This window comes from Amblyomma americanum, chromosome 5 (assembly GCF_052857255.1).
Source record: "Amblyomma americanum isolate KBUSLIRL-KWMA chromosome 5, ASM5285725v1, whole genome shotgun sequence".
In the NCBI taxonomy this organism is placed as follows: Eukaryota; Metazoa; Arthropoda; class Arachnida; order Ixodida; family Ixodidae; genus Amblyomma; species Amblyomma americanum.
In genome coordinates, this window is record NC_135501.1 from 183,815,779 (window position 1) to 183,887,289 (window position 71,511).

The 71,511-nt window shown below is 47.3% G+C and overlaps 2 protein-coding genes and 1 pseudogene across 3 annotated transcripts; 1 reads left to right on the top strand and 2 right to left on the bottom strand.

Moving 5' to 3' along the window:
- Positions 1–9,493: 9,493 nt before the first annotated feature.
- LOC144133145 (uncharacterized) lies at positions 9,494–33,298 on the bottom strand. Its single transcript, XM_077666007.1, has 5 exons — positions 32,155–33,298; positions 19,168–19,297; positions 15,299–15,444; positions 13,404–13,536; positions 9,494–12,613 (listed from the first exon to the last, which is right to left on the bottom strand). Exons 1-5 carry the CDS (start codon positions 32,210–32,212, stop codon positions 12,361–12,363), a joined length of 720 nt encoding a protein of 239 aa, XP_077522133.1. The 5' UTR covers positions 32,213–33,298; the 3' UTR covers positions 9,494–12,360.
- Positions 33,299–33,443: 145 nt separating this feature from the next.
- Positions 33,444–40,633, bottom strand: LOC144133146 (uncharacterized). Its single transcript, XM_077666008.1, has 5 exons — positions 40,476–40,633; positions 39,001–39,133; positions 37,941–38,086; positions 35,699–35,831; positions 33,444–33,835 (listed from the first exon to the last, which is right to left on the bottom strand). The coding sequence occupies exons 1-5, from the start codon at positions 40,522–40,524 to the stop codon at positions 33,589–33,591; spliced, it is 708 nt and encodes a 235-aa protein (XP_077522134.1). The 5' UTR covers positions 40,525–40,633; the 3' UTR covers positions 33,444–33,588.
- Positions 40,634–60,461: 19,828 nt separating this feature from the next.
- LOC144135401 (BTB/POZ domain-containing protein 3-like) lies at positions 60,462–65,055 on the top strand (annotated as a pseudogene). The gene is made up of 3 exons (XR_013315493.1): positions 60,462–60,542; positions 62,150–62,370; positions 64,378–65,055. The product of XR_013315493.1 is annotated as a BTB/POZ domain-containing protein 3-like (transcript).
- Positions 65,056–71,511: the final 6,456 nt, after the last annotated feature.

Genomic DNA, 71,511 nt, shown 5'->3' on the forward strand with positions numbered 1-71,511 from the left:
CACGTGACATCGCCTACCATTTACGGGTGGTCGTTGAAATCGTCTTCAAAGCTCAAAGCGATAGAACTGCTTAATATGCACCTAGCGCCAGCCCTCAGTTCTTTCCACTAGAAGAAATGAAAGCTGTGTTGGTGTTGTAACTTCTTGTTGCTTCGGCATTGAAGAAACTCTGAGCATGACTGCATACAATTATTCTCCTCAGTAAAAAAATCCCAGGAAAAACCCAGGTAGAAGCGCTGAAAAAATAGCAAAGCAAGGGATATGTGATCGCGTGCCAGACCTGGTTCTCGAGAATACGTGATTCTTACAGGTGACACTTGACAATTGTACACTTTTTTTTTATTCGAGATGTTTGTCATTAGGCACAATGAGAAAGACAGAGGGTATATGGGAGAAAGAAGACGTGTAGACAAGCCTCGCTCGCTTAAAAAGTGGCAAAAGTTCTCGATAAAGCGAATATCAAGTGTCCACTTGCGATAGCCGTCTTCAACGTCGCATCGCAGGCCTACCTTCTTTAGGAAGCATCATCTCACGGAGGCTGTAGCGGGCATGTCCACAACAAGTGTTTTGCGTCACGCAGTTCAGGCGCAGCACAATGGGGACACTTGTCAGTCACTTGTAAACGTTTGTCACGCCACCGATGACGCACAGAGGGAGTTGGGGCCGCTTCTTGTGGGTTTAGGATTGGCCGCGAGTAGGCGACCAGAGTCTGACTCGAGCAAGGGGTTGTGAAGGGCGGTTTTAGTGCGCTGTGTGCTCAGCCAGCAGTGTCGCTCAATATAACAGCGAGAGCGTACGGACGCTTCACTGCAGCGGCTCTTCCTGTTGAGTGACGCGGCAGTAGAGATGGGGTGAAGAATTCAAAATGTGCAAAGCTGGAACCGTTTTAAGCTCACATATCAGTCATTAATTGGTTTGATCATAGAAGGTTGTGGTCAAGTAGTACACCAGGGTGGCCAAATCCTGCTCTGGTGAGAGAGTGCGTTGTCGGTTCTGGTCACCGAGATCAGGCCGCACTCCAGGCCTGGTTATGCAATTCCATCGACACGCCGATTTTTTTTTACTTTAAACCCGGTGGAGAATTGCGCGGCACAAGGATTTGAACTCCGGTCCTCTTGCACGCGAGGCGGATGTTCTACCTCTACGCCATCGCTACAAGGATCAGCTGGCAAAGGATAGGGTTAATAGGGTTAATTGGAGATGGGAGAGGTCTTTGCCCTGCAGTGGGTGTAGTAAGGCTGATGATGATGATGATGATGATGATGATGATGATGATGATGATGATTAGTCATTCGCTAGAGCTCGTACGTTTTCGTCCTTCGAAAACCCTCCACAAAGTTCGAAGCGATGCACAGGCGCGTGCATTTTAGGAGCGCCGCCGGGAGCTAGTCCGTGCTAGCGGAGCGACGGCGCCCCACCTATTGATCCATCTCGCGGCCAATCGCTGAAAATTCCTTAATCGCAACTCTTTACCCCCTCATTGTGTCACTACCAGCTACGTTTACCTCGTCGAATTCCACAAGGTTACTGTGAAGGCACATGAGCCGTGTGTTCTTCGTATTAGCCTGCCAGTGCATTTCCCAGCCTGATTTCCGATAGGTTATCACTAACTAGGGTATGTTTCGTAATCCCTGCTCATCTTTTTAATGCGATAACACTAAATGCCCCATGGGGCCGAAATGCGTCGTCGGTCATAAAAATCGCGCATTAGCTGGAAAAAGGTTACGTCATCGCACCCAAGCATTACTATTGGCTGGATTAAGTGGCGTCACCAGAAAGGAGCATTTCCATTGGCTGGAGGGCAGTTACGTCACAAAACTAGAGGATTCCCATTGGCTAAAGGAAAGGTGCAGTGACGTCACTTCTGGTAAAGGCATCAACAGCTGTTAATTCTATCGCATTGCCGACACATAATTGAGTTAGGTGTCACCGTGAATTTTTCTATTAACGGTGACCTGCCACTTTCCTTTTCATATCTCGCTGCGCTGTTCTCAATTTAAGGTCGCGTCTTTATTGATAGCCTCCAAATTTCTGCTCCATAGGTCAACAGTGGCAAGATACAATTGTACTCTAAGATATACATTTTCCTACTGAAGGATGCCGGTAAGCTGCTATATTCATTATCGGAGAATACTTGGAAAAAGCACACTTTCGCCTGTTTCAGTCTCATGATTTGGTTATGCGCTCACTACTTCTCACGTGTAAAGATTTTCTGTCACCGCTTCCAATGCTTTGCGTCTTATCGTGAACTGTTGTTCCCGTTCCAGGCTGTTGCACCTTTTTTTTTCATATTCCTTTTAAGACCCACATTCTTCTTTCCCTGTTTAGATCCTTAATCATGTGCTGCATATCCTTTCCAAAACTGCTGAAAAGGGCAATCTGATCACCAATCAGCGGTTGCTAAGGGGTTCTCCGTTCCCCGTCAAACGCTCTAAATACATCATGTAAACATGCGGTAATGAATGAAGGAGTCATGTCTTCTTGCCTCACATCCAGTCTGTTTTGATATTTGAGATTTTTTCTTGCGGATGACTATGGCGGTTGTGCAGCCATACATATAATACCCAGCACCTTCACGTATGTCTCTTCCACGTACAGGTTACGCAATGCCTGCATATGTAGCAATATTTCCAGCGAACCAAATGCTTTCTCGTAATCCGGATGCTATACGTAGTGGTTGGTTATATTCTGCGCATTTTTCTGTCTCCTGCTTATCTTACAGGGGCGATAAAAAGGAATGCGAACAGCGCGGCGTCTACGCGCTGCATCGTATTTTGGAGTCGTCCATGATACGATATAAACCGTATCATGGACGACTCTAGCGTATTTTTCATACCTAACAATTCTGGACAAAAGCATTTTAGAGCGGGAAACCGTTTATGAATGCGATTTTTTATAGTCTAAAATTTCACTATAACAATTATTATCCGCAGATCCCCCGACGGCCGTCTTACTTTTTTATATATTAATGGTTTTTTTTTTGCTATTGTCACAAGAGTTCCCCATCTGTTTTTTTTATGGGAGTCTTAAATGCCCGATGCGATAGATGGAAACATTTTTAAATGATATTGTTACCCGAAAGATATTGCTGCCCATCAGAAACATGGGGCATTACCTTCAATATTTCCATAACAGTGTCTTACAATTATCGAATTTTCAAAATTTTTGTCCTAGAATGTTGGACATGATTACTAGCAAGCATGCCAGCGCGATGGAAATAAATCCAAGCAATGGAACGCGTAGACGCTGAGCTATTCGCGCTTTTTTGTATCGCGACTGCACATGCGGTACGAATAACAAAATAGACTCGGTTTCTTAAAGCAAGCTGCAGCTACCACTTCATCACCTGCTGTTTTCTTCAGTGCTTGCGCTTTCCGGGCATTGAAGTTAGTGCGGCAAGCTGCTTTGCATTTCATGGCGCATATATACGCGTTAAGCCAGACACAGTAGCATAAGCATGTGCTTGCCCAACTTCCTGCGGTTCCCTCGCATAAACACATACGTTAAGGGCGACAGTTTTCCTCACACGTACCGACTTAATCAGGCGCTGAGGCAAGACAGGCGCGTTTAGAAACTCACTCCTGACAGCGCTGACAATTTTCGACTTCGCGCGTGGCAAGCAACGGCCGTATATTATAGTCGGAGAACGCCTCGTAAAGTGAGCTTTACGAGGCTGATATAGAGTCTCGCCAGGCAGTGTAAACGTCCTAGACCACACTTGCAGCCCCCGGTGCCTATAGCGCTTCACTGTGAGTGAGAGAGCAAGGACACAGCCACGGGGAATTCCCTTGACACAGATTTCTGCGGTATAGCGCCCAGCAAATCCTTTCGGTGTGGAGAAGAAAAAAAGAGCACAGTGCGACAGTCGAAGCAATTTTCAGAGTCCAGCAAAACAACCCCGTTCTCACAGGCATGCTTCCATGGCTTCTGCTCGCTGCATTTTCTTATTTGGGGGGGGGGGGGGGGGGGCATCTATATTTAGTCAGCCCCGTAAAGCAATAACAGAGACTAACACATACACGACATGGGGTCTCGAACATGGGGTCTCTGACTGAAGGCTCTACCCGGGAGAGGGGAAGCACCGTGCACATCGTCAGGAGCAACTAGCAGTTTGTTCCTCCGCCCCCCACAACGCCTTTCTATTATTTAATACAGTTTTTTCTCCTTCTACTTCTGTTTGTTTGTTCATTTTGTTATTTTTTCACTGCGTGCTTTATGTAATGATCACACTAAGAAAAAAGAAACTTCATCGTTGTAAGTATTCAGGCTGTATAATAAATGCCGTGCATATTTCTCGGACATTAGCTAAACCTGATGGGCTAGCTGGCTGGCCTCATAAGTATTCTTTTAAGCTGTGACAACGACGCAGAACTACAGTTGAGGGCAACAACTACCACCCTTCAACTCCGCTTCTCCCCATTCGCCGCCTTTTAAGCGCCGTGCTTCGCACCTTGCAATCCGCCCCACATGGGTACATTCGAAGCGAGTTGAAAATGAACTGGAGGGTACACTCAAGCTCCGCCTTAAGGGTATGACGCGATAGCTTAGTGGGTTAGTTCCCGTATACGCGGTAATGATCATTCGCTGTACACTTCTCATACCACACCTGGCGCAGTGGTGCAGCGATTAAGCGATGCGCCACTGCCCCGGCAGGAGGCTGTTTCAAACACAGCCACTGGTGGGGCTGGTGAGACCAAGGTTGCTCCTCCCGAGCAACCTGTCGCCACTAAAGGCTCACTTAAGTGCGACCTGCCAAGGTGAGCAGTTTGCTCACAGTCCGGTGGGCAGGTCACCACCTGCCACGGTGGGGAAGTTATGATGACGTCACAAGGTCACGTAACCTATTTAGCAGGCGCCACATTCCACCTGCTTGCTCCGGCCGCTCCGACTGCGAGGCTTCAAATGGTAGCCAACGCCAACGCAGGACAAGATTTTTTACTACATGGGGGCACTAACTCTCTTGTTTTAGAATTGTACCACAGGTCTCACTTTTCTGGGCTGCAGCCGCAGCTGTAACATGTTGATTACCCGAATGATCACCCGAGTATCGCAAAGAAGAAGCGGTATGAGGGAGGGGGACACGATAAAGCTGGTCAGAAGCCTCGTGATCAGCCGAGTCACCTACTCCCTCCCGTACTACAACACCAACAAGGGCGAAAGGGACCAAGCCGACGCCATCGTGAGGAAAGCCTACAAGACAACTCTCCACCTGCCAGCCACCACATCAACGGAGAAGCTGCTGGCCCTCGGACTTCGCAACTCGTTCGAGGAACTCAAAGAAGCGCAGCTAGAGTCACAACGAGACAGGCTCCAGCAGACGACCACTGGCAGAGCGCTCCTCATAAGAGTGGGCCATCAAGCAACGCTTAGAGCAGAGCAGAGAACAGCGAGTCTGCCTGATAATTTCCGCAGCACCATCAAAATAGGCTCGCTCCCCAAAAATATGGATCCATATTTACACGCAGCTAGGCGAAATTCCCGAGCGAAATATGTAGAAAAATACTTGGCAGTCAAGGCGAACACCGTCTACACGGACGCCGCGATGTACCCCCGGAGACGGGGAACAACGGAGCAAAAAGTCGTCGCGACAGTAATAGGCTCAGACTATCAGGAGATCACTTGCGCGTCGGCACGGGACTGCACGGTAACCGAGGGAGAGGAAATGGCTGTTGCTCTAGCGGCCGCGGAGGGTTATCGCTCGAATAAGTCCTTAACAATCCTCACAGATTCGAAAGAGGCATGCCGTAACTACATTAACGGCAGAATAGGTCATAAAGCGCTCCAAATCCTCCTCCGAGCAGGCCTAGCCAACGATCACATTAGACACACCGTTTCCTGGATACCGGGACACACCGAGATAGAAGGCAACCAAAGGGTCGATAGAGTCGCTCGCGAGTGCACTGACCGAGCACTCTTGAACGAAGACCCGGAGGACTTCTTGAGGGTAATCCTGACGTACTCCGACATTCTAAATTATTACATAGGGACGAGACTAAAGTATCTTCCTCCTCACAACAAATTAAATCAACAAGAAGCAGTTTACTGGAGGAAGCTGCAAACCGGAACCTTCCCCAATTTACACATCCTTAGCAAAATGTTCCCGAACCAACACAGGGACATCTGCTCATGGTGCGGTGCAACACCCACCCTATACCAAGTTACTTGGGAATGTGACAGAAATAAAGCATTCCGTGGCTCAGAAAATCCGAGTGCGGAGCAGTGGGAGAGTGTGCTCTCCAGCGGCAGCCCAATCCTCCAAAGAGGATAACCAATCCTCCAAAGAGGATTGGTCATCCATGCCCAGCGAGCGGCCAAACTCAGCGGTGCCCTGGAATAGGGGCGCCGACGTCTGCAGGACGGAGGGAGACATCTGCTTGAAGATGAAGACCTCTGTCTGACCGAAACACCTTGTTAGAGCATAAAAGTGTATCCTATCCTATCCTATCCCACATTGCCGCAACTGCAAAGGTGCGCTTTGAAAATAGAGCAGTGCGCACGAGCTGTTAAGGAAGTAATAACAAGAAGGGAATTGGAGATTTGAAGTCACGACCGGAAACGCAGAGCTATGCGAGTGCAGCCATAGAAAAGGTCCGTGGTATTTTGACAAATATGCGCTCAATGATTGTCAATCTCGCTCTCTGTGCGTGCGTTTTTAAACACGAAATTTACTTTTGGTTGACCTCTAGACAGTTTAAGTTGCGGCATATGTCTCTGGGAACGGCAGTGAAGAGAGTAGCATAGTTTACTTTCATAACATTTCTGTGCGTAAGAATGAAAATAGGAAGATCAAGCACGCCTTCGCGGACTAAACTTCACCCGTCGCTTAGGAACAAAACAGCCCTATCAAGACGAACCACGAGAAAGCAGCTCAGTCACTCGTTACGCAATTTCTTAGGTTCATTACCTTTTGTCATCTTCATCACGCACGAACAGGCTTTGGTAGAAATATGCAGTCCACCTTGTTTCCTTCTTTTACACGCATTCCGGCTTGTCATGCCCAAAATTCTTGAACAAAAAAAATTTTGGAATATTGAAAAATTTTTAAAGTACTGAATAATAAAAATATTGGAGTTAATGGTTCATTCTTCCGATATGTAGCAACATCTTTCTTTTGATAGTGTTTCCATCGCTGGCATCGAGCAGTAAAGACTTCCATAGAAAACCAATGGGTAACTCTTTTGACGATAGCAGAAACGTTAATTTAGCGGAAAAAAATGGAAGCCTGCCAGCGGAAGATCTGCGGATATATTGACTGTTATAGTGAAACCTTGCAATATATGAAGAAATTGCGCTCAGAAACTCTTTGCTGTTAAAAAATGCTTTTGTCCAGAACTGTTTGGTGCGCCTCCGACTACACGGTTTTGAACGGAAGCCCTTAGGTTGCATATTTTTTCACAAAAGCTGGACGTCTGACGCCGCAGCGTGTTGTTCTATGTGTATCTGTTTCCCTGATTTCTACCCCCTTTCCCCACCTCATCTCCTTAGTCTGTACTTCATCCGTTTTATTTTTTTTAAGAGCGTTAGCTCTTATCAAGTTTCGAGATTTCGTGGGGTCTGCTACCACCCTCAGATCACAGCGCCATTTGTGGCAGCAACTAGAAAAGAGCACGTCTCGCACGGAGACTTGTAGCGCCATCTACAATACCATTGTAGAAATAACCACCTGCCGCGTGCCAACTATGACGTCTCGGTGCAATATGGTGGATAGGGGTGTAACTATGTGAGAATGACGTCAGGGGACGAAATGACGGCATAGTTTCGGTTCCTCGAATCCAAGATGGCGGCCATTAAAATTGGTTGTGCCCTCCCATCCCTCTCCCTCTCACCCCCAAAAATATTCTACAACGGGAGGAAAACTGTTCAGTTACGGGACCCGCTATATCTGTAGGCATTCGTTCCGCTATATATAGTTCGCCAACAAGGGGCACCCATCCGGGGACAGTTGTGCACCGAATTTGGCAGGCAAAGAAAACCCTGTGGGTTGCGGTATAGAAATAAAACCACAATTAAATAATAAGTAAACATTGTATACATTCAATTACCAATTGAAGCGTTACCATATCGCACCGCAAGCCGTATTCTAGGCCCACTTTGACCCCCCAAACGAAGCAAGTTCCGTTTGGCGCGTATCTTGAAGGGGTGTAACTGGACAACGGAAGCGTTCTTCTTCGCTTTCTTCGTCTAGTAAACCAAACAGCTAGCGCTCGTTACTGCAATGTCTTCCAGACGGTGGCGGACTTCTTTATTTTCGCATCCTTTCTTATCATTCCCTCAGTGCACATTGGCCAACCGGAACAGTCTTCTAAGTAACCTCCCTGCCTTTCTTCTCCACTCATCTCTTATCTACTCCACCATCCTAACCCAGCTTCTAGTCACAAATCTCAGCCCATTATCGCGGACAGGCTCGCTCTGCTGTCCCCATTTAATTCTTCGCATTAGCACAAAGCACTTGCTAAACAGTTGTCCTGTATTCTGAACGCCAAACATGTTGTTCTAATGACGATGTGTTTGTTTTTTTCTCATGTCCACGCAGTTGACAACAATGGTGCGGCTGTGTTGTCCCCCGTACGAGAAGAAACTGCCGCGTCTTCTATTGTTACCAAGAACATGCATACTAGGGATATTAACTGCTCATGCAGAGCATATTTTCGCCATATGACTGCACAAGAGCATTCGGTTTTCACTTTGTCGAAGCTCCCGCGTTTGTTAAGCGCGTTGTTGGGTTTAACTGCTGGACGAAAACATCTTCGAGCACTTTTCAACTGGTCGCGCATTCTTCGTCCAATAGATGTTCACATCTCAAACGGCAACAAGGGAGGGGGGGGGGGGGGGGTAGAGATACTTGTTACTGGATACGTATATGCACACCACCAAAGAGGCTGAAACACAGGAAAAGAGAGAGCGAACAGAGAATGCTTAGTTCTGCTTTGTTTTCTTTATTAACGACCAAATGTGTGCTAAATTTAGTCGCGCAATTTCCAGTTGTGACATCGCACAGCACACGGGCGTCTTAGCGTTTTTATGGAGGAAAAACGCTAAGGCGCCCGTGTGCTGTGCGATGTCAGTGCACGTTAAAGATCCCCAGGTGGTCGAAATTATTCCGGAGCCCTCCACTACGGCACCTTTTCTTCCTTTCTTCTTTCACTCCCTCCTTTATCCCTTCCCTTACGGCGCGGTTCAGGTGTCCAACGATATATGAGACAGATACTGCGCCATTTCCTTTCCCCAAAAACCAATTATTATTATTATGCGCAAGTGACAAGTCTGTCTTCGCAAATTTGTTGTGTCACTCACCTTTCCTTTTGGCTACCAGTGCTCACGACACCTATAGTATTTGTTTCCCATGCTCTTTGAAGCGTTTTTAGGCGGTTTTTCAAGATAAGCGACACGAAAGGATACATGCAGTTAGACCGTCACTGTGACTGATGACAGAGAAAGTGTTTTGAAACCACGAAAAATGCATAAAGTTTCGCAAATTAAAAGACACATTCGTGACACGCAATACGAAACATTCTTTATTGTCTCATAATAAATGGGCGTGAACATTGGCGTAGAGCTGAAACACAGCATTCTCAAAGCCTTTAATACTGAACTTGCGAGATGACTGAAAAGGCTGCACTTCGAGTATTGATAAACATCGAGGCTTCTACTGGTGCGGGTGTTTTGAGCCGTAGACTAGTCCTGCCCCCAAAGAAAACCAAAAGTTTTGCATGCTCCTTTTTTTTAAGTAAAAAGAAACATCTTTTTAATTACTGTCACTGGAGGCGCACCCCTGTTCCCACAGGCTGGATTGATGAAAACAAGTCGTTGATGACAATGTCAAATTTTGAAAAGATATCAACTGTTTTTGCGTCTGCATAAAAATAATGTCGGTAGAAAAACTGCGTATTGGGTTAGTGGCTGAGCGTGTGCCATTTGTGTTAAACTTTAATCAAGATGTGTTGCCAATATGTTCACATGATCGATGTATAATGACATGAAGGTGGTATGTAAACATCATTTGCAAAGTAAGGCATGACTAAACGTGTAAAGAAATTTCCCAAACTACAGTTATTAGTGTGTTTAAAGCGGCACTGAACCACCCTGTTGCAGCGTTAGGAAGCACCTTGAAGTCTGCAAGGTGCCCTATGAGTGGTCTTGCCCGAAATAATTCTTCCTACACGCATAACAGGATCGGGTAAATAAAATCTAGAATATTTAGCCTTTTTTTTGCTTCCAACAACAAAAATTATGTCCATCGTTTACCCTCGACCTGCGCTTTCCAGGGCATCCTCCCCCCACCCCCCACCCCCTCACCTGAAAGGGCACTGTCCGGAGCCGTTATATGTATTACAACCAGGTTCCCCCTACCACTGCTGTCTTTAGTTGTGGCACTAGCGGCGGCTGCGATTAGTGCTGCTGACAGCACTCTCCCCACTGCAGGCTGCAATATTACGTCATAAAATAGCAGTAAGGGAGGATGACCTTACATTTTCGTTACGCTTGTGGGCGCTATACTTAGAAAATTACACAGTGAAAAAAACGTTATTTTGCACAATGAACTTAATGGTTTCGTAGATGAGGTAATTTCCCACGCAGCATTTTTGCGGTCGGTGATATTTGATGTGCCGGCCCCGTCTCAACCAACCGACTAAAGCTGAGTTAGAAAAGTAGTGCGGGGTTTAAAGAGAAAAAAAAATGGCGTGACATTTCTTTTACTCTGGTCGCACACCTGAAGCACGCAGTGAGGGGAGGAATAGAAAAAAAATGTTAAAATAGAAGATCTAGGGATTCATTCTATGTTTGTTCAATCCGGCGCAAACCAGAAAGTGTGCCTTCGTCTTGGCGCCTCACAGGTCACATCGGCGATATGTTCTCGAAGTAAGCTTGAAATAAGCGACACCTACATACTCGTGCTACTAAGACGTCACGTGGTTGAGGAGGGCTCACAGCACTTTTGATCGCGTGGGGCCTCTCGGATATAGTAGCACGTGTCATCGATCTATTCTGGGAAGTAAATGGCGAATCTCACTGTATTGCGCCAGCAAGCACGGCTACCTCCTTTGGTTAAATTTTGTGACACAACATTTAACACAGGGAGGCTACAACGGCGCGAGGAACACTGTTGCGTGCACTGGCTATGTTACTTGCTTTCGTTTAAGTGCCTGCCCTGCTCTTGTGGTAACACCGGCATTCGTGCAACGGCAGCGATTTCAGTGCGTGGGGCTCATTGCGTTTATAAGCATTTTAATTTAAACTTCACGTGGTACACTTAGGTGCTTGGGTTAGGTTGGGTTAGGTGACAGTGACGTCATTTGATGCAATATTTAGGCGAGCGGTATACAGGGTATGAGACTGAATAGACAGACAGTTACACAAACCGTTGATGTGGTAGAGTTATCGCTTTTGAAAGCTAGTGTTCAGACAAACAAGCAGCAAATGTAGCGTGGTTGGCATGAACATGACATTAAGACAATTTATGCTAGTATCCCGGATGGTCATGAAAATGCGTTAGAACGAAACGTCAGTAGCCAAGGAAAGCATGCATTCGAATTGCATTTGGCGCGAAAACAATCTTGGTTATGTCTAATCATATATTGCACCAATAGACAGTTAATGAAAACTTTTGTGAAAGTCTGAAGGAAAACTGGTAAAATAAACGTTTTTACTTCGAGCTTTTCTTTTTTGTAATATAGTGCCATAGTTTTGGCTAATAACTTCAGTTTTCTAAATCATTGAAAGTTGTGAAGAAGAGATTCTGCGTGTCGTTTCCGCGGTGTAGTAATCTGTTCTGTGTTCATATCGTGTGCAACGAAATTCGGTTTATCGCGTGTGGTGCTTTCAGCGAAGTGTCCATTTTGCAATCATCTCCTTCGATGATGATTACCTGCACTTTATTCTATATCTTTAGGAACATTAAGCATACCCCTCTCTTTAAAGATGACGAGCAGGAAATTAATGCATCTTTTTCTTTCATGTTTTTCAAGCACTAATAAACCAGTACAGTAAGAAGTGAGGCGCGCGATGACCATGTTTTTGTTGTCCTTTTTTATCCCTTACCTCTTCCATTCGCGCTGAAAAATTTGAATGTATTCTAGCCTGCTGAGCTTTTTTTCTGCCGTGCTTCCAGTTCTTTGCTTTTCTAAGATACCTAAATTATCCATGATTCGCTACCTGAAACATATGGCGAGCAACTTGTTTCATATTTAACAAGTTTGATCTTAAAGGCGAAAGTTTAAGAAGCAATGATAATCTCTTTTTTTTACGTTCGCGGCCGCTGCAGTTGTGATAAGTGTACGAAAGTGTAGTGCTGCCACTTCCGAGGCTGTGCTGCAGGAGAGGCGAATTGCGCTGGAGATGAGAGTAGAGGGCGCTCCGGTCTCATGGCACGGATGCGGCGAAGGACTTGAGCAGCAGGATGAAGCTCTTGGGGGCGTTCTCGTTCGGGTCCAGGGCAGGGAGCTTCTGGAGCGCGCCGCACTCGTCCGAGCCGCTCTCGTACCGGCCACAGAAGACCTTGACCAGGTTGTGCAGGATGTGCTCGGCCGTCTCCCGGACGTACTGGAGGGCCTTGGGGTCGCCGCAATTCTCCCTCAGGCTGGTCTGCTTGCAGCTGAACATCTTGCTGTACTCGCTGCGCAAGAAAGGTCGAAACAAAGATGAGCTATTAACGCCGTTTGCTAGTGCCACTAAAATATCTTGATCTAATAATAATAATAATAACAATAATAATAATTGGTTTTTGGGGAAAGGAAATGGTACAGTATCTGTCTCATATATCGTTGGACACCTGAACCGCGCCGTAAAGGAAGAGATAAAGGAGGGAGTGAAAGAAGAATGGAAGAGAGAGGTGCCGTAGGGGAGGGCTCCGGAATAATTTCGACTACCTGGGGATCTTTAACGTCCACTGACATCGCACAGCACACGGGCGCCTTAGTGTTTCGCCTCCATCGAAACGCAGGCGCCGCGGTCGGGTTCAAACCCGGAAACTTTATCAAGTCGTAGTGGGAGTTTTGCCCATGACGCCGCTCCTCGATCGGTTTATATTCGGTTGAATGCCTGTACTATCCACCGTTCGCTACCCTAGAGACCAATATGGGTGTCAGCCTTGATTAAAAGCTTCTAGGTAACTGAGTTCGCTGTTCAACCTTATAATCGTAAACATACGACACCCCTCAAGCTACAAATCACCGTAATGAAGGTTGAGATAATTCCAGCACGTCACGTGCCTTTCGAGCAAGGTTCTATATTGGGCTCAGGTTTATCTCCACTTTGACCAATAAACTCTTAACGGCTTCTTTGAATTAACCTGCTGCGTCTTGGCATTGTGTCCCCGTTCTTAACTGACCCTGACCCAGGCAAATTACAGTGATATGGTTCTAACAAAGGCGAATTTCTTTTGTTTGTTTTTTTTCTTTACGAACCAGCAAGCGTAGCGTATCTTCTCCTTAGGCGGGGCATTGAGAGCGATCCGGTAGAGGTCCTCGCGGAAGTTCTGCACGCACTTGTGGATCCGGTCACCGGCCTTGTTCAAGCAGGGGGCGCTCTTCAGGTAGCCTGCGCCGTCAAAGCAATAGCCAGTAAGAAAAGGCTACACCAACTCGTTTGTACGAATCGTCTACCATATTTATACGGCTCCAGATAGCGTTGGTTCGCTGTTGCCATTCTCATCGTCATCATCATCTATAATCATATTGACACGTGTACTTATCTTTATCGGGCGACGACGTTTTGCCGCCTAACAAGTGTTATCGCACAGCGCGGGACGCGCCTGCATCTATCCGAAGTTTCTGGCAAGTCATCGATGCTTCTATTCGCTGTCTGTTGTAGACGAACCTTATGTTATCTGATTTCATCGCCTCATGCGAATGGTGTAGAACTTTGTGGAAGGCACGCGGGTCCCAACGATTAGTCTGGAACATTCGACGACTGTTATATAGCAGCCGACGCGCTTGACCCGCGGATCAGATTTTCGACGATCGCCGACCGTGTTCGCCGCTACCGTTGTGCTGTAAGTGTAGCCTCTTTTTGTGGGCACAGGTTCGCCCAATAAAAGTTAGTTTTGTCTTTCAAAGTATTGCTACTGTGTTCTTCAACGTCCCCACCACGTGACAATATGACGTCCAATACTGAACTAGGGCCCTCTGCCAGTTTCCTCAAGCGCTTTCTTCCCCACCTTAGTCACAGCTATACTGGGTACTTATGAGCCTCCTTATCTTGTCCTTTTGTTTCTTATCCTGTTCCTTCTCCTCCCTGCATATCGTGCTTGTGCGAAACGTGACTGTGAAGTGTGCATGTCCCCTTAGCTTACTTCCTTTATGATTGATATATCCCTTTCTTTCCCCTTTACATGTCTTCACATCCCCTTCCACAAAGCGAGGTAGCAGACCACGGCACCCTTCTGGTTTCTCTTCGCCTTTCCTCCCCCACTTTAAAGCTGTGCTTACTTAACCATGGGAGCCCTCTAGCCCATCGGATACCGGCTTCCTAAGACTGTGTAGTTTTTGTGTAGTCCCAGTGGTTACAGTATTCTTTCTTCGCTTCGCAGCTCAATGATGTACAACTCTCGTGTGGTACCCCACTGCGCTGCTACATACAGCTTGAAACAAAACTGAAAAAAGCATTTCACATAGAAAACATCGTCGTTTTCCGCTATTTTGATTGAAAGAGAAATGCTCCACTGCCGCGGGGTCCAGTAAACGCGGAGAAGGCCAATCTCTTATAAATTCACGCATGCCATATACGAGCGCATTTGGTGGCAATCCGCATTTTTCACAAGATGTCGCGACCTCTGGGGAGTGTGGCAATGATTGGTCTGTTGCTGGTTGAAAACAAACGCACGTGGAAAACGTGGACGCGATCCGGTTCCGCGAGAAGCCAGCTGCACCTGCGAAGTGGCCTGTGTGCGCTTGACTGCTGCCGCCATCTGTCGCATGCGCCTGTAACTAAGATGAGCTGCGCATGCGCAGTAGGAACTGGCGGTTTTGTTTTCAACCAGGGAGCTGGTGGAGAATAGGCCCGCATGCGCAGAACGACTGTGTGAAAAAGGCGGATTATGGCACTGCTGGTGCTGTATTACCTGCTCTTAACCGTTTTTTTTTTCTTTTTAACTGCTTCGTGACTCCTTTATTTTGGATCTCGTTTTTGAACTTCAACGCCCATAGACAAATAACTTGCCATCTTTTCGTGCGGTAAATCGCGAGCTAATCAAACCTGAGCGACCACACAGATGGAACAACGCAGAGCGTCCTCCTGTACCGGGATCTTATATAGGGCAATCTTGCGGGCGGAGGTCTGTACAGCGTGGCATATACGTTACGCTTGTGGTCCGGGTGAGTAGCGTCGCACTTCCTCTCCGTCTCCTCCTGCAGCGTTATCAACGCCGTGACCGCGGAGCCCCGGAAGAAGCCCAGCAGGCAGCGCTCCGAGTACTCGTTGGCGCACTCGATGCCCTTCAGCTGACGCCTGCACGAAACGGAGGAGACGTATAGTGTTAACCAGCAGCCATACGATCTCACTCATCGGAACGACTAAAAAAACTTTCACACTTTTCCACCTCCAACCTCCTTACTAAAGTTGAGCTTCGTACTCAGATCTTTAGAGTTCGAGCTGCGTTCTTTTTTCAATAAAAACATAAGCACAACACATACACATACATGCACGCATAAGCGCACAACTATAGACGATACACGGCTAGTCCGTTCCAAGAGTCTGGTGCAAATATTTGATATAGGGTCCCTGTGCTCGCTGTTACAAGGCTTCAGAAGTACGCCAGCTTATACATCATCATTAAAATTTATAATGGACACAACCTACATTCGTCCACAACTCGAATACACATCATCTGTTGGGGATACCCGCGCGGTGGCTCAGTGGTTAGTGCGCTCGGCTACTGATCCGGAGTTCCCGGGCTCGAACCCGACCGCGGCGGCTGCGTTTTTATGGAGGAAAAACGCTAAGGCGCTCGTGTGCTGTGCGATGTCAGTGCACGTTAAAGATCCCCAGGTGGTCGAAATTATTCCGGAGCCCTCCACTACGGTAGGTAGGTAAACTCTTTTATTGCGCCCAAAAACAGGGGACCAGTCAAAGGACCGGTTGCGCTGACTTAGAGGAGGTCGGAGGGAATCCTTTGGGATGCCGCGGCCTCCACCGCGCGCTGGATAAGCCAGCGTTGGTCTGCTGGCTTGGAAGTACACAGGAGAGACTCCCACGTCTCTGGGGTGTTTGCGTTGTCTCTGTTGTAATGTGGACAAGTCCACACCATGTGTATGAGTGTGGCCGGAGTTGAGCAGTGTTTACACATGGGGGCTATCTGTTCCGGAAAGATCCTGCTGTATAAGAGGGGGTGTGGGAAGCTGCCAGTTTGTAGTTTGCGCCATTGGACGGCCTCGCGCCTTGTTAGATCGCGGTGTGCGGGAGGATATATGCACCTTTGGAGTCTGTAGTGCTGGAGTATGTCCGTGTAAGTGGTGAGTAGAGATAGTGAAGCGCGTGGGATATTAGTGTCAGCGGAAGCAGGGTGGCTGATCATACTCTCGGCTCGGCAGCTGAGATCTCGAGCGAGAGTGTGTGCCTGGGCGTTTCCGCTGAGCGACTCGTGGGCTGGAGCCCAAAGAAGTAAGCGAGATGTGGAAGAGGGTGCTGTAGAACGTAGAATGTGTAACGCCTGGCAAGAGATACGGCCAGCATCGTAATTGCGAATAGCCTGTTGAGAGTCACTGATGACGACTTTGGTATTAGGGTCGGCTAGCGCGAGCGCAATGGCAACCTCCTCAGCTGCGGTGACTGTTTCTGCATTGCGAATGCTGCAGGCTGTGTACCAGCTGCGGTGAGGGGCGAGAGCTACCGCCACCATCGCTGGCCTCGATGGATGGTAAGAGGCGTCCGTATACGTGACGTCCGGACGTCCGCTGAAGCGTTTCTCGAACTGACGAGCCCGGTCGGCCCGTCTCTCGGCATGGTGTTCCGGGTGCATCCGTTTGGGAATGGGAGGAATGCGGAGATTTAGGCGATATTCCGATGTAAGTTCAGCGTAACTTGGGGCCGATCTCGGCGGGGAGATCCCAACTTGCTGCAGTACCGCTCGGCCAGCGTGTGTGAGTGAGAGCCGCTCATACTGGGCGGTGAGGGTTGCTTCGATCAGTTCGCTCACGGTATTGGAGATTCCGAGAGCCATGGGTGACAAAGTCCCTCCACTACGGCACCTCCTTCTTCCTTTCTTCTTTCACTCCCTCCCTTATACCTTCTCTTACGGCGCGGTTCAGGTGCCCAACGATATATGACACAGATACTGCGCCATTTTCCTTTCCACAAAAACCAATTATTATTACTGTTTGGGATCCCGGCCAAGTAACCCTCATGCAGTCCCTTGAGGCAGTGCAAAATCGCTCAGCCCGGTTCATCTTAAATAACTATCAAAGGACAGCCAGCGTTACTAATATGAAAGCATACTTGCATCTCCCGCTATTATCAACTCGAAGAAAGCTATCTCGCCTCTCACTTTTTCATAAAATATACCACCATAACTCAACACTGCGCTCCTTGAGGATTCAACCCCCTCATACATTTCATATCGCCGTAACCACAGTCAAAAGGTCAACATTCCGCACTCACACTCAAACACGGTTGCCCATTCTAACTCGTTTTTTCCCCAGACCTGTAATGATTGGAATAACCTATCTGCGTCACTAACAAGTATAACTGGAGAAGTAAACTTTAAATCCGCGTTGCAAAGCTTCTTTTTTGCCTAGTGTTAAATCCCTTTTCATTTGTCTATCTTAATTGTGTACTGTGTGCCTTGTTGCGTTTTTATATTTTTGTTATATTTCTGACACCAATGCTGCCTTAGAAATTACATTTTGTACCTTTTTGTTCTTTTTCTTTTGTTTTATTTTGTTTTCTTCATGTGCTAACTTTACTTTGTACACATTTTATCTAAACCTTGTCTTGACGTTGTATAAACTGTATCCGCCCCTCCCCTCTGTAACGTACATCTGTACCCTAGGGGTATCTTAAATGAATAAATAAAAATAAATATCCTTTTTAGAAGCTTACCAAGAATGAATGACTCGTCCCAATCGAAAGAAGAAAATTTTGCCTTCAGTCCTGCCCGCGCAGCATATGCACGCGATTGGCGTGGTGCGGTACCACTGGCCCGAGCATAAGCGGGCCGGACCACTTTGCCCGCTCACGCACGCACGCACTCATTCTATGATTGGTCTCCAGATTCTTACCTTCTCTCAATGCTTCTACCCTTTTTACTCCTGTTTATCGCTTTTTTCGCTGTACGACTGATATGTGCGCTTGACGAAACTTTGTCGAAACGTTGGCAAGCACCCTGAAGATTTCCTCTTCTTTGTTCACTTTGTATGTATGGGCGCTTGCATCTAGGAATGAATTTTGTTCATTACGGAGTTGCCAACGCGCTTCCCCTTTCCAATTCCTGGCCAAAAAAAGTTGCAGATGCATCCTCGATACAGTGGCCGCCGCAACTGTAGAAGTTCATTCCCATCGATCGTGCTTGGGATTTATAAGGGATATTACCCCTCCCCACTCACCTCCCATCTCTGGGGTGTCGTTCTCACCGGAGCTCCCATGTTGTTGTTGTTGTTGTTGTTGTTGTTGTTGTTGTTGTTGTTGTTGTTGTTGTTGTTGTTGTTGTTGTTGTTGTTGTTGTAAGTTCCCACAAAGGCCCTTGCATTCGCTCGAGGTTCCCTGTTTCTTGTTCATCTACCAGTTCTTCATTTTTGTTCTAAGTTCACCTGGGTAGCGTGGATTGCCTATCCTCGCGCTTCTGCGGCCTTGTATACAGGACGTGAAAACTATTTTAATCACCTTAAGACTAGAATTCATATCCAGATAAACTATAGTACGGTCACAAGACTGAGTTCACAAACAAAAATGTAGCATGCAAGCGTACAATATATTTCTGCGATAAAAGCCGACAGAAAATTAGTCAGGCAGTAACCGCTTGTTGTTGTTGGCCTCTGGTGCAGTGGCACATACCCGAAGTGGATGATTGGCCATAGTGCCTTGCACATTCATACAGTAGTGACACATTGACGCAATTAAGGCAGACATGGGTGAAAATTTGTCTTAAAAAAATAACTGTATCCTCTCTTTGGGTTACTCTTCCTTCTCTTTATCCTCCAGCTATTCCCGCGTTTCCGACCCGAATGTTTGACTCACTTGCAGCTCTGGGCGAGATGCGTCTCATTCTCAGGCAGACGTGGTCCGTGGCCGAACGAGATGAACTCGGTGCCGCAGGCATCGATGGCGCCGTCACCGCAGTTCGGATCATCACGAACATACGCTGCCCCTGTACGGGGAGAAGGGCAAAGGTCATGGAAGGTCAGAAAGCAAGAAGAACCGGTGGAGTCAGAGCACTACGTTGATCCTACGCATTTTAGTGCGCTACCACTAGCGTTTCCAATTCCGTAACTACCCGTTGTCTCTTTGAGCGTCTGAAGCTAGCTAGACCTGCAGAAATAAAATATGGCCCTAACTGCGCCGCGCCTGAATTTCAAAGCCATGGCGGCGCGAACGGATAACCGTCGCTGGCCACTGTACTAGAGCACCATGATATCGCCGGAAACAATAAGCCCCTCATGTTGTTGTTGTTGTTGTTGTTCTTGTCGTTGTCGTTGTTGTTGTTGTTGTTGTTGTTGTTGTTGTTGTTGTTGTTGTTGTTGTTGTTGTTGTTGTTGTTGTTGTTGTTGTTGTTGTTGTTGTTGTTGTTGTTGTTGTTGTTGTTGTCTCAAAAGTGAAAATCGATGGCACATAAACAGCTACTCTCTCGCGCTGTGCATTGCATGTCGTCTTCTTCAACTTAATCTGTGCGCAATTCGATGTGCGCTAGCGCACATCGAATTTGGCCGAGTAAGCTAAATCGGCTGAAATATTTTTGTTTACGGCAGTAGTGTGAATGCTTGCGTTACCATTAGTCATTATTTGTTGCTTAGTAGACTGTAATGAGACCCAAAGCTTTGTGTGAAAAGCGCTTGGTTGTACAACGCCTCCTGAATTTCAGTGCCAGCCAGATCAACAGGTCTCGGAAAGTTAATCCTCTGCCGCTATCCTTTCTTGCCATCTCCCTTTATCTAACTTACGTGCTCACTTCGCATGTGAAACTAGAAGCAAAATGCACCCCATGGTTATTAATACAGGAAAGCAAACAAACGAGGAAATTGGTTTTTCAGGAAAGGAAATGGCGCAGTACCTGTGTCACATATCGGCGGAAACCTGAACCGCGCCGTAAGCGAAGGGATAAAGGAGAAACTGAGAGATGAAAGGAAGAAATAGGTGCCGTAGGGGAGGGCTCCAGAATAATTTCGACCACCTGAAGACCTTTAACGTGCACTGACCTCGCACAGCACACGGGCGCCTTTGCGTTTCGCCTCCATCGAAACCGGCCGCCGCGGTTGGGTTCGAACCCGAGTGCTTCGGATCAGTAGAAGAGCGCCCTAACCACTGCACCACCACGGCGGGTAAAGGAGGACGCTTAAGCTTCGTCTTTAAGAGTGAGACACGGCAGCGTGTTGCAGCGTTGCCTTAGCGAGAAATGTTAGACAGGCGTCATTTCCTTTCCTTAAAACCAATTTTCCTTTCATTTTCCTTCCCTTACGGACCGCTTCGGGTGTCCACCGAGATATGTGAGACAGGCGTCCTTTCCTTAACTTGTCCAACGGGGTACAGTGTACCCCTTGGCAACGCTGCAACCTGCTGTCGCGTCTCACTCTTAAAGACGAGCGTTTCGATTCACAAACTCGAACTATATCCAACTCGGTTTTATTTATTGATGCTTCTGGGATTTTTCGCTCACGGCTAACGCCGCCGACACCGACGGCACCGGCTTTTCTGCGACACAGGGCTCTTAACGCTGTCGCGTTAAATGTTTACCTACCGCGGTGGCTCAGTGACTAGGCCGCTCAGCTACTGAGCCGGGGTACTCGGGTTCGAACCCGACCGCGGCGACAGCGTTTCGATGGAGACGAAACGCAAAAGGCGCCGTGTGCTGTGCTATTTCAGTGCATGCTAACGATCCCCGGATGGTCAAAATTATTCCGGAGCCCTCCACTACGGCACCTCTTTCTTCCTTTCTTCTTTCACTCCCTCTAACCTTTTTCTTACGGCGCGGTTCGGGTGTCCACCGAGATAAGTGAGACAGTTATTGCTCATTTCCTGTCCTAAAAAAAAGACAATTTCCTTGAATGAAAGTTTCTCCTATTCCTCGTCCCTTTCCTACAAGCTTGTGCTCTCTACCTGTCCTTATAACAACGCACGCACGCACACACGCACGCACACGCGCACACGCGCAGGCACGAGCGCGATTTCCGCACTTTCACTTATAAAAAATATAAGCGCAATGTAGCATTTGCGAAAAATTTATTCCAGTGTCTGCGCCCAATAGAAAGTCTCACTCGTGCATCAAAATCGGGTGTTCTTAAAGGCTGTCTCTGAGGGCTCTTGAAGGATATTGAAATATTTATGCTAAAGCTCACTGTGCAACCAGTTCACTTGTACGCGTACTGTAGCACAGTAGGACAACAGAGCGAACACATGGACGGCAGTCATCAGCGGTTGGTAGCTTGGTTGTTGGTCCCAGAGTACAATTATCCGTTTCGTTTCGGCTATTGACTTAACTGCGCGGTTGGAGTGTCCACCGTTGAGTGAGACAGAGATTGGGGACAAATTGGCAAGTTGCTGACCCCCAAAAAAAATTGGCAGTGGCTTAGCCTGGCTGTGCCAGGATATACGTAGCGAAAACTAAGGCATAGCATGGTTAGCCTTGGTTAATCTTGATTGCAAGTCCAGGTTAGTCTGGTTGTCTAGCTATGTTGCTGTCGCATTAAAGACGACACAACTGTGGTTGCGGCGCACGCGAGGTCTCATCAGTCTATCAGGCATGCGACGCAGCTGGCGAAGCGAGCGGAAGCGAGCACGACGACAAATAACGCGGTGTGACGTCATACCAAACAGCGGCTGCGGCGGCGAGCCGCTCGGTGCGACCTCATGCCAGATGGCGCGGAGAGCGCGCAAAGCTCAGTAACCGTCTCACATATCTCGGTGGACACCCGAACCGCACCGTAAAAGAAGGGATAAAGGGGGGAGGGCAAGAAGGAAGCGCGGTTCGGGTGTCCACCGAGATATGTGAGGCGCCCGTTGTGACGTCATGTGCCTCCTCAGAGTGGCCACGGCGAAATCGCAAGTGCGCGGCCAGTAAAGCTTTCGATTTAAAAGCCACTCCAACATTAAAATAAAGTTTTAAGGCCGCTTACGGGCTGCGAAGGCGAAAGCATTAGTGTGTCATCGTGAGCGTTCGACCGCGACGCTGGTTGCGCACTGAGGACTGAAACGAAGACGCGCCTCCGAACGCTGGGACAACAGAGGTCAGAGTGAAGTGCTAGGTTCGGATACCGGTCGTGGGCTAGCCTCCAACCTGGCGCAGTATCTGTCTCACATATCGGCGGAAACCTGAACCGCGCCGTAAGGGTAGGGATAAAGGAGAAAGAGATTAAAGGACGAAAGAGGTGCCCTAGGGGAGTGCTCCAGAATAATTTCGACCACTAGAGATATTTAACGTGCACTGACATCGCACAGCACACGGGCGCCTTTGCGTTTCGCCTCCATCGAAACGCGGCCGCCACGGTCGGGTTCGAACCGGGTGCTCCAGATCGGTAGACGAGCGCCCTGACCACAGCGCCACCGCGGCGGGTAAAGGAGGACGCTTAAGCTTCGTCTTTAATAGTGAGACGCGACAGCGTGTTGCAGCGTTGCCTTAGCGAGAAATGTGAGACAGGCGTCATTTCCTTTCCTTAAAACCAATTTTAATTTCATTTTCCTTCCCTTACGCGCCGGTTCGGGTGTCCACCGAGATATGTGAGACAGGCGCCATTTCCTTAAATTGCCCAACGGGCCACGCCCCGCGCCGAAAGGGCGATGGCGTTTCGTGGACCCCTTGGCAACGCAGCAAACTGCTGTCGCGTCTCTTAAAACGAATGGTTCGATTCCCCAACTTGACCTATTTCCTACTTGGTTTTATTTATTGACGCTTCTGGGATTTTTGGTTCACAGCCAACGCCGCCGACGCCGACGGCTTTTCTGCGACACGGAGCCCTTAACGCTGTCGCGTTAAATGTTTGCCCCCGGCGGTGGCTCTGTGGCTATGCCGCTCAGCTACTGATCCGGAGTTCCCGGGTTCGAACCCGACCGCAGCGGCTGCGTTTCGATGGAGGCGACACGCTAGGCGCCCGTGTGCTGTGCGATGTCAGTACACGTTAAATATCCCCAGGCGGTCGACATTATTCCGGGGCCGTCCACTACGGCACCTCTTCCTTCCTTCTTTCACTCCCTCCTTTAGACCTCTTACGGCGCGGTTCAGGTGTCCAACGATATACGAGACAGATACTGCGCCATTTCCTTTCCCCCAAAAAGCAATTATTATTATTATTATTGCATAATTGAGCAGAGCTGCTCTACTAGCGTAAACTACGAAGTAATGATCGTTTGTCGCTGGTTAATCGTTGTGTTTAAGCTACAGGTTTGAAGAGACAGCTACTGCTCATTTACCGTCCTTTTTTTTTTGCAGTGAAAAGCTTCACTACGCTAGTCAACGCCGCGCTTCGGGCGAGCCGGCGTATGTCGGAGCACGAGTGAAGTCACGCACGGCGCAGGCGGCGGCTGGTGAGTTATGCGCATGCGCGAAAACGAGTGACGTCACGCGCCGCGCAGGTGGTCGCTCCTCGCCGCTGCCGCAGCCGTCGCCTGACCTTTCGGCGCAGCCGCGCGCTACTGCCCATGTGCGTCATGTGCATGCGCAAGGAGGCTACATAATGCGCTTGCCAGAGAATAGGCGTGTGCACTCGACATGGAAGGGAAGGAGAGTGCGGCTGCTGCTAGACTACGCAAAAAAGCTGAGAAACTAAATTCGTCCGATCCAGAAGTACTCGCTTGGGAGTTGGCTGCACAACAGCGAAACCATAGAGACAGCCGCTTGCTACTACTCGGATCACCGGGCCGTCTTTATGGCTGTAGAGAAACTGCAAGACAATATGTCCAACAACAATAAGGAAGTTTAATACTGTCGCTTCTGTGTCTACTCGTAAACATATGCCATTGAGTAACCAAGTCCACGCCTATAGATAAACAATGTATACAATACCAGATAAGCTAGGAAGCATAACCATGACGTCAAATCAAGCATAACTGAAGCTTTTCGCTTGTATATCCAGGCTGAACCAGAGCTAAGTCACTGCCTAATTTTTTAATTGGTTTTGGGGGAAAGGAAATGGCGCAGTATCTGTCTCGTATATCGTTGGACACCTGAACCGCGCCGTAATGGAAGGGATAAAGGAGAGAGTAAAAGTAAAAGAAGAAAAGAAGAAAGAGGTGCCGTAGTGGAGTGCTCCGGAATAATTTCGACCACCTGCGGGTCTTTAACATGCACTGACATCGCACAGCACACGGGTGCCTTAGCGTTTTTCCTCCATAAAAACGCAGCCGCCGCGGTATTGTTCGAACCCGGGAACTCCGGATCAGTAGTCGAGCGCCCTAATCACTGAGCCACCGCGGCGGGTTTCATTTCCTGTAATCAAAAAACAATTTTCTTGAATGGAAGTTTCTCCTATTCCTCGTCCCTTTCCTATAGGCACGTGCTCTCTACCGGTCCTTGTAACAATGCGCTCACGCACACGGACAAGCGCGCGCGCACGCGCGCGATTTCCGCACTTTCACTTCTAAAAAACATAAGCGCAATGTAGCATTTGCGAGAAATCTGTTGCAGAGTGCAATGCTTTTAGCTTCCGTTCTCGGCAATCTCCGGCGAACATCGCCCAGAAAGCACGGTGAAGCTCAGGGCGAATGTGAATAAAAATTTGAGGCCGAACATGAAGGGAACTTGCGGAACTTTCTGTTCAAATAGTATGCAGCTTGACGCAGGCTCAAGGAATAGGTGCGCCGTGACTTGAAGCCCGTCGTGCAGTGCTTGAAAAGCAAAAGAGTGACCGTGAAGATCGGGTAACCGTCGGAAGGAGGCAGCATTATGTGTGTTACTCCGATTCCCTCTCCAGATCGCTTGGAAGCCGTGTTGGTGGAGAACAAAGGGCAAGGAACTGAGATTTAAAAGGTTGCGTTCATGTGCGCCCTAGCTGCATGGTAAACAGGGAACAGGCGCGACACACCTGTAAAAAAGAGGGCTTAACGCCCCTTGCCGAACCAACCGAGGTGCAGGAGCCACTCTGAAAGCCAAGGCTTTCGAGATGGAGCCAACCTAACGTGCGCCACACCTTTCATGCGATCATTTCCTGATTGCACCTGCTCTGAACGAAGAGATGGGCTACATTTTGTTGTTGTTGTTGTTGTTGTTGTTGTTGTTGTTGTTGTTGTTGTTGTTGTTGTTGTTGTTGTTGTTGTTGTTGTTGTTGTTGTTGTTGTTGTTGTTGTTGTTGTTGTTGTTGTTGTTGTTGTTGTTGTTGTTGTTGTTGTTGTTGTTGTTGTTGTTGTTGTTGTTGTTGTTGTTGTTGTTGTTGTGCTCAAGAAGACAATGGCATCGCTTATCAGCTGCACCACTGCGCCAGGGGCGGTATGAGGATTCCGAGGGATCTGTGAATACAAAGTAGAGATATCCCCAGTTCCGCATACCCTTACAAATACGGCATGTATATAGTCTATAGACATGTTATAGACTCTATTGCCACCCTATAGATATTTCTTTTTGTCTTTTCAGTCTGTAGACTGCCTATAGACAAAAGTCTGCCAAAAGTATATGGCCATAAATCTATAGATTGTCTATAGACTTTGTATAGGATTTGTATTACCTGTAAGCTGTTCTATAGGGTTTGTCTATAGACAGTCTATAGACTTTAGAGACGTAAGTCTATGTACAGTCTATAGACTGTCTAAAAATTTTGCAAGGGTATATGGTCGTTAACTCATTAAAGCTATCGCTCCATACTCTTAAAGCAGGGCATAGGTATCCCCTCCGGAATTTTGTACTTTTGACCTCTGCTAACCCCTAATCTTATGGCTCTTAAATTCGGGTCAGTACCTCTTCGTTATATAGCACGTTTAGTCTGGAATCGTTGTTTCTTTCCTTGTGTCTCTTTTCTTCAGCTGCCACGGTGCAGTGCTTGCATTGGCGTGCTATCTTTCGACACCGGTTAACCTTGCTCACTGCTGTGTTGCCTCTAAGGAGCAGCTGTGCGGTCCAGTGATGAATGAGTGACCTATAATTAAGACGCCACTCGGGCATCGGTTCAAGGAGTGAACGAAATCACAAGCCTTCCCTGCCACACTCAGCCGTCCAAGAGCAAGACGGTTCCGCCCAGTTGGGCAGCCTAAACGGTCCTGCCCCTCCAGTTACGATGGCGCGACCCCCATCTCCGGTCTTGCATACGTTGCGTGTTTCGAAAGATCGGGACAGAGAAAAGCGAACCCCGTTTATTAAGTCCGGCTTTCGGAGCGTGACGCACTCTTCTACCTTTCGTTTCACTCATTTCCGTCCCGCCACTGAGGTTTTTGTCCCGACCGACAGAGGTCGCGTATTGACATTCTCGCAACGTTAACTCCAGGACAGGACGCTCGCTGGCCCGTGGTAATTTTTTTTTATCTTTCTTAGAACACGCATGCACAATCAAACCTGCTGATGACAGCAGAGCTCATTGATCATAGAGTGGTGAAACTCGCCGCAGCAGAACCAATCCTATTGAACTGCGGTACGTGTTCTGACTGGGATAAAACTCGGAGGTCAGCCGCGTCAACATCCTTGAGCAAAACTTTTGACTGACGAAAAATTGTGAAGTACTGTGAAAATATTCAAGGTAATGGTCGATTCCTCCGATGCGTAACAAAATCTTTCTTTAAACATTTTTTTTCCATTGCTCGCAACAAGCAGTTTAGGCTTTCATGGAAAACCAGACGCGAACGCCTTTGACGATAGCAAAAAAACTTTAACAGCAAAAAAATACAAGTCTGCCGACGGGATATCTGCGGATATATTCAATGTTATAGTTAGATCTTACAATATATGATAAAATTGCGTTCATAAACTCTTTGCCGCTCAAAAATGATGTTGTCCTAAATTGTTGGGTATGTGACTGTAGTGGCGCCCGTGGGCAGCAAAAGAAACTGAACAAGTTACGAACGGCGAAATAGTTGACAGCTGCTGTGGTGTCTGGCAATAATATCAGAGGGATAGACGCGATAGCAGAAATGAATAGATATAATATTGCGGCAGGTAAATTAAGAGCAGCCGCCGCGGTGGCTGAGTCGTTATGGCACTAAGCTGCTGACCCGAAAGACGCTGGTTCGATCCCGGCCGCGGCGGTCGAATTTCGATGAAGGCGAAATTCTGTGCGATGTCAGTGCACGTTAAAGAACCCCCGGTGGTCGAAACTTCCGGAGCCCTTCACTAAGGCGTCCCCCATAGCCTGAGTCGCTTTGGGACGTTAAACCCCCATAAACCAAACCAAACCAAATTAAGTGCTAAAACAAGCAATACGTTTCAACGCTTCAGAAGTCTAGACTAACCACGGCGGTTCTTAATTCGCTCCTACCTTGGAACACTTTCTCCGCGGTTTATGCTGGTGTCATAGTAGTGGAATAAGTTTATTTACAGCTTAGTTTGATATTAAATTATAGATTGTTTCATAATTTTAGAGCACTCAATTTAGTTAGCCCTTTTGGCGCTATCGTGTCACTGACATTGTCATCTGCCTTGTCAACAGCCAGAACATCAACTTTGCACAGATTGTACATCTGCAACATTGTGTACTAGTCACTAGATTTAAGTTTCCTGCAATTCAAGAAATTAGGGTGGCGAAGAGCCGCATGAGTTCTAGCACCTAAAAAGAGCATCAAATAGGCGTCGTCATTACCATTTTACATGTAAGAAGTGCCTGAGGTTGAAAAGAATACCACCGCACAGATTTAGCCCATTTATGTTGAAATTATCAAACAAGGAAGAAAGAAAAATTACCTCTACACTATGCTAGCTAACGTCTTCTCGTTAAAACCAATATGACCAATTTATTAGCACCCCTTAAATTTCAGAAATCAGTATCACAAATCAGTCACGAATTCAAAACAATTGACATTAATAGTGTGAAAAACAGCGCTAATGGCCAGAACTAACTCGAGGGTCAAGGAAGAGCTGACCATTTTTTTATCGAAGAGATGTTTTCATATACTACCCAATTTTTTTAAGCGAGATTTATTGTCTCAGGACATAAATTCTTCAAGCAAAAGATGTTAAAGGTTTCTTGAACGCTGGCTAATAATAATAATTGTTTTTTTGGGGGAAAGGAAATGGCGCAGTATCTGTCTCATATATCGTTGGACACCTGAACCGCGCCGTATTGGAAGGGATAAAGGAGGGACTGAGAGAAGAAAGGAAGAAAGAGTTGCCGTAGTGGAGCGCTCCGGAATAATTTCGACCACCTGGGGATCTTTAACGTGCACTGACATCGCACAGCACACGGGCGCCTTAGCGTTTTTCCTCCATAAAAACGCCACCGCCGCGGTTGGGTTCGAACCCGGGAACTCCGGATCAGTAAACGCTGGCTGAAAGTCGCAAATTTGAGTCCCGTCGTTCTTCGCGCAGATTTCTCATAAAAGCGCCAAAGATTTTGATCGGAAAGCACCGGCTACTGGGAACCTGCTGACATCCAAGTTTGCATGCAAGCTCCATGTAGCAATGAGTACACAGTGCGCAAACAGTACGTCGTGAATTCGTGACCCTGCTGTTTAAGGAGTAGACAAAGGAATGGAAAAGAGGGGGGGGGGGGCGCTCGTTATGACATACATGAAGGAAGCCGACAGTCTCCGAAGCCAAGGAGCATATGGGATGTATGTTTTTTTATTTGTGGCGTTCATCAATGGGAGATTAATAAGGTGCTTATTTTTTCAAGATAATTCTACTGTAGACGTCCCAATATAGTGCCAAACTTTGGGACCTCTTTTTGTAAACTTCTGGCGGCGGACGTAGTACGCCCTGTATTACCGCGAGTGCCACGTAGGAAGGTGATTAAACGGGGAGGGCGGAAGCTGTTCAAGAACCCCCCTTATGCTACTTATGGCAACAAGACTGCCGGGATCGAGGCCCTCGTTACCTATTAAGCAGCCGAAAGAGTGGGAAAGAGGGCCTCGTTATGACATACATGACGGAAGCCAACTGTCATCATGTGTCTGGATCTTGTTTCTAAATTGTGACAGCAGGAACGGACTACGACCTACTGTGATTGAATGTGTGCGTAGATGGTGTCTTCCGGAGTGGACTACGTTATACTATGAGTGAATGTGTGTATGGCTTGTAGCACTACAATGGCCTATGTTCTACTGTGACTGAATATGTGCACAGATGGTGACTTCTGGAGTGGACTGTGATGTGGACTGTGTGGATTTATTGTGTGCATAGATGGTGACTGTGGGAGAGAATGTGTGTTATTACAAGAGACTGTGCGCATAGCGGGGTAGATGCGACTGGCTTTAGGACATTGCTAATATAGATGGGACGCTACGGTGGAGCAATTGCCGGCAGATAAAGCAAGGCTAACCCCACCTGTAGCATTTAACACCTCAACTCACTCACTCCGAAAAAGGGTTAAGCTAAAATAAGCGTGCTAATGAGGGGTAACCGCGACTAGCAAAAACCTGAAGCTTGGCACGCCAACTAGGTAGATATCCTAATTCAGGCGATTCTAGTGGTTTGAGGCTCTCATGTGCACCCGTTTAATTGTAAGGGGATAAAACTGTGCGAAAGAAAAACGGCACAGATTCCGCACCGAACACCCGTTGATGATATGTTGGTGGAAGGTAATAGTAGGAAAGGGCCCGACACGTAATCCGCATAGCAGTCAATGGCTGATCTATTAGAGTGTTGGTGAATCACATAACGTGGTGATACTGTACTAATTCTGTTCCTGTTGTTGTTTTCTTCACCCAATCCTCTTTGTAATGCTTCGTCTCTGAGAGTAAATACATAAGTAAACAAACGGAAAGGGAACTTGGTCGCAGGTACCAGTAAGGTTGAGGGATGAGTTAGAGTAGAAAAACGGGTTACTTGGGGGTTTTAGCAATTCGAATGCATTTTTTCAAGAGACGAGGCTAGAACGTTTCTGAATACAACGAATGTTCGACAATAAACTGACTGGCATGCTAACGGAATGAATCTGCACAAGCGAGCACCAAAATACGCCTTTTCGCTTCAGAATTTACCTTTTACGTAGTATATATGAGGCTTAACGTCTCAAAGAGAAACATAGGCAATGGGGGACGCTGCAATGGAGGGCTCCGGCTTAATTTCGACAACCTGGTGTTCATTAACGTGCACTGACATGGCACAGTACACGGGCGCCTCTTTTTCCGCCTCCGTTGAAACGCGGCCACCGCGGCGAGGTTCGAGTCCGCGTCCTCTGGCTCAGTAGATGAGTGCGCTAACCAGTGAGCCACCGCTAGGTTCCCCTAACTGTCGGCGCTAGATCCACAGGAGGCCTTTATAAGGAACCATCTACTTCCCCTTCCGGAAGCTCGATTATCCATAGCCCCTGGCAACGAAACGATGGCGCTGCTGCGAACATTTCACGGGGTGTGATGAATTCGGCGTGTGTCATGGAGTAGTTGAGCCTAAACAGATGCTAAAGGAAATATTCTTGCGCACGCCCTTGTGGATGTCATCATCATCATCATCATCAGGCTGACTATATCCACTGCAGGGCAAAGTCCTCTCCCGTGTCTCTCCAATTAACCCTGTCCTTTGCCAGCTGCGGCCACCCTATCCCCGCAAACTTCTTAATATGATCCGCCCACCTAACTTTCGGCCGCCCCCTGCTACGCCTGCCTTCTCTTGGAATCCACTCCGTTGCCCTTAAGGACCAGCGGTTATCTTGCCTTCGCATTACATGCCCTGCCCAAGCCCATTTCTTACTCTTGATTTCGACCAGGATGTCATTAAACCGCGTTTGTTCCCTCACCCACTCTGCCCGCTTCCTGTCTGTTAATGTTACACCTGTCACTTTTCTTTCCATAGCTCACTGCGTTGTCCTTAACTTGAGCCGAGCCTTTTCGTTAGCCTCCACGTTTCTGCCCCGTAGGTGAGCACTGGTAAGATACAGCTATAGCTTGTGGATGTGATCGGTACGAAAGGTTTTACGCTTTGTTTATCTTGCAACTGCCAGAGAACTTGGTGGCGGCGAAGTATGGCGCGCTTCCAAGTTAGCTGCTAAAAAAAGAATTTCTATTCGAATAGCTATACCGGTCTGACTACTCTGGACTTCCTGCGACACAACTGCGCAACCATACGAGGAAAATAGACTGAGAGAGAAGTCGACTCTACCGGAAGATGTTGATGTGATGTAATGCTCAGTAAAGTGGGCAAAACACAAACGTTAGACCAAGAGGCGGAAAATGAGGGCTTCCCAAAGTTTATGGAACTTATGGAGTATGGAAGGTTTCCGCGTTCTATACTTATTTATCGTAAACTTGTAACTCGCTGAGAAACATTTCCGCCCGCACACAACTCACGAAATAGTGCGTTTTATGTGTATCAACTTGCAGAACATGTGCGTCTTTCTCTCTCACTTTTTTTTCTTGCTGAAGTGGTCCTTTTTGCACCCATTTACCGTTAGAGGCTTAACACGAGTTTTTTTTTTTGTTTTCCATACCAGATGGCGCAAGTTCAACGCGCATGCGCACTCACCAGTCTACATATTGTCGTACATAGTCGCTGCTTCAAAGCAGATTCAATAGTAACACTCTTTTAGTCCATGTGTTTTGCGGCCGTATACTACACAGGAACCTTACTTTCATCGTTATCCCCGACGAAAAAAAAACTCATTTGGTTATCTTTGCTTTTTTTGCTAGAAGGCATCGGTAAAATCACGAGGCGCGAAGAAATATCTACAACTATCTTTTCTTAGCAGAGCGAGCAAGGTGTCACGAAGACGATAATTATCTCAAGGATCAATCACGTGATGATGGATCGCATGTGGCGTCATTACCGTCATTGAAAGAGGCCGCCCACTGGTGATGGCAGTGATAAGCCACGCCAGATCGCAACGATAAGTGCAACGTTGTTACCTACGCTGCGTTTGAACATGGACGGCGGATTCTCGTGCGTCGGTAGGGTAAACCTATTATATATTAAGCGCGAAAAAAAAGATATCGAGAGCAAATGTCACTCACCAGCGCACAGGAGCGGGCTAAAAGCCGCGCAACCAAGTATAGCTAGCAGATACCGCATCCTCTTCGTCTCTGCGAAGCCGCGAAGAAAATCCTTTCTTGGCTTCTGCCCGTACCGCCGCGTACGTAACAGTGGCGCAGCAACTTCCCTGGAAAAACAGGCCTCGCAATGCCCAGAGCGAAAAACCAGCAGCAGCAGCTAGCCGCCGCAACCACACACTAGCAAGCAACACGTCGTCACCCCCCCCAGCGTCGCTCTTGGTCGTGGTTCGGCGCTTTTTCAACGGCGCGCCGTGCCAGCGATAGTTTCCTTGATTGGAGGGAGCGTTACCTTGACTCCGTTACGGCGTCGTCGGGAGGGCAGTGAGCGGAACAGTCTCCGAGACGAAAGAGGGACCCACCTCGAGCGAGGGGGGGTCTTGTCTCGCGATCTCAGCTTACGACGGCCGACGAACGGCTCGGCAAGGACAGGACCTAGATGCACCTCTCCACCCCACCCGTCGCTTTAGTCTGCCTCCTCTTCTGCCGAGTTGTAAACGATGAGCTACAAAAAGTTCCAGTGTTTAAAACAAGGTTCCGAGCATCCTGTATAGTTACCATCATATTACTATTAGCGTGTAGTACTTTGTGTTTTTGCGTTCGTGTTGTTGGCAGCACGTGGAGTTGGCAAAGTTGCGTGATGGCACGTAGCCGTGTGTTTTAATGAGGACAGCTTCTTAAAAACCCCGCCTAGAGGTCCATTAGAGGAAGAGAGAGCCGAGGAGAATTTGCAGAGAGGAGTCACGTCGAGTAACCTAACGCAAAGCGGTTAACTGTCAAGGCAATGCGGACGTCCCTTTTTCTCGGCTCCCTGGCGTTCGTGCAAGGAAATGCTAGGCAGTTGACCGTAGTTAAGCGCAAGACAGCACAGACGACAAGCTCCTAATACGACGCAGACAAAGTGTTCAATGTGCGCAGTTGGCAACTTGTAGGCGCGCGACTTAAGCTGGCACCGATATGGCGTTGCGTAATCGATCAAATGCAAGAAAACAGTTCAAGTATAGTTGCAGCGATAAAGGAAGGCCTCCGGGGCGTCATTGCAGCAGCGAGTCTCAAGAAGGCGAACATAGCCACGTTGTAGGTAGTTCGCAGTTGATTGTTTGGAGATTCATGGCAAAAATCAAACCAGCAATCTTATTTGTCCCCAGTGGAGGCCCTGGAAGTTCTGGAGTCTACCTGCTTTGATGCAAAAGCGTGCTCGTTTCACAGTTCTAGAGGCGTACAAATACAAGCATCTCCAGACAGCTAGGAGATTCGATTTGTTAGAACGCGCTTTTACTCTGTGTATTCTTTCCTCTCTTGTTTCGTGACGTTCCTTGACCAGGAGGGACAAGGCCCGGTGTGACAGTGGAATGAGACATGATGCTTTCTCTCTGTGTGGGTATTCGTCGGGGGTCCTCAGAGGGTGGCGAACGTCTTGAGGATGACCAGGATGCTCTTGGGCACTTTGGTGCCGGAGGGCAGCTTAGGCAGCCTGGGCAGAGCCTTGCAGAACTTGGACTCGGTCGTGTATCCACCGCAGAAGACTTTGAGCGCGTTGCCCAGGATGTGCTCTCCGGCGTTGCGGGAAAACACGATGGCCGCCGGGTCGCCGCACTTGTCCCGCAGGTTCTTCTCACGACACTGGAACATCTTGGTGTAGTCGCTGCGCGTAAGTAGGGGGAGAGATGGAAAGTTAACAGCCGTGCATCAGTAGTCAATCAATCACTAAATCGCTGAAATTGCGTGCAGAGTCGTGCATCTCCATGCGTGAGCGCACCCGCCGCGGAGGCTCAGTGGCTAGGGCGCTCGGCTACTGATCCGGAGTTCCCGGGTTCGAACCCGACCGCGGCGGCTGCGTTTTTATAGAGGCAAAGCGCTAAGGTGCCCGTGTACTGTGCGATGCCAGTGCACGTTAAAGATCCCCAGGTGGTCGAAACTATTCCGGAGCCCTCCACTGCGGCACCTCTTCCTTCCTTCTTTCACTCCCTCCTTTATCCCTTCCCTTACAGCGCGGTTCAAGTGTCCAACGATATATGAAACAGATACTGCACCATTCCCTTTCCCCCCCAAAAAAACAATTATTATTATGCGTGAGGGCCACCTTTGCGTTGGGGTAGACGAATAAACGGCTGATCCCCTCAACCAGTCGAAACGACAGAACCCCGTCAAAAGTATGACGAACTATTTTGTCATTTTGTCGTAACGACAGATTTTTCTGCTGTTTTTTGGCGTCTTTCTGTGGTGCTGTAGTATTTTCTGTAGTACCTTTCTGTTGTCTGTAGTTCTGCAGTACTTTTCTGGAGTTAATATACAAAAGTGTGTTACTACAAAATATTCTCCTGTTACTACAAGCTTATAAGCAAAAACATTACAAAAGATCTGTAGCGATGACAGGAGTTTTGCTGATGTTTTTTTTTATTGGGCACGGTCATAGGAGTAATTTACAACCTCATCGCCCCTTTGAATGTATCAGGAATCTAGACAAGGATCATCTACACCTTTAAAAGAGTGCTGCGCTCTCTCACTGAGACCAGCAATCGTTCAATCGCACGACCATTAAATCAGTTATGTAACCAAAAGAGCTTTCTTCTACTCACTCATCGAGCTACTTAGATATTCCGATATTAGAAGCAAAAAAATCCATGCACATCATCATGCGGCCGAAAGAATGTTCGACAGGCTTCACTGGGGAATAAATCCGCTTTTGTAGCCAGACATCATACTATGTTCGTTCGAAATGTGTCGTGAGAGTACAGGTTGTGAGTGTTAAGCGATCAGAAAAGCTGTGCCTGTACCTTCTTCGTGGGCCAACTGTAATGTATCGGTGCGTGCGTCTAAGCATTTTTTTTTTGTACGGATCCCAAGTCAGCATAGGATGCTTTTAGTTCACCATGACCTATGTGGAAATGAACTCGTCCTGTTAACTTCCCTCCTCTTTCATTCACTTTTCTCCTCTCTTCGGTATTTTCTCGATTAACTTCTTCGTACACACTGCTGCCTCCTCTAACGGCCACCATATACCCAGAAATTCTGGACAGGAGCAATTTTCAACGGGATGTTGTTTACGAACGCAATGTTTTTTTCATATATCGTAAGACTCAAATAAAACAATCAATGTATCCCCAGGTCACCAGTCGGAAGGTTTAATTTTTTTTTGCTATTAACGTTTTTTTGCTATCGTCCAAAACGTCCCCCATTGGTTTTCTATGGCAGCCTTAACTGCTCAATGCGAGCGATGGAAAAAAATTTAAAAGAAAGATGTTGCTGCAAATAGGGTGAATGGACTATTACGTTCAATATTTAAAAACAGTACCTTGCAATATTCCAATATTCAAAAATGTTTGCCCAAAAATGATGGACAGTAGTCAGCGACCTGTTCTTTTCTGCGTCCTTCCTTGTCTATTTACGACGTGTTCTTTGCCTGCTATGTATCTTGTAAAAGGCCACAGCTTCGCCCCGTCGAACCCCGTCCCTTCCCCAAAGCTTGCTTCGCACTTTAAATCAAGCAAGTCAAACCCGTTCTCACCAGCAACCGTAACGGATCCTGTGCTTCGTCTCAGCCTTGGTGGATGTTGTGAAGAGCTCTTTCTTGAAGTTCACGATGCATTTGTGGATGGCGTCTCCGGCCTTGTTCAGGCACTTAGCGTGCTGCAGGAACGCTGAAAAGCAATTTTGGAGTACTGTGAAAAGCAGTTTTGGAGTACTGTAAAACCTACCCGCCGCGGTGGCTCAGTGGTTAGGGCGCTCGACTACTGATCCGGAGTTCCCGGGTTCGAACCCGACCGCGGCGGCTGCGTTTTTATGGAGGAAAAAACGCTGAGGCACCCCTGTGCTGTGCGATGTCAGTGCACGTTAAAGATCCCCAGGTGGTCGAAATTATTCCGGAGCCCTCCACTACGGCACCCCTTTCTTCCTTTCTTCTTTCACTCCCTCCCTTATCCCTTCCCTTACGGCGCGGTTTAGGTGTCCAACGATATATGAGACAGATACTGCGCCATTTCCTTTCCCCAAAAACCAAATATATATATATATATATATATATATATATATATATATATATATATATATATATATATATATATATATATATATATATATATATATATATATATATATATATATATATATATATATATATATATATATATATATATATATATATATATATATATATACTGTAAAACCTCGCGCAGCAATTCTGAAAATTTTTTAGTCAAAATTCAATCACCCACGCACCGCATGACTGAGAACTCACGTTTCTTGCAGGTGCAAAAAAAATTCGTTTGTTATTGTGAAGTTAAGCATATCGTCAGTTGGTGAACAGAATGTGTAACTGGAAGACTAAAGCGATGTTCTTCAGCCCACTGCGATTCTATCGAAACACTTCTGGAACCAACTAAACAAACGAACTCCACATATAAGTTGTACACTGCAAACTGTTAACACCATGATCAAGCGCGAACTTACTTGCTAGTCGGCCGAAATCGAAGACCTTCGTCGCAGTGAAGCATCAAAGACAGCACCCATTTAGTGCACAGAAGCCGTCACTAGCGACGCCGAGTGGCAGAAGCGAGCATGTGTCAACAATAACAAGGACTGCGCACTCAGCTATCAAAGTTCTTAAAGAGATTTAGCACAAACACAGCGGCTCAGTTCCGACGTTAAACGTGGTTTTCCTGTGTACTGCGGACGACTATCTCTAGTTATCCGGTGCTCTAATTATTATTGGTCGCCTATTTATTATTGGTTACCAAACGAAACGGTGCTCAGCCCCAGCCGTGCTGACAGTACCGTGCAAAAATTTTGTCCCCACTCATATTTATAGCCTGCAAATTCCGAAGAATTAACTTTGGTAGTTTTATTATTTAGTGCATTTACGGCCTATCAGCTAGACGATATCAGTGCCCCATCTCTTTGCAGTTGAGTCTTCCCAGTTAACTTCCTATACTGTTTAGTTCCTTTCATCAGTTTTTAATGTCAGGACGTGTCACCATGCCAGCAACTGCCTACCGTTCGCAGGTGGTTTTGCCAATGTCTGCAATCGCTAGTCTAATTCATATGTTATATGAACACTGCTCAAGTATTGAAACCGGAGCAGTGCGCTTTGTAAATAGCGCAATCATACAAACAGTCATCAGCATCATCATCAGCTTACATACCAAGCAATTCCGGACAAAAGCATTTTTGAGCGGGAGACTGTTAACGCAGTTTTTTCACATAAAGTAAGATTTCATTGTAGCATTCAATATATCCGAAGATCACCCGACGACAGTCTTATATTTTTTTTTCTATTAGCGCTTTCCATCGGTTTTCAATGCTAGTCTTAACTATCCGATGCAACTGATGGAAACACTTTAAAAGAAAAATTTTGCTACATATCAGAAGAATGGACCATTACCTTCAATATTTCCATAACAGTGTCTTACAATTTTCCAATTTTCAAAATCTTTGGCCGAGAAAGTTGGACATGGCGATGCCCACTGCAGGGCAAAGGCCTCCCCCTTATTTCTCTAATTAAACCTGTGCTAAACACAAAGTGCAAATAGCTTTTAATTACACGTCCAGGTTGTGCTGCGAACGTCTTCTCAGCGTTCATTTGTCGGTTTATCCCGTAAGTGTTGCCTCTTATTAGTAATGGTCTTCAAGATGTTATGACGAGTTTCAAGGATGGCGTTTTTTTTAATATTCGCTTCTTTCTCCTTCTTCTTTATTCATCTGCCCCTCACTCCCCTCCTTTTTTTTAACTGCTTTTCTGCCAGCATACGTACCAGCGTGGTCCTCGTGTGTGGCGTTGCACCTGCGTTCGTTCTCCTCGCGCATAGTGTTGATGGCGGTGAAGGCGGTACCTCGGTAGAAGCCGATCAGGCATCGGTCTGTGTAGTTCAGTGCACACTGCAGCGCCTTCGTACGTTTCCTGCGGAGCAAGAAATTAGTTGCCGCATCACGGGGGATTACGAAACATTGCAGCTCTGCTGGCGCCTGAATGACTATCGTTAGAGAGCTTTTATACTTTCTACACATCGCGCCGCAAGAACATTTTCTACAATCATTGTGCAGAGATCCAGGAAAGCTGCAGTATTCTGTTCAACTTGTGCGTAAACACTCCACATATGTGAAGTTTTTCACTAATTCCAAAGAGTTCAGTTTTTATGGAGGAAAAACGCTAAGGCGCCCGTGTGCTGTGCGATGTCAGTGCACGTTAAAGATCCCCAGGTGGTCGAAATTATTCCGGAGCCCTCCACTACGGACCTATTTGTTCCTCTCTTCTTTCACTCCCTCCTTTATCCCTTCCCTTACGGCGCGGTTCAGGTGTCCAACGATATATGAGACAGATACTGTGCCATTTCCTTTCCACCAAAAACCAATTATTATTATTATTAATGTCTAGGATAAATGCATGAGTGTAGAGAACCCCGGCTCAAATTTGGAACGGCTTTACTTCGATGATGACGTAGGAGATAGTTGTAGGCAGACTCCTCTATCATAGCATTTGCGATATTCCACAAAAGACCCACTAATCAAAAATCAGCACTCTTATTGGTACAAAAATCAGTTACCGGACTGTCGCACCACCTGCAGCTCTCAAACAAACCGCTCAAGACACGCTAATTGTGGGTGAATTTAAGTCCCAGAACCCCACCAGTAGTTCTCTACACAGCTCATATGTGGCGCTTCCGTATGTTAAACCAAAGGAAAGTGCTCGCGGGACAGGCCCCCATTTTTATTTGGAGTTTCGCAGTTGGTAAAGCATTAAAGAACTGTGTAACAGTGGACCGCATATAGTTATGGTGACGCTGACGGGAATGAGTGAGGGCAGCCACCACTCACTTGCAGAGGTCAGCCAGCTTGGAGGCCGTCTCTGGCAGCTTGGAGCTGAAGCCGAACGTGAGGAACTCCAGGTCGCACTTCTCCGCCTCTGCATCCCGGCATCCTTTGCCCTTACTCACGACCTGCCCGACGGCTGGCGGATGTAGAGAGTTGCAGATTAGCTCGTCGCATCATTCACGGTGGCTACAGTGACACTTCGAGTTCCTCTTTTGAAATAAAAGAGTAGAAGTTTGCACGAAACGCTACTAAATGGGGACGTGCACGTATTTGTTCACTTTCTGTCCTTCTCACTTTCTTTCCATCTTAGCTTTTTTGTGCTACCATTTTTTTTAAACTTGCTTGAATTCCACCGCCAGCAGTGTCATGCATCGCTACTAACCGTATCGCATACACTGTGAGACGAAGACTTCGTCGAATTATTCGCATCTTCGGTCCCACTTCCAACCCGATGTATTTCTAATCGCCCGGATCATCTCTTATCCATCCTTCTTTCCGAAAGCGTTCTAAATTCATCACTCCGCATAGTTATCCGGCTTCTACTCCGTCCGTCGTCCCCTATTGCAAATTACTGCTCGCCATATGCCTGCTCTGAGCCCTAGTCCACCTGCACATCGTCACACATATCTTTCGCCGCCGCCTTCGTCATCATTTTGGCTTCTGTGTCTGCTGTGGCTATGACAAAGGGGCGTTTAAGGTAAAGCCATTGCAGCATTTAGCATGCAAGTTCATCTTACCCAACGAACAATGATTCGAGCAGCTAAAGTATTTATGCACACCATCTCAGAAATTTGGAGCGTATATAGCAGTTAAACGTGCCACTTTTTAGTGCAACACAACTCCACGCGAGGTTTTATGCATCACAGCTTAGTCATAGCAGCTTAAGCCTCATATATTTTTAGCCAGATCTAGGAATAAATAGAAAAACTGATGCATAAGCCCGAATTCTTTTCTTTTTTTTGTGGCACAGGCCTAGCGGCTATCTTTACTGAACTGGTCGACAGTAAAGTTCTGGCTCTTTAACGTATTGCGCATGCTAAAGCAGGAAGTGGTTGAGGATATATTGGAAAAAAAAATTTCCTGCGAATGCACGCTGGCGTCATTCATGGATCTAAAATTACATTAACGTTTCACAGATTCATAATTGCGAGTAGTCGAGAAAAGTGCTCCTAGATTTTCTACCAACTTCCTAACTGGAGAGCACGGAAATTCAGCTATAACTGGCTAACTCCTCAGTTCAGATGAGAACTATTTCTGTTTGTATACTATTTCAATTTTCGTTCAGGAGTTTCCGTTCATCAACAACTCCAGAAACAAAAAGGGCTCCTGCGAACCTAAAGTGTCTCCTGATGTCTGCCCCGACTTGTCGACAAGGACCGTAACCAAACAGTTGTCGACTGTTTAAACTGTGTTTGGCGCATCCAAGCCAACTCGAGAATACACGTTAACAGTGCATGCTGTAGCTGGCTTCCACTTACCTACTCCCACAAGCCCAATCCCGAGTAAGCAGAAGAGTATGTTCTTCATGTCTGCAAGTCTTCTGTCGACCGTCTGCGCCACAGGTCCGGAGGCGTTTGAATCACTCCGAGAAATGCGGTTCCTGGCAGGTCACCCCAAGAACCTGGCCGATCTTTTCAAGGACAACATGTGGTAGGAAAATCTGGCTCAGGATTGGATAATAACCACCTTGGATGAAGTAACAGGGCCGGGCGGGCTGTCCTCGAAGCGGGCGCTTTGTCGCTGCCGCAGATCTCATCTCGCTCGGTGGGCAAGGACAGGATCTTCGAAGATAGCGCCCCCTGTCCAAGGAGAGCGACTGCTGCTGCCGGAATTAGTCGCTTCGTGACCCATATCTCCTTTTCAATGCCCGCTGCACGACGCAATTTGCGTGTTTAATGACATATACTCTTACGCTCGCTACTAAGCCTAACCTTCACCCGTTCCTGATCGATTTTCGCCGCATATGAATCTCCCTCGGCAGAAAGAAAAAGTCAATGAAATGCCTCCTACGTGTCACAACAAGGACAAGGTTGTGAGAGGGTGATACGCCTTGTTTCAAGGTGCTGGGCAATAGCCGCTTCGTCACACAACTGCGTTTGAACGTAACGAACTAGCTCTCGCTGTTTTGATTTCACTAAACTCAAAGTATAAAATTTGTTGAGTCGCTTAAGGAATATCCGTGCTCTGACAGATATAGAAATGATTAAGCTGCAGCGAAACGTCCCATTAGTGATGGGTTTAACATTATGAATCGTGTTTGTAAGCCCCTTAAATCCTGTTATCAGTAATCACGCTCCGATAAGGTGTGGCAGCTAAAACTAATGGCACCTGGACGGTGGGCGACGGTCAGCTGAAGGAGCTTGAATCAGTCACGTTTTATGGTACGTGGTTAATGGACAGGCACGAAACAGAGCTCTTAGCTGTTGCTGGCGCCTTACGTCGGTGGCTGTGTGAAATGATGATAGGCCAAGCTGCTGCTTGCCAATGCGGAATTCTGTGCCAATTGCGCGAATTTCGCGACTGTTTGACGGCACGCAGAAAGTGTGGGCGTTTGTCAGCGTGATGTATACGATGGTGAAGCGTCCTATCGAAGTAAGTATTTGCGCTTATATCTGAATCGACAAAGCCAAAATCTGTGCAAGTCAGTGCAAGGCAAAATCAATCAGAATTAGACATGTTTTATTGTTAGTCTGGTGATTTACATTACAACTTTAAAAGAGGAGGGACCCCAACACTCAGCGCAGATATATGGTGGCGGGGGGGGGGGGGGGGGGCGGTAAATTAAACAAAGCGAATACACCTGAATTGGTCTTTAGAAATACAAACGGAATGCATAAAAATAGTACACAAGAACTAAGGCAAATAAGAAGACGACACAACAATGCGTACAAGCTGGGGAAGTTTTTGTTATTCTACTTCAGGTTCAAGTGTTCGAAGTGCTTGTTTGTATATGACGAACTCATGCATCCCAGTCAATCATCATCACTTTCAATCAGAAATTACAAAGGCAAATTAAGCTTTATTAGTTTTGTTCACCATCTCCACAGTCACGCCGAACAGACGTGAACTCAGTTCAAAATTAGTGTAGGGTGTGTTTAGATTAACAATTTTCACGGACTAATCGCTCCAGACTACGTAAAAGAACAAACGCCGTTACGCAGGCCCTGTTTGCCACCGCTCTTTTCTCGGCACCCTCGACGAGCCGGCGCTGGTCGGTCGGCTCGGTGTTTGACAGGGCATCTTCCCAAGAGAAAGGAAGGGGGGGGGGGGGGGGGGGTTATGGGTGGGAAGCCGCCGGGTGGTGTTGTGCAGACCCAAACGGAATGGTACAGTGTAGGTCGGTGTTCTTGGCAGCTCGGGCATCTGTCGTAGTAGAGGTGAGAAAAACAAGTGTTTGTGATATAGGCCAGGATACGTGTGAGTCTGAAGTTTCCGCCATGATACAGTACTAAGAGCACTTTTTGAACTCGAACTCGCAATACCAGCGGCAGCTGCTCTGGCGGGCCTGCAGGATCACGGTGACACATGAAGCCCGGGACTGGGGGCTCCATTCAAGAAGACGAGCACAGTACAGTTTTCTAATAAAGGTTTTTCCTCCTCCTCCTCCTCCTCCTCCTCCTCCTCCTCCTCCTCCTCCTCCTCCTCCGCAGGCCCTCGTTAGGCAATGCTGACAGCCGTTGACTCTCATTTCCTTGATGGGCCTAGCCAGAGTTAAAGAGCATTACTCACTAATGTATTGAATACCTTTGTTTTGTAATCGTGTATTTTTTTCATTGCAAGAGATTTTGTCTGGTTTTAGGTCTCTCTCTGCTTTTGTGTGCAGATATTTTGTACACTGCGCATATGCTTTTGTTATGATTTGAAGAGTTTGTAATCATATTATTCTTTCTTTATCTCTAAAACTGCGTTGCTCGCCGCCTTGTACAATGTCCCCTGGACGACAGTCAAGTTGCGAATCGCAACTTTTAGTCCAGGAAATCGTTCAACGTCTTGTCTTATACTTACTGAAAAAGGAATGCTCTGACTGGCTCTCTGGCAGCCTGCCTGGCTGTCTGCCTGGCTGCCTGCCTGGCCCGCCGGCAAAATAAGGGAACGTCTAAGATGGGAGTGACGCAAAGAAGGCCCAGCTCCGTTCCGTTCAGAGATGACTCATTTCTGTGCTCAATCGCTCAGAAGTCTTCCACAAAGCCACAGATCCACAGGCTATGCCTTTGGTCAGAAACCCTGTATGGCCTTTGTCAAAAAATTCGGGCCACATTATCTTCGAGGGGGTCTCGTAAGCGAGTTCTTGTAATACCCATGGAACTGCCATTAAGCTCTGGAGCATTGGCGATGTTAGTTCTTCTCACCCTTAAAGGTATAATGCCCTTTAGATTCAAAAGTCACGCTGTTAGAACGAAAAGAAAGTTTGGTTGGCTGTACATTTTTTCCAGAGACTGTATTTACATGCCTAGTCTTGAGGGCTTTGCGTAAGTCGGACCTCAATTCCTGATCTAGTGATTACCTGCAGAAAAGGCTGTAGGTGATTTAATATGCGCCCATCATTGGCATATACACGGTGTAACAAAAATGGAAAGTGCGCCCATCAATTGCACCTACTTATCAGGACAAAAACGGTAATTAATGCATTATGTGGAAAACTTCACTCTCCGCAAAGCAAGAACGAGCTACAGAAGAGGGTAGGGGCCTGGTTTGAGGAAACGGGCCCCATCGAGTAGTTAAAAACAAATCACGTCACACCGGGCTTATAAACATGTTTTTACCAGGTTCGTTTTACACGCGCACAGCTTTGAAAGACATTCTTAAGCAAGCAAATGGAAAAGCACAATACAAGAGAGGACAGCGATATAGCCCAGCTGGATAAGCTGTCCGCGATGTACGTGTCATCTGCAAGTCGCGCGGTCGGGTTCGCCTCCGACCCCAAGAAATTATTGGCACTTGACAATCACATTTAGAGCTTAAAGTTTTCCTGCATATATCCTTCAATACGCCGAAATGGTTCCCTCCGTCGCTATCACGCTTATCGCTGCTTCCATTTTCCGCCGGGGCCACGTCAAGAAATACGAAAAAACGATGCTGCTGTTTTTTCCTCTTTGCAAACGAAAGCCACCGCAGACGATGGCCTTGGCAGCAGAAGGTTGCGAATGCAGGTGACAAGAGTGCTGACTGCTTGTTTGTATGATTCGCTTTTGCTAGTGTTTTAGGAGTAAAACAGTTATCATTGGTTTCAGTCAAGGTAGACGCAGAGAATACTTGCCGCGCCGCCAAGCGGCCAATGCCGGCGATAGTGGCGGAACACGACAGTGCTTGATCAGGTGGCAAACGGCAGAAGGTATGGTACGGTATGGTATGGTACGGTACGGTATGGTATGGTATGGTATGGTATGGTATGGTATGGTATGGTATGGTATGGCATGGTGTGTTATATGGTATGGTATGGTGCGACGTGGTGTGGTGTGATATATGGTACGGCATGATACGGCATCGTGTGGTGTGGTGTGGTGTTGTGTGGCGTGGTATGGTATGGTATGCTATGGTATGCTATGGTATGCTATGGTATGGTATGGTATGGTATGGTAGGGTAGGGTATGGTGTGAAGTGATGTGGTGTGGCGTGATGCAATGTGTTATGGTATGGTATTGTATGCTATAGCATGGTGTGATGCGGTGTGTTATGGTATGGTATTGTATGCTATAGCATGGTGTGATGCGGTGTGTTATGGTATGGTATGGTACGTTGTGGTGTGGTATGCTATGGCATATGGTATGGCATGGTATGGCATGGTAGGGCATGATGTGATGTGGTGTGGTGTTTTGTGGCGTGGTATGGTATGGTATGGTAGTTATGGTATGGTATTGACGATTTTCACGAAGTCGACGCCCACACTGCGGCTGCGCCGTGAACTAGTCAATGGTAGTCAATGGATAATCGGCGCACGCTAAACCACGTCGTTTGCTTCATTACGTATAGGAGGTTCGCCCCTTCATTGAGACATTCTTCTCGAAGATTTGTTGCAAAATATACCTTAGGAGCGCAGTTATAGGCAGGTTTGCACTATGATAAGACAGAAGAGCCGCTAAGTGTTTGTGCGCGACCTTTTTGATCCCAGCAATGCGCAGAGAACATATATGAACACGTTGGTTACACGCTGTCGTGGAACGCTTGCTAGTCTGTGAAAGCGCACATGCCCAACAATTATATATATAATTGGTTTTGGGGAAAAGGAAATGGCGCAGTATCTGCCTCACATATCGTTGGACACCTGAACCGCGCCGTAAGGGAAGGGATAAAGAAGGGAGTGAAAGAAGAAAGGAAGAAAGAGGTGCCATAGTGGAGGGCTCCGGAATAATTTTGACCACCTGGGCATCTTTAACGTGCACTGACATCGCACAGCACACGGGCGCCTTGGCGTTTTTCCTCCATAAAAACGCAGCCGCCGCGGTCGGGTTCGAACCCGGGTACTCCGGATCAGTAGCCGAGCGCCCTAACCACTGAGCCACCGCGGCGGGTCCAACAATTCTGGACAAAAGCATTTTTGAACGGGAAAGAGTTTATAAACGCAAAATTTAATATACTGCAATTTTTCACTGCAACACTCGATTTATCCGCATATGTCCCGACTGCAGGCTTGCATGTTTTTTTTTTGCTATTAACGCTTTTGCTATCGTCAAAAGCTTTCCCCTTTCGTTTTCTATAGCTATCTTCACTGCTCGATGCGAGTGATGGCAAAACTGAAAAATTTTGCTACACATTGGAACAATGGACCATTCGCTTCCATTGCTGACGGTTGGCTGGAGCCGTCAAGCTGCAATGTATCAGCTTTTTCTCCGGCCACCTTTTTCGCCTTGTACAGTTGCGAAATAAGGTTACTTTTATTGATTGATTGATTGATTGATTGATTGATTGCCTTCAATATTTCTATAACAGTACCTGACAATTTTCCAAAATTCAAAATTTTTTTTCCAACAATGTTGGACATGACTTGTTGCCAGGCACCAAGCCTATATATATAAAAGACAATTTACCCGTTCTAAAATTGATTGATTACAGATATGAGACGAGATTTGTTAATAAAAATCGCTAGCCCACATAGTCAACGGGCACATTTGAAGCGCGAAGTTTTGTACATGACTGTATTTACAAAGACAGGCCTTACTACGACTTAGGGATGGTACCATGGTTTAATTCGAATTACAGTTCATCCTGTTATCTTTTTACTCTTCGTTATTGCTAAGGTCATGCCCTCCTTGACAATAGAATCAGTCAGACGGGCGGATGATAAGAACCAAATAGAATCGAACCAAAATAATCCTATCACAGCAACCTTTAGATTCATTACGCAAAGTATGGTTTGATATGGTACGCAAGGTAAGGCGTGGTATCGTACGGTTTGGTATGGATAGTATGGCATGGCAAGGTGACGTATGACATAGTATACAGTGTCACAAAATGAACGAAGGAGGGAGGAAGAAGCCTCAAGGGGCTTTCCAACGTTTCGACAAGAGGACTTGTCTTCGTTTGGCCCAGACGAAGACCAGTCCTCTTGTCGAAACGTCGTCAAGCACCCTGAGGTTTTCCCTCCCTTGCTCACTTGTAATTATCAAGAACCGTCTGACCAACCTCTCCATGGTATAGTTTGGTATAGCATGGCGTGGCATGGCATTTTATGGTACGTACTGCATAGTGCGGTCTGGTATAGTATGACATAGTACTGTATGACGTGGAATGATTTGGTATGACATTGTATAGTGTTGTATGGCGTGGTATGGTACGACGTGGCGCAGCATGGTATCGTATTGTATGGTAAGATGTGGTGTGGTACGGTATGACATGGCATTTTATGACGTAGTATGGTGTGGTAAGACATTATACAATACTGAATAGGGTGCTATGGTGCGGCGTGACATGATATGTTGTGGCGTGACATGTAGTATGGTATCGCAAGGCACAGCATGATATGGCGAAGTATGGTATAGCGGGGCACGGCACGGTAAAGTATGGTGTGGTATGGTGTAGCGTGGCATGATGTGGTATGATGTAGTGTGGTTTGGTATGGTATGGTAAGAATGGCAGTTTACCAATATCCCTCAAGAGAAAAGTATATCACAGCTGTATTTTACCACTTCTCACCAAATGCGCAGAAACGTAGCGTCTAATGAAAAGGAATAAACTTAAACTAAGGACAATGGAGCGAGCTATGGAAAGAAAAATAATAGGCGCAATGTTAACAAATAGGAAGACAGCAGAGTGTGTCAGGGAACGAAGGCAAGATAACTGCTGGTCCTTAAGGGTAACTGAGTGGATTCTAAGAGAAGGCAAGCGTAGCAGGGGGCGACAGAAATATAGGTGAGTGGATGAGATTAAGAAATTTGCGGGGAAAGGGTGTGCCGGAGCTGGCACAGCACAGTGTTAATTGGAGAGAGATGGGAGAGGCCTTTGTCGTGCAGTTGGCGTAGTCAGGATGGTGATAATGATAAATATCAAGGCGAAAAAATGCAGAATCTATTATAAAACAAACGCAGTTCAGGATATTTCATCTGAAAGTTGGAATGAAGAAATGAACACAGCCATACAGGACATGTCCTGGCAACCAGTGGTCTATTAGAGTGTCGATGTGGACATGCAAGAGTTGGAAATCGCCGAGCACCAGAGGATGCGAAGAGCACAGACAATCCGCCCAGAAATTATATTATTGAATCAAACATGAATGATATTAATTATAATTGTGAGCCACCGCTTGCACAGGCGTCTTTTATTCGGGAACAGCCGGGCACACTAAGCGCGCGCTCCCCGGAGCCCAGGCAAGCGACGATGATGATGATGGGGATATACAGATGAAAGAGGTGAAAGTTCGCGCAAAGCGCTCACACAAATAGTTCCCCGGCAGGAAAGCGGCCATCCTGGCCGCGGATTAAATAGAAGAGGGGCGACGGGTGTAGAGTTTCATCCGCGATACATGAACCACTTCTTGAGAGCGGCGACGGCGGTCGATGACGGGGTGCGAGGGAACAACGGCGTAGTTGACCGGAGATGTTTGCTGGACGACAAGATAAGGTCCGATAAAGCGCTGGAGAAACTTTGCGCACAGTCCAGGCGTGCGGACGGGTGTCCAGAGGAAGACCTCATCTCCGGGTCGGAAGGAGACCGTACGGTGGTGCAGGTCATAGCGGTGTTTGCGGTCTTGCTGAGTGGCTTCGGTGTTGACGCGGGCGAGGTGGCGACAATATGCCATCCGAGAAGCGAACTCTTCGCCCAGAGACACAGACGGAGATGCGGGAGCAGAAAAGAAGGCGGTATCGAACAATAAGGATGGAATACGGCCATAAACCAAGAAGAAAGGGCTGTAGCCAGTGGTGCGTTGAACTGCGGAATTGTAGGCAAAGGTGACAAAGGGCAAAATGTTGTCCCAGTTCTTATGGTCAGGCCGAATGTACATAGATATCATGTCAGACAGGGTACGGTGAAAGCGCTCGATGAGACCGTTGGTTTGAGGATGGTAGCTGGAACATGTCTTGTGGACAGTGTTGGTGGCGCGGAGGACCTCTTCAAGCACATGGGACAAAAATGTCTTCCCACGGTCTCTGATCAGGACACGAGGAGCACCATGGCGCAACACTCCCGAATAAAAGACGCCTGTGCAAGCGGTGGCTCACAATATTAATAAAATTTGTTCTGACAAAACGAGTGTGCTTGAGACATTACAATTGACTGAACAGTTCTGTGAGGTATCAGGTGCGACTCTTAATTGAGATAAATTCAAGGTGTTTTGGTTGAGTCATTGGGGTGCAACGCCAAGTCATTTTGGGGGCATAAGCTGGGACTGCGGGACCCTTCAGTACCTGGGGGTTCCTCTTCACCAAATTCGCAACAGTGGAGCCTACTGGGGTTCACAGGTAATCTCCATGAGGCGACAAACCCAGGCTTGGATAGGTAGGGACCTGTCAGTGTTTGCTCGGGCTCAAGTCTACAACATTTTTTCATTTGCAAAACTTGCCTATGTGCTGCATATTCTCCACTGTGCGAGTAAGAAAGTGCAGGTGATGCACAGAATATTTGCTGCCTTCGTATGGCGTTCCCAATGGGAACCGATGAGTCGAGATAACCTATTTCTTTCTCTATAGTCTGGTTTAATTGTCTGGTTTAATAACTTATTCATGCATTAGCATGTTTCGCGTTCTTTTTCAGATCAGCAAACCGCCCTTTATTAGTAGCTGTGCTTATTAGGCGTCTCAATTCTCATTTGCCTTTCCTATTCGCGCCGAACTGGACACACTCGTGAGGGGCCTTTATGGGGATTCCATAAGGAAGTTTGACAATACCATTTGTTGGGCGAGTTGGTGCTTACGATGATCCATAACAGCGCAACAGACGGGACTGAGAAGAGAGGACACAACACAGAGCGCTGTGTGTTGTGTCCTCTCTTCTTTGTCCCGTCTCTCGCGCTGTTATGGATCCCCATAAGGAAGTGGCTGCACCTTCAATTTCCTCACTGTGCGCTTTTCTTTAGACTACCTGTATAGCCTCTCCAGAAGACAGATGACTCAGGCATTTACAGAGTATGTGTTTCCTGTACTGTTGTATCGGTAACCTTTTCTGGAGTTTCTTGACACCAGTGTTTTAAAATGCGTTAGGCGAATGTGCATTTCTTCTGCTGCAAAAACATTCTTCTTAAAACTGCACACATCCACGCTGCTTGTGAAGGCATGGCTTCATGCTAAAGAGATGCTTGCGCCATGGATGGTGAATTGCCGCCTGTGAAGTTCCTGTGGAGCCTTTACAGACAAGTGACCATTGTTTTATTCTGTGCATTGATGCTATATTCTTCTAGGGCATATTATAACGAACAATTAAGAAGGTCGACATTGACATCACACCCTACAGTATTCGTTTTCTTCCTGTGGAGAAAAACTGTGTTGTGCCATATGACCTATTTATGCTGCTGGGAGTATATAGTCTCTGGAATAGCCGCATGATGGGTCACCACGCCGAATCACCACGGTCGTCGAAATCTTTGTTTCGTGAGCAATGCTCTTTGATGCGGGGAATATATGCTGCCCTGGAAGAGCCGCCTAGCTGGCTCCCCTACTCACCACTCTACTCCCCTATCTCGATGCATGTGTGTGCCTCCCAGACTTTTGATGTTTTGGAAGGTGAGATTTTGTGGGTGTATGGTGACCTGGTGTTTTGTGGCGTAAGCATGCTTAGATTTTTCTTTTCGGCACTATTTATTTGAAATAAAGAAAAAAGGACCCTTCGTGGCCTATGCGTTGCGTGCCCGCCTGGCACCCAGAGGACCTGGGCTCGTACCGCCAATGGCGGCTGTTTTCCTTTAATGATTTACCTCTTTATTCTGGGATCTTTTCCGACTGACGCACGATGACGGCCGGCGCCGGGTTTCCAGCAGAACGAGCTACTTACGCTATCGCGTAATAACACCGAGTACCGTCGTGGGTTCGCAGCAAATCCTGCAGAAAGCGCAGCGTTTTCGAACAAAGCTTCTTGCTGTTGTTATTGTTCTTCTTCTTCTCCTCCTTCTTCTTCTCCTTCTGCTCCTCCTCCTCATTCTTCTTCTTCTTTTCCTTCCTCTTCTTCTTCTTCTCCTCCTCCTTCTTCTTCTTTTCTTCCTCTTCTTCTTCTCCTCCTCCTCCTTCTTCTCCTTGTTCTTCTCCTTCTTCTTCTCCTCCTTCTTCTTCTTCTTCTTCTTCTCCTCCTCCTCCTCCTCCTCCTTCTTCTTCTTCTTCTTCTTCTTCTCCTCCTCCTTCTTCTTCTTCTTCTCCTCCTCCTCTTTCTTCTTCTTCTCCTCCTCCTCCTCCTTCTTCTCCTTCTCCTCCTCCTTCTTCTTCTCCTTGTTCTTCTCCTTCTTATTCTCCTCCTCCTCCTCCTTCTTCTTCTTCTTCTCCTCCTTCTTCTTCTTCTTCTTCTCCTCCTCCTTCTTCTTCTTCTCCTTCTCCTTCTTCTTCTTCTTCTTCTCCTCCTTCTTCTTCTTCTTATTTTTCTTCTCCTTCTCCTCCTCCTTCTTCTTCTCCTTCTCCTTTTTCTTCTTCTGCAGAAAGCACGCACGTCATTATCTCCTCGCACAAAGCTCCAACTCACGCGCGCGGCGTCTCGCGATGCTCGCATCTCGGTTTCCGCCAGGGCGTGCAAGAGTGGTCTCTGCCGTTCGCGGTGGTCGCGGTATGCCCCAAGGTCGTGATCTGAATATGCCTCGCACGCTCCGCGGCACAAAAGAAAAATATTAAAAAGGAGGAAACAGCAGCAGCAGCGAATTAAGATACGGCAAATGCTCGCGTTGCTGCCCTGAGGCTATTGGCACGATCGAGACCACGTTGAGCACGCGAACTGCCGTCTTCTATGCTTACTTGTGCGGCTCGGTCTTCACTTGCGCGCGCACCTCTCCAGGATCCGCGCGAGTGGAATTGGCGTTTGTTAGTTGTGTTTATGAAGACTGCATTGCATGGAAGCTGGCCAAGTGGGACGGCCGCGAGGTTCAAGGAACGCACTCGGAAGCGGGTGGTCACGAGACGCTGGTGTGCTTATTTTTTAGTGCGTTAGCACTAAGACTTCCAATCCCGAAAAAAAAACCGGTTCTCTGTGTATCTGAAGCCAGCTATGGCCGTGACTGCGCCGTGCCTGGGTTTCGAACCTGCGGCGGTGCTAACAGATTAGCTTCGCTGACCGCTACACGAGACAACCCTCGGCCGTGCGAACAAATCAAACAAATCAAAACAATCAAAAACAAATCGAACAAATCGCTGGCCACTGCACGAGAGCATACTGCTCTCGTGCAGTGGCCAGCGAAGCTGATTTGTTCGCACCGCCACGGGTTACTATGCTACCACCACAACCGATCACTCCTTCTTCTTCTTCTTCTTCTTCTTCTTCTTCTTCTTCTTCTTCTTCTTCTTCTTCTTCTTCTTCTTCTTCTTCTTCTTCTTCTTCTTCTTCTTCTTCTTCTTCTTCTTCTTCTTCTTCTCATTCTTCTCCTCCTCCTCCTCCTTCTTTTTCTTCTTCTCATTCTCCTCCTCCTCCTCCTCCTTCTTCTTCTTTTTCTTCTTGTTTAACTGCTACTCTCTCGCGCTATGCATTGCATGTTGATGTCTCCATCAACTTCCATCCGTGAGCAATGGTCCCGGAACACACCACTATCGTAGTGCCCTCTTAAGCTGCGTTAAGCAGCCCTTAAACTTTACAGTTCGCTATCACTAAGGTCCCCAATCACCGATTTTTCCGATCTATGTCCAATGCCTGACCTTGAAACCTATAGGTTCCAACCGAAAGCGAAATGAAACACGACCTGCTAGCGCACATACTTCGCATTTGGCCACGTAAGCTATATCGGCTGCATTTTGTTTGTTTTTTCGAGCTAATAGATACTGTTCACGGGAAAGTAAAAGAAGGGGCTGCAGGACATTGGGCTGTGGGTGTCACGGTTTTATCCTATAGGCACTGATAATAAAATAGTGGAACCCATTGTTTCTTAGTGTGCTTTCTAAGGGTATACGCTACTGGTGCAAAGGACCAGCAGTTCACTTCAGTTTGTTACAGATTTACTTCAGCTCTCTTAAAATATCGATTAAACAAGTTCCAGTCAATGACCAATAGACCCGTCACCCGTTTATTTACTTACCCTGCACCTCACTACTCATGGTTAATTATATTGCAGCCGGAAGAAAGTAACCAATCACACCGTTACTAATTCCTTTTTCGTGAGATGCGATCGTGAATCAAGTCAAAGAACATCAGAAGGACGGTATTAACCTGGAACCCTCCATGACGGCTTACCGTGTGGCGTGCAGTGTTTCTTGGTACGTAAAAATACACCCTCGAATAAATGCCTGTGTTTATTCCGGTTCAAAGTAAACGACGCGTTCTTAGCTAAACCTTGTCCACCTATCCGCGCAAGACGTGCACCTCAAGAAGCCTTCTTTCTCAAGAAGCGCACCACCCCAGGGCGCGTCTTTTCTTGAGCCCCAATAAAGATTTTCCTATTTTACATGCAGTTTCAACCACATCAACCAAACGCGTAGCGAATTAACGACGTTCTGCAGTTGTCCAAATGCCTTACACGATTCCTCCCGCACATATACATCTGGAATCAGCAAGGCACACATCTAACGTCCTTATGGAGTGGACAGAGTATATATGCAAAAGGCAAACACCGGAGGCTTTGGTAAGACCGCATACCTCATAACTGTCATAATTGTCACAGGAAGGCTTGCCTTATAAATATCAATTCGAAAGATTGGCGCCATGGACAGTATATGAAGACAAGGATACAAGACATAACGCCCGTTCAGCGTGGCGCTTTTGTCTTCGCGTCCTGGGCGACATGTGCGACCGTATGGCCCGAAATTCCACCCTTCTAATGATGAATCTCGGTTTGGTTTGGTTTGGTTCGGTTTGGTTTATGGGGTTTAACGTCCCAAAGCGACTCAGGCTATGAGGGACGCCGTAGTGGAGGGCTCCGGAAATTTCGGCCATCTGGGGTTCTTTAACGTGCAATGACATCGCACAGCACACGGGCCTCTAGAATTTCGCCTCCATCGAAATTCGACCGCCGCGGCCGGGGTCGAACCCGCGTCTTTCGGGTCAGCAGCCGAGCGCCATAACCACTCAGCCACCGCGGCGGCAAAGATGAATCTCAAGTCCACAGGGAGATGAAAAATGCGATCTAAGTTCGCGCCAAGTGTATACAGACGGTTTGATAAGTCACTATAGGAGGGAAGCTAAGAGTGGAAAAATAAACCCTACTCTAATGTGCTGCAAAGCGCGCAGCCATGCATCCCTCGTACACACGTCCCTCACAGACCCCCTCCAAGCACACCTTCGGCCAATTTTCTCTGAGTCGCGCATCGCGACCCTAATGCGCTCTTGCTGTGCTCCTGCCGGCTCTCTTGACACTGTCAGCGGCGCACTTTGCATACGACCTCTTTTTTGTTCCGTGAGTCGCCGTGTCTCGGAGTCTCTTCTCTTTCGACGTGTACGCGTTGTCGTCTCGCGCGAATGCACGCCCATAAAGCTGCTATTACGCGGAGAGAAGAGGAAACGGGGACGCAAGAGTTCAGCACCGCTAGAGGTACACGCCTGTCCTGCGCTCGACGCCTTATACCTTGTCACGTCGCCCCATTGTGACAGTAATTCAGGCGATGTAACGGCGTCCCGGTAATTAAACGTCGTTTTCTTTCTGTGGTGGGTAATATATTACAGTGTTCAAGCATGAGTTCACAAATGCCACAACTTCGGCGTGAAATGGAAGCCACCAAGGCTAAAAAATATATTTGGTTGAATTGCGCCATCCGGATGGAATGAAAAGAACTGAAAATGTTGCAAACTGGCCTCATGCATCGAATGGATTAATCCAATAGGTTTCCTCACTTCCAGCTAGACAGTCCCACTGCGTCTAGGGTTCGAATTGAACCATACAATTAGGAGATCCGACTGGATCTTCCATTTGGCTGTGCCATTCCAATTGGAGCTTCCAGATGGAAAGTCCGTTCGGAAGCCAGTGATTTCCTAAACTGAGATCTACATATAGCTCTCTACGAACACACAGCGAACTAATTAGGCTGTTGTGAAAAACTATATTAGCGGATTAATCTGTTTGAACTGTTTTCATCATTTCGATAACGCTGCAGTTGTGATTAAATGCAATATGTTTTTTTCAACAGACAAGCGCCCACTGGCTCCAGGAGGAGGGTCGAATGAATGAGGTATATACGTCCGAAGAGAAAATATATTGCAGTATACATATACATGTATATGTTCAACACTTTGGTGATGTGCCACTCATTCCTGCCTGCGACCCACTTGGAGCTGCCGCTCGTGTTGCCAGCCGACAGTTGACTTCTCAGCTGCTCCGATTGGAATCTCCAACTGCAACGTCCAACTGGAATGCCCCATTCCAATTCGAGTTCCAAACTGCTCCCAAATACACCATTGGAAACTTTCCATTTGAAGAGCTCAATTAGAACCAAATCAGGGGCGCCGCGGGCAGTCCGCAAAAATTTTGCTCAAGAGACTTCGATCTTTGCGTCACTGCACGCTAAAAAGATTTGGATGTTACGCTCGTCCAAGTGAGTATAAGTAGTAGAGTACAGTACGAGGTCTGTATCCATGCAGTACAATGTGCAGCATTTGTATCAGTATAGCGCAGTATCTCAGTAGATCAACACACAGCGTCTGCGATGGCCGGATATCGAACCCTCGACCTTGTACGAGGTAGCTCGGCAGTAGCAGCCGCTGGACTAACGCTTCGGAATTACAAAGCAAGCTTGAAAAATGTGTCAATAGGAGTCATTCGCTCGGCATGTACTTAATGGCGCAGTGGTCACGCGAAACTATACCGCAATGCGTGCAAGGGCATCCACTGAACAACGGACAAGGTTTGGTTTGGTTTATGGGGGTTTAGCGTCCCAAAGCGACTCAGGCTATGAGGGACGCCGTAGTGAAGGGCTCCGGAAATTTCGACCACCTGGGGTTCTCTAACGTGCACTGACATCGCACAGTACACGGGCCTCTAGAATTTCGCCTTCATAGAAATTCCGCGCGCCGCGGCCGGGATCGAACCCGCGTCTTCCGGGTAAGCAGCCGAGCGCCGTAACTACTGAGCCACCGCGGCGGGTAAACAACGGACAAGAGTTATGCAGTGCGAACACTGCGACGAACACTACGCCGATTAAGCGTCCAGATGCGTTGAAACACATGTGCTACTGCAGACTGCAGACGTGCTACTGCATCGGCACTCTTTACGCGATCATGAATAATGGCACTGCTCGCGACACTAAATACAACAGAACGGTTACGCCCTCGTTTACGCCTACTCGTCCGAGCCTCGTTTTTGTATATCTATAACAATACTGAAACTTCATGATGTTTACAAGAGCACGTTCAGCGGATGCACTGCCGTACGAACTGCACCGTCTCGTGAAAGCCACTTGCGTTATCGGCGCACATGCGCAGTGCGAGTCAAGACGAGCCTCGAGCACGTCCCTCTTCCCATGCGTGAAGCGAGATTAACCATATCGATTAACCCTTGTTGGTTCCATTGCCGCCCCGGCGAACAGCACTCATGGCAGGCGTCGATGACTTCGTCAACGGCGCGCATTTCACGATAAGCTAAGCGAGCGTTTCACCGACATTTGCCGCCGCTTTCCTCGTGAGTCGCTCTCGACACCTTTATGTGACGGACAGAAAGCAGCGGGCAGCAACGACACTCGCAGCTAACCCTCAGTGGCTGTGCGCGCGCATCCAGCGTCCTCGCTCGCACCACAATCATTCCGGGGGTGTGACACGTCCTCACTTCGTGACTAGTCATCTGGGCCCCACAACTAAGAGGGATTCTACGGGCGTACAAACGGGCTGCTGGCCAGGGGGCATTGGCGTTCCTGCTTGCGAATCTGGGCCGGGGTTTAGTGTTCTTGCAACCGTTCGCTGCTGCTCATGCTGGGAAAGAAGCGAGGTTAATGTGGAAATTCCCTGACCGCAAGGCGGACTGCAGCGGTTCAATACAGCAGGTACGATTCCTTCTTCTCTGCGTCGGTCGGGGGCCGTTTTCTTCGGGATTTTTTCGTTCTGAAAGCAGGCAAAATGTGCGCAGAACTGCTACTCCAGTTCATCTAGGTGAGAGGCACCAGTACGGGACAGAACATGGGCAGAAGACGACCGGACGATGCGCCATGTTTTTCCGCGCTTCGCCTCGCACTGGCACCTCTAACCAAGATGGACTGTAGCAACTCAGCTGGCACCGAACCTTGGAATAATGTTTTAAAATTGCTGTGTAGGTTTTGGTAACATTACATGTTGCAGTGGGACGTTACGCTGGTGTTAAGAACTACGAAACAACGTTATATATTGCGCAGTAAACATTAGTTTAACGTGGAAATCAAACATTACGCTACTGCTGTGTTCGAAACGACATTTTAATGTTCAAGTCATAACCCTAAAATAACGCTGCAAATTACAACGTTATTGTGATGTTGAAACCACAAACATAAAAGGTTACGAATATTTTCAAACGTTGTCTAACAACTTTTTCCACTCTTCGTGCAGTTATGTTTTTCAATTAGCAGGACTCCTGTTTAATATGAGATGGTGACTGCCGTATGAATGGCATGCAGAGCTTAAAACTTTCATTTTAAAAATTTGCACGTTACCTATCCACCACAATCACTTTTATGGCCCCCTTCACGGCCAACCTTATAACCCTGAGGTCATGTTATCCATTAGAAGGCGAGTGTGCGAGTGGCATGTATTAGTTTTGCTATATTGCGCATGGCCCCTTCTTGCCTAGTGCCCCCTTGCAAAGTGTTCATTGAAGCTATGGCGGGTCTAGTCTTGAAGGGTTACTTCGCCTTTTTACCGAAAATTGCGCACATGTTTAAATGTTCTGCTATTATAAGGAAAGATATGCCAACATTTGAAAAGTCATTTAAATAAATTTACGAACGTTTGACCGAAAGAAATAGTAGCATCGGTGTAACGTTTCAGCGCTACCTAGGAACAGATGGCAAAAGACACGTACTACTACGGCCTGTGCTTTTTCTTTTTCATTTTCAGAAACGCTGCTTAACAAGACGTGAGCAATAAGAGGCTACAGGGCAAGTGCAACACTCGCCATTAGTTTCACTCGAAGACTGCATTTGTCCTGTGTCCTTGCTTATCCACGTCTTGTTGCACAGCACTTCTGAAAAACGTCACAGCAAACTGCTTCCCATGCATTGCACCGCGTTGTTGTTATCCTCACACAATGGCACATGCCCACTTCGTTCTCAGTCCTTCTTTCGTTCTCTTCCTTTCACCGTGTTTTTCCTCGTTTTTTTACTCAAGTTTACTCACATGTTAAGAACCTACTGGCGCCTATTTTTGCTACAGCGCTCGCTCTAACTGCTGCTTCTCGGTCAGCGCTTTGCCCCCTTGCTATATTCGTTTCTCTAACAGTTTCCCTCTCAACCAACCTGCGTTTTGTCATTTAGTCACCTGCTTACTGCGTTTGTAATCATGTTTCAGATTCACGTTCTTTGCCGCAACACAGGATATGCAGTTAAACTCGTCGCTGATCGCTTCTAGCAAGAAGCTATATAGTTCTTGCAGGAGGCCGCCGCGGTGGCTGAGTGGTTATGGCGCTCGGCTGCCGGCCCGAAAGATGCGGGTTCGATCCCGGCCGCGGCGGTCGAATTTCGATGGAGGCGAAGTTCTAGACGCCCGTGCGTTGTGCGATGTCAGTGCACATAAAAGAACCCCGGGTGGTCGAAATCTCCGGAGCCATTCACTACGGCGTCCCTCATAGCCTGAGTCGCTTTGGGAAGTTAAACCTTCATAAACCAAACCAGTTCTTGCAGCATTGTTTTAACGTCTAAGCATACTTGAGTTAAATTTGCACTGCACTAACAGTCCAGCTATGCTATTCACCGCCTGTTTACGGGAGGTATTCCCAGGCCTGAATTGGGAACAGGTGGGGATAAGAGTTAATGGCGAACACCTAAATAATCTGCGATTCGCTGATGACATTGCCTTGCTGAGTCACTCAGAAGATGACCTGCAAATCATGATCAATGAGTCAGACAGACAGAGCAGTACGGTGGGTCTAAAAATTAACATGCAGAAAACCAAAGTTATGTTCAACAGTCTAGACAGGAACAGCAGTTCACAATTGGCAATGAGGTATTGGAAGTGGTAGCGGAATTCGTCTACTTAAATCGGGTAGTGACAGCTGATCCGGATCATGCGAGGGAAATAACTAGAAGGATAAGAATGGGGTGGAGAGCATATGGCAGGTTCTCTCAGATCATGAATAGCAGGTTACCAATATCCCTCAAGAGAAAAGTGTACAACAGCTGTATCTTACCGGTACTCATCTACGGGGCAGAAACGTAGAGGCTAACGAAAAGGGCTCAGCTTAAGTTAACTAAACAGAGCGAGCCATGGAAAGGAAAATGATAGGTGTAACGTTAAAAGACCGGAAGCGGGCAAAGTGGGTGGGGGAATAAACGCGTGTTAATGACATCGTAGTCGAAATCAAGAGGAAGAAATGGGCTTGGGCAGGGAATGTGATGCGAAGGCAAGATAACCGCTGGTCCTTATGGGTAACCGAGTGGATTCCAAGATAAGGCAAGCGTAGCAGGGGCAGCTGAAAGTTATGTGGGCTGATGAGATTAAGAAGTCTGCGGGCATAGGGTGGGCGCAGCTGGCAAAGGATAGGATTAATTGGAGAGACATGGGAGAGGCCTTTGCCCTGCAGTGGGTGTAGTCAAGCCGATGATGATGACGATGATGATGAACAGTGTCCAGCACGGCGATGCAGTAAACAAAAAGAGCACACGCCGCAGTGCTTATTCCATCGCCACTGTGGTCTTTATATGCCACTGTTAGAAAGCCTGCCTCAATGCAGCCAGTAAGAGCTTGAAACATCATTCGCCTGCTCTTTCTGCGTGCGCTGCTGTGGACGCAAGACACCTTTTGGTGTGCCGTGTACCGTGTTGCCGTTACCGGAGTACCGGGAGCATGCGGGTCGTCAGTGCTCATGCGCAAATTGCCTTGACGGCGCCAGATGGCGCCAGGTACCCGACTCTAGGCGGGCATCGGGACCAATTAGCGCGTGCTCACTGGCAGTGGGCGGTATCCCGGCAATTATCGATTATCAGCAATTATCGATTATCAGCAATTATCGGTTAAGGAAAAGTTTAAAGAAACAGAGAGCTCTGTGGAAAACAGGGATGCTGACAAAATCAGCACTGGGAACGTACAGGATTTTTAAGCTGGAAATTGCCGAAGAAAACATCTATAACTGTAGGGGAAGCTCTTTGTTGTTTGAGGCCAGGACGGGAATTTTGCGGACTAAACATATATAGTCAGGTACCACGAGATAGACACGTTGTGCGTTGCGTGCGGAGAGGAGGAGGAAACGGCTGAACACTTGATACTTTTTTTGAGAAGGGCTTCACCCTACAGTAGAAAGCAGCGGGGATGATTTATTCAAGGCATTGGGGTTTAAGGACAGTGAAGGGAAGGTAGATTTTAAGCGGGTAGAAGTAACTATGCGAAGGTTATCTGATTGGTGGCTAAACTCTAGAGAAGAGTAAAATTTCATGTCATGGCTAGATGGTTTGAGCCACCGCCCGATTTAAACGGTTCAGCCTCATCCCTCCATCCATCCTACACGCACACCTCCCGCATCAGAACCCCGGACCAGGACGAGTTTTTCTTTAACTGCGAGGTTTCTGAGAAAGCTGTATAGCTTTCCTCTGTGGCCGTATGGCTGCGTTCCGGTGGATGCCTATGAGTAACTACTCCCTTATTACAAATTCTACTTGGCCTTTGGAGATTCCCCTAAACATTTGACGGACTGTATTCATGTTGGTGCTACTGCCGGTCACTCCCCCTTCCCCCGTTTTTTCAATATCGTTTTTACCCCTTGAATAATTATTTCAACAATAACCTTGTACATTCTCTATTCTCTGGACGCAGCGACATCCTCATCCGGCGCGCTTACGACAATCGCAAGACATCTCTTCACACCTGCCGGTCCTGCAGCACTCGACAGGATGGTGGTACCGGTGAATTTCGCTGTGGTTGCAAATGAGTCGGTTTTAAACGCAGGGGTGAATTTACGGAAGGAGGGGCGAGGAGGCAGAGGGCTACCTTTACCCCTGAGCGAGAAATTTTTCACAGAACCACGCTAACGTACGCCTGTCCTTTTTCTTAGAATCAAGTTTTAAAAAAAATGCGTATTGCCTATGGGGCCGCCCACCCCTCCCCATCCCTCCCAAACGTTGCCTCTACGAGTTGCCCATAAATTTGCCCCTGTTGGTAATGTCATAGTGCTTCATCTGGTGTTGTCATCATTTATACAAAATGCAGTTCATAAAGTTTGCACTGACCAATTATGTAACCGGCAATATGTCGACTATTCACTGTTCGCGCGATTAAGAGGGACACGCATCCACCGAAGTGTATTATACCGCGGTCGTAGCCGACTCTATAAGCAGCCTGTTAATCTTGTCTCTGCATTTTCCCGGCAATTTCCTTCAACAATGCAGCGCTGTAACAATCGAGTGAGTGATGTGCATCAGCAGAGAGTAGATTAATCATAAACATCCGAAATATGTGGCACACGCTACACTAGCGGTCATACAAACTAGGGCGTTTATTCTCGCTCGTGCAGGTTCTTAAGTGCCAAGAAAAATGCGCGCAATGATAATGCGAAGATATAACAGTTCATAGTACTGTTCTTCTCTCTGGAAGACCTGAGTGTGTAATGCTGTGTGTACTGTTGCCCACCTATGTGCAAAGTGCAGCGTGCCGATGCTCGCATGTGACGCCCATCGTCTATGTTAGTTTTTTTAACACACGCGCCAGCGAAGCATGCGCAGCTGACCTCGATAGCTCCTCCGAACCAGTTGCAGGTGTAGCAAGAACCTCCGGGTCATCTGCGCATGCGCTGTTGGAGGCTGCTAGTAACGATAAAGGGTGGCGCTGTACAGTAACGCTATGCTAAAATGCTCTTCACAGCAACCTGCGGTATTGAACATGCCGCTAAGTGCTACAATACGCAGTGCACTCAGGAGCGTATTTTTTTTTTACATCGCGTACTCGAATCACCTCGCAGTAAAAAGCGCAGCCCCGCCGCGGTGGCTCAGTGGTTAGGGCGCTCGACTACTGATCCGGAGTTCCCGGGTTCGAACCCGACCGCGGCGGCTGCGTTTTTATGGAGGAAAAACGCTAAGGCGCCCGTGTGCTGTGCGATGTCAGTGCACGTTAAAGATCCCCAGGTGGTCGAAATTATTCCGGAGCCCTCCACTACGGCACCTCTCTCTTCCTTTCTTCTTTCACTCCCTCCTTTACCCTTCCCTTACGGTGCGGTTCAGGTGTCCAACGATATATGAGACAGATACTGCGCCATTTCCTTTCCCTCAGAACCAATTATTATTATTATTATTATTATTAAAGCGCAAAAATGATGACTGAACTGAAGTAGACGGGACTCCCGGTTCCCTGCCTACTTCTGTCAAGCTTGCACGCTAAACGCTTTCACAATGGATTCATACTGGCTCGCACAAAGTTTAACTCAATTAACTGTTCGCACTTCTACTCCCCTGCCCAACACGACCGCGTTAAATTAACAGTGGTGATTTCGCTCTGACTCCCTCCCTGATAGCACTTCAAGTTCCTCAACTTCCTCGAGAGCGGTGAATTCGCCGACGTCGAGTTCGTGGTGATTCCGGAGAGGTTCCCTGTGATGCGCATCTTCAAGGCGCACAAGCAGTTCCTGGCGATGAGAAACGAGGTCTTCGGCGCCATGTTTTTCGGCAAGCTGCCCGAAAAGGACCGAGTGATGATCACCGACATCCACCCGGACGGGTTCGCCTGCATGCTGAGGTGAGTGCCACTTTCACCACAAGTTTTGCAGCCATCAACGTGAGGGGCAGTTTGCAGGGTCTACGGCTTTGTGCAATGAGCTCGAAAGATCGAGAATTCCTCATTCTCTGCCCCGCCCCCAGCCGCCGCGGTGGCTCAGCGGTTATGGTGCTCTGCTGCTGACCCGGAAGACGCGTGTTCGATCCCGGCCGCGGCGGTCGATATTCGATGGAGGCGAAATGCTACAGGTCCGTGTACTGTGTGATGTCAGTGCACGTTAAAGAACCCCAGGTGGTCGAAATTTCCGGAGCCCTTCACTACGGCGTCCTTCACAGCCTGAGTCGCTTTGGAACGTTCTCCCATAAGCCAAACCATTCTTTACCCCAAGCTCCCGAGCCAGTAAATTTAATCCAGGCCCGCAGTGTCTCTCTAACGGTCCTGCTATAGGTCACATGACCCTACTGTGCCGATGGTGTGGTGGTGAAGCTAACCTGTTTTCAGAGCCAGTTCGCCTAAAACAACAGTTGAGTGTTCTAGCACATATCGGTGAACGCATTCTTCCACAAACGAGGTGGAATTTCTGTGCCCCATTCCGCACGGCGTTTGCTTCTATCTCTGCTTTGCATCCCATTTCGTTAATTGCCGCGCGTTCGAATTTGGCTCCTTGCAACGTTGCCGCTCAACGAAGTTGGCACGTGGCTCGGCGTCACAGTTCGACCGCGCTGCTTAGAATGTGCAGGGTAAATATGCTGCAGGGTGGTCAACAAGGTTCCCTGCATCAAAGGTCGAATTTCGATTGAGGCGAAATTCTAGAGGCCCGTGTACTGTGCGACGTCAGTGCACGTTAAAGAACCCCAGGTGGTCCAAATTTCTGGAGCCCTTCACTACGGCGTCTCTCATAGCCTGAGTTGCTTTGGGACGTTAAACTCCTATAAACCAAACCAACCTTTTATGAACGTCTATTATCTAACTCTGCCTCTTAGCTTTGTTCCTCTGCATTCACGATGCGCTTACGCCTCACCGAAAGCGCGTGTCAGGAACTAAGGCACCCGTGTGCTGTGCGATGTCAGTGCACGTTAAAGATCCCCAGGGAGTCGAAATTATTCCGGAGCCCTCCACTACGGCAGCTCTTTCTTCCTTTCTTCTTTCACTCCCTCCTTTATCCCTTCCCTTACGGCGCGGTTCAGGTGTCCAACGATATACGAGACCGATACTGTGCCATTGCCTTTCCCCAAAAAAGCAATTATTATTATTACTCCACTACGGCACCTCTTTCTTCCTTTCTTCTATCACTCCCTCCTTTATCCCTTCCCTTACGGCGCGGTTCAGATGTCCATTGATATACTAGACAGATACTGCGCCATTGCCTTTCCCCAAAAAAGCAATTATTATTATTATTATTACTCAACTACGGCACCTCTTCCTTTCTTCTTTCACTCCCTCCTTTATCCCTTCCCTTACGGCGCGGTTCAGGTGTCCATTGTTATACTAGACAGATACAGCGCCATTGCCTTTTCCCAAAAAAAGCAATTATTATTATTATTATTATTACCCCACTACGGCGCCTCTTTCTTCCTTTCTTCTTTCACTCCCTCCTTTATCCCTTCCCTTACGGCGCGCTTCAGGTGTCCAACGATATACGAGACCGATACTGCGCCATTTCCTTTCCACCAAAAAAGCAATTATTGGCTGATCCGCGTAATGGGGGTGAACAGTCTCTTGTCCATGGCTACGATTGGTGGTCGTTTAGAGCAGCGATTCTCTCGTCACAAAACATACTGGGAGTGCGCGAATGGTCAATAGTTTGGTAGTAGATAGAGTGATAGAGGTAACGGTAAAGTTAAAACGCGAGGTACTGGGCTGCGGAGCGGCTTGGGCACAAAGGGCAGGCAGATGACGTTATCAGTGTTCTCACAGAAGATTCTGAACGACAGGATCGATTAAAGAGTCCAGTTCGCGTTCTGCCTCCCGAACATCGTCCAGCAGATGGTCGCAGTTGTTGAACTGACAAGTGGCACTGCCCTGCAGGTACTTCTACGCTGCAAAGCCCCGGCTGTCGAGCATCGAGGACGCCATGTACACGCGCACGGCGGCCGAGAAATACATGATCCCCGAACTGCAGAGGTTCTGCTCTGAGTACATCCTGTCGCACGTGAACGCCCGCAACGTGTGCCAGCTCATCGAGTACGTCGCCCACAGCGACGGAGGCCAAGTCGATGACGTGGGTCGTGTCCGTTCTGCAGCAGGAAGGGGTCGCCGTGGTCTCTTCCGAGGGCTTCATGGACGCCTCGGAAATCACGGTCGAGTATGTGCTCAGGAACGTCAGGAACGTTCCCGAGAGCTGCGTCGTACACGGTCTGCACGAGTGGGCCAGGTCAAAGGTCATCAAGAGCCTCACCATGGACGCGCAGGGACGACGACACGACGCCGATTGAAGACGTCAAGGCCGCCATGGCACCCTTTATGCCCCTCCTCAGGTTCCTTGCCCTCACGCCGGAAGAGTTCATCGTGGGTCCGTCCTCGTGGAAGATCTTCGAAGAACGCGAAGACTTTGCCATCCTCTGTAACATCGTCTGTCATGGTTCTGTCCCACTTCCGGAATGGGCAAGCTCCGTCAGGTGCCAGCGCTAAACAATGGGTCGTCCTGCAGCCCCCCCCCCCTCACCCCCGAGTTGTCTTCACCGCTTTTCAGGCTCCCCTGTGTTCTTTGTGCCAAATGAGGATCCACAAGTCCACAAGCACAGCGTTACGTGTCCATGAGACGGAGGACTGCTGTTGTGCAGCTTTGTTCTACGATACCAGGACGCACCCTTCTAGCGAGATGTTTGCTGCGACGTCATTGTACAAAACCATTGTTCAACCTTCATTTTTCATGTATTCATTTGTCTTGTGCAGTGTTCCATATTCTACATCGTGTATCATGCGGACTCGATGGTTCTTTTTTTTAGTGGCAGCGCGTTACGAGACTACGGAAGTGACGCAAGTTTGCGCTTGACGAAAACGTTTCCTTCGTGTAGGGTAACAGTGACAGACGAGAAGTACTATCCGTCCTGTCATGACTTTTTCTGCACACAGACGACACTCTTGGCACGAGTCACAGCGTGCATCATTGTATATACACACAATTTATTCATTGACCAGGAACCACATAACCTGCGTGTTTTAGGACGTTTAACATGTACTTGTGAATAAACCATCGATGATCCGCAAAGTCTGACTGCTACATTTCTGTCGCAGGTCATAAGCACTCACTCATTTTTTATGGATTCAGCGCTTTGATGATTAGTTGTGCACTAGAATGAACAGCTCCTTGCTCGATATACGGCTGAACGCGTTTTCCACGTTTGCAAGACTCAATTGGACATGTTGGGGTAATCTAATTTAAACGCACGAAGTAATACGCTTAGAATTGTACGAGCACTCGCTTTCAATGTACACAATGAATTGCAAGCTGCTCTAATATACACAACTAATTACACATTCACATTAAAGCTGCGACTTCGCCGGCAAGCAATGTTTGCGGGAGAGTTGGCCAAGAGGGGCCTAATCAACCGGAGCTGGCTACCACACTTGTGTGAAATGCCTGCTTCAAGACTGCGGTTTGGACGCAGCTTTACGCTAGCACACTGCGCCGGTCATTAGAAACGCGCCGGAAATGTATGCTGCTTCCGAAGCGAAAAGCTTGAATATGCTAGGCAAAGCAGCCAAAGCGTATGCAGAATGACCTTGAACGACCTTCAGCCCAACCACGTTAGCTGAGTATGACCATGTGGTAAAGTTATGGTGTCGAACCCATGACCTTTAGTTGACCTTTGACATTGGGTGACCTTCGGGTTGACCTTTGACCTCAAGAACATCCGATGGGGGTGTCGTAAGACCATGTGACACCGAGTCACAGCCACGTGGTCGTGTGGGTATATATAGGACGGCTGTCGCGAGCGTGTAGAGGAGCTGCCATGGACGAGCCTCAGACGCTTAGCAAGCGTCCTTGCTTTTCGCTGAATTCCAGGGTTAGCCAAGTTAAGCCAGTTCCGATTTTTTACATTGCGTAAACAGACAGTTGGGTCCTAAACGGCTCACCTGCAGTCCCACAGAAGTAGTCGATGCCGGCCGCGAAGAGGCAGGAGGACGTCATGACCGACGTCCGTCCTCATGGCGTCGTCATGACGTCATGGAAGACGTTATTCCATGTCAAACGTGCCAGATTTGCGCTCGACCCCCATCGATCTTCTCGATAAAATTTGTGGCTCTTTACTGAACCGGCTTAAGTAATCACCCTTCATAACTTTGCCGAAAAAAAATTTCTGGTTATGGACAACCGTTCGAATTTCTCAGAGTGCCAAAGTTCTCGCCAAAAAAATTTCACAAAATCAAATATGCACTGTGGTTTCTACTCGCACAGCAAAAAAAAAATTGTACCGCATATTTATTGTGTTGCTTTAATTCATTATTTTCCCCCAATGAACACCGTTTTTTTTTAAACTTTTTATACTCGTTCGCGACATTCGCGAGCAACATCACAAGTTTCGCCGCTTCTCCATAATATGTGCTATCGCATTAAATGGCTTAAATTATGATTCAACACAGTATATTTTAGGAAAAAAATGTCGAGCTTAAAAAAGTGTGCTGTGCAGTTTTCGGACATAAGTTTCGTACAGGGGCGTTCCTAATCTAAATTGTAGCTTAACTGATAGCTAGTTGCACTGAAATCTCTCTCAGCGAAACCGACCGCGGCGGCTGCGTTTTTATGGAGGAAAAACGCTAAGGCGCCCGTGTGCTGTGCGATGTCAGTGCACGTTAAAGATCCCCAGGTGGTCGAAATTATTCCGGAGCCCTCCACTACGGCACGTCTCTTCCTTTCTTCGTTCACTCCCTCCTTTATCTCTCCCCTTACGGCGCGGTTCAGGTGTCCAACGATATATGAGACAGATACCGCGCCATTTCCTTTCCCCTCGAAAAACCAATTATTATTATTATTTGTCTATCTTCATTGTGTATTATGTTCCTTGTTGCTTTTTTATATTTTTGTTATATTTTTGACACCAATGCCGCCTTAGAAATTACATTTTGTACCTTGTTCTTTTTCTTTTGTTTTACTTTGTTTCCTTCATGTGCTAACTTCACTTTGTACACATTTTATCTAAACCTTGTCTTGACATTGTATAAACTGTATCCGCCCTCCCCTCTATAACGTACATCTGCACCCTGAGGGTATCTTAAATAAATAAATAAAGATAAATATCCTTTTTGGAAGCCCACCAAGAATGACTCGTCCCAATAATAATAATAATAATAATAATAATAATAATAATAATAATAATAATAATAATAATGATAATAATTGGACACCTGGTCAGGTGTCTAATGATATATGAGACAGATGCTGTGCGATTTCCTTTCCCCCAAAACCATTTATTATTATTATTATTATTATTATTATTATTATTATTATTATTATTATTATTATTATTATTATTATTATTATTATTTCCCTCGAGCCTTGGTTGTCCCGTACCGCCACTGCACTGCTCGACATTCTTTTGCCGGTTCCCGAGAATCATATGCTGCCCGCGGGAAGCGCGCTGCAGCAAACGTTAAAGAGAAACGAGTGCTCCAGGGGACTCTGTGTCATCAACGAAGCCTGTGTGTTGGCCGGCTGGAAAATCAAAATCATTCCACGGCGCCATGACTACAGTCGCGACGGCTTAATCGCAGTGGCTGAGTACGCATGACGTAGGGAAACGAAATTCTGTCGTCACCATTGCAACAGGGCCGATCGCTAGGCAGAGCAAAAGCGGTGTTGTGATAGCGGCAGCATGGTGGTATTAGTTGGCTGCGCGCTGTACGTTAGACATCAGTTACTTCGTGACTTCGACTGTGGTTATGCAGACAACAGAAGAACCTATGCAAGCAAGTCAATCTGCGACCTTTGAAAGTCGTCATGGAGGTGAGCCACCGTATCTCAGTTATCCTCCGGTTATAAGCGTAGTTTAGACCTTACATTAAACGGGAATTGCATGAGGCTATGCTCCTCGCGATGCACAACGGGCACACGGGACGAAGCGAAGAGCCTTGGCTACAGAACAGCGCGTTTTCATCGTAGCATCCGTTGCTATCGCTTGAGCATTCGGTCGCCTCGTGTTATCAAGAATGTATGACCCATTTAGTACCCAATCAAGATTGATATCATCAATAATGAAAAGCCCTCTTTGATAACACACAAGCGCTGTGGCGCCAACTATACTTTAAAGGGACACTGAGGAGAAATTGAAGTTGGCTTGTATCTATAGAATACCAGCTCCTGATCACAAAAACGCCACTCTTCCTGAAAACAAAGCTCTTGTAATGTAGAAAATAGCAAGAACCAAAATACAGGTATCGCCGCCACAGGCCAATCTCGCAAGTACAAGCGTGATGACTTCCTAGGACAAGAGGCGCCACCATGGAGGAATTTTCCTTACTTCATGGAAGTCGCGGATCTCTGAGGCTTGCAAAGGAAGGTTGCGCACCGCACCGCTAGCCGCTAGAAATCACGGAGTCTCCGTTTACGTCACGTTTCACGTCACTCCGTTCTGTGTCGTCATAAGAGTTCTCCGTGTCGTCATAAGAGTTCTCGAGTTTGAATCGGAGCGGCGGGAAAAAATTTTTAAACTTCGAATCCAAATTTCTTTGAAATAAATGCATCTTTCGCTCCCGGCCAAGCGTCAACAAAGCCATGAAATGCCGAACTATCAGATATTGCTAACAAAAAAATTTTGATAGGGTTCTCCTCAGTGTCCCTTTAAAGTGCGGATACTTGTAATAACTTATCGAGATAAAGGCCACATCTTTTCACTTTCTACTAGCCGCCGCTTTTGCTGAGTGGTCATGGTGCTCAGCTGCTGACCCTACAGAAGCGGGTTCGATCCTGGCCCATGCAACATAAAAATGTGAGCGCCGCCACGGCAGTGTTATGCAGTGCAGTGGCGGTACGAATCAATCATGGCTTGAGGTGTGGCGCTGAACTTGAATTTTTTTTGTTCTCGCTTAAAACAATGAAGGCTCCGATAAAAACGCTGAGCAAAATTTCAATGGAACTAGCTATAAATTGAGCTACACGTTATATTTTTACTAGGAACTCCTATGTACGAAATTTATACCCGGAAACGCTGCACAGCACATTTTTTTATGTTCGACATTTTTTTCTGAAATATACTGTACTGTATCATTTTTTAACGAGGTGGTACATATTATAGAGAAACGGCGAAACATGTGATGTTGCTCGCCAATTAAAGTTGCGAAAGAGCACAAAAAATTGCAGAAATGGTGTTTTTTGGGGAGAAATAAGGACAAAGCAACACAAATACTTTGCCCTACAAATTTTTTTGGCTCCACGATTAGAACCCACAATGCATATTCATTATCTTTAAAAAAATTTTCAAGCGCAACAGTAAAATAATTGATTTTTTGTAAATTTTTAGTGAGACCAACTTTTGCACTCCTCTTGAGAAATTCGAAGGGCTGTCGCATGCCCAGGAAATTTTTTGAAGCGAAAAGCTTCACTACGCTAGGTAAAGCAGTCGTCGCGAAGGGCGGAGAATGACCTTGAACGACCTTCAGCCCAACCCCGTTAGCCGTGTATGACCATATGTGGTACAGTTACGGTGTCGAACCTTTGACCCCTAACCTTGACCCATGACCTTCAGTTTACCTCTGACATTTGACATTGGGTGACCTTCTGGTTGACCTTTGACCTTGAGAACATCCGATGGGGTGATGTGAAGCCACGTGATGACACCCAATGGAGGTGTCGTAAGATCATGTGATACCATGTCATAGCCACGTGGTCGTGTGGGTACATATATATAGAGCGGCTGTCGCGAGCGTGTAGCGGAGCTGCCGTGGACAAGCCTCAGGCGCTTAGCAAACGTGCTTGCCTTTGGCAGAATTCCAGGGTTAGCCAAGTTAAGCCACTGCCAATCTTTTTTGACAAAGTTTTTAAGGGTATAATTATTTTAGCCGGTTCACTTAAGAGCCACAAATTTTATCGAGAAGATCGGAGGGGGTCGAGTGCAAACTGGTACTTTTGGCATGGGATGACCCAACGGTGAACTGACGTGCGATACATGGTGGAACACTTTATATGTGAATGTTCTATATATCATAAATGTACGTAGCTGTTGGCTCATAGCTAAGCAAGTAATTCGATTTCGATTCTAGCAGCGCCGATGACTCGGGCAGCGCGCAGAGTGTCAAGGACATCTGGCGTTCTGGTCAAGAAGGAATAAAAGCCACCGCCCTCGACTCGTGTGAAAGTCGCGATGTTGAATCCTCGCTGAGGGCGAGATATATGTCCTACTTATAATTCTGGTTTGATTCACCTAATTGATACAGCCAGTTTTTTGCGCACACGGCGAAATCTGATGACCGCGTAGACCGTCGCAGCAACTTGGTGCTCCGCTGTACAGTTCGCTCGATATTTGAAACGTTGCCGACTTGCGTTACTGACACCGTCACGCACCGTCTTTGTCTTTCACGTGATGGTATAGATAGTTTTTCATCGACGTCATAGCGTCCACCATATTTGGCCGGGTCTGGAAATCAGAGCGAATTGCTACGCTGATTACCGTCGACCGGTTCCCGCGCGCAGTGTGGAAACTAGCCACAGTACCCAAAGATGGCACCCATGACGTCACGTGAAAATTATCTGTACGGAATAATTAAGGTGAAGTCATCATGGCTCTCGCTTCGTCCTCGATATGCTCATAACACCGTCCTCGTCTCATCTTTAACACCCCCTCCCCCTACTCTATGTTTACTACATTAAGAAGATTCCCCTTAATAATAATAATAATAATAATAATAATAATAATAATAATTGTTTTTTGGGGAAAGGAAATGGCGCAGTATCTGCCTCATATATCGTTGGACACCTGAACAGCGCCGTAAGGGAAGGGATAAAGGAGGGAGTGAAAGAAGAAAGGGGTGCTGTACCGGTGTGGTTTCATGGATGACGGGAAAGGGAGTTGACTACAATGACTTTAGAAGAGGGCAAATATGGGCTGGTTGGTACATTTTTGAAGAACTATAGATAAGCGCTGGTGTTTGTCCTTATTTTGTCTCGTCTTTCGTAGCGCTGTTTTATCTAGTTCTACAATGACTCACTCATGCACACATATATGG

Bases quoted from the DNA above. Each gene is read 5' to 3' on its own strand.
- LOC144133146 (XM_077666008.1), bottom strand. From the start codon at position 40,524: ATGAAGAACATACTCTTCTGCTTACTCGGGATTGGGCTTGTGGGAGTA. The intron at 39,134-40,475 runs GTAAGTGGAAGC...TACATCCGCCAG, and splicing joins GATTGGGCTTGTGGGAGTAG to CCGTCGGGCAGGTCGTGAGT. The intron at 35,832-37,940 runs GTACGTATGCTG...ATTGCTTTTCAG, and splicing joins CACACACGAGGACCACGCTG to CGTTCCTGCAGCACGCTAAG.
- LOC144133145 (XM_077666007.1), bottom strand. From the start codon at position 32,212: ATGCGGTATCTGCTAGCTATACTTGGTTGCGCGGCTTTTAGCCCGCTC. The intron at 15,445-19,167 runs GTGAGTCAAACA...CGTTTCGTGCAG, and splicing joins CATCTCGCCCAGAGCTGCAA to GCGTCAGCTGAAGGGCATCG. The intron at 13,537-15,298 runs GTAACGTATATG...TTGACGGCGCAG, and splicing joins TACTCACCCGGACCACAAGC to GCTACCTGAAGAGCGCCCCC.